Source organism: Mya arenaria, chromosome 10 (assembly GCF_026914265.1).
Source record: "Mya arenaria isolate MELC-2E11 chromosome 10, ASM2691426v1".
Taxonomy (NCBI): domain Eukaryota; kingdom Metazoa; phylum Mollusca; class Bivalvia; order Myida; family Myidae; genus Mya; species Mya arenaria.
Genome location: NC_069131.1, coordinates 58,087,215 through 58,159,303, shown reverse-complemented (window position 1 = coordinate 58,159,303; position 72,089 = coordinate 58,087,215). Strand labels below are relative to the sequence as shown.

Sequence of the window (72,089 nt, the reverse complement as noted above, 5' to 3'; positions counted from 1 at the left end):
TGTTTCGTTAACGTGGTACAGCAAAGGACATTGTGATCGAGAAACAGCTTTATAACTTGGATGAAAAGGTTTCAGTTGACCTACATTAAAGACAATGAAAACTACAGGGACAAGTCAAGAACATCTTTGTAACTTATTTTATAGCTCTAAAGCCCTAGATCAACAGCAATAAATTACACACATATATAATCAAATAACATTATAGCTGAAACAACATACATATGTTGCCCCTCGGATGTATGCCGGTACATCTGTAGAGGTTGATCATAAAAAAATAATAGTATTAATTAAAGTTCAAATTGATTGCCAGTGATGTGTATTATTGCATAAATAATTCAGATTCTCACGAGAAAAGTCATTACGTTTAACTGCTATATTAAAATTACTACGCAATCTACCTGCAGCATAGTTAAATGACTTTGTAAAGAAGTCTGAAATTGTAAACCGAGGTTGTTTTTGATGGAAAATGACCGAGGTGTTCCGAATAACTAACTACAGTACGTATACTTGGCGTACGTTTTCTCTGAAAGAATTATGTGACCTTATTTAAATAGAGAAATATAATACTCGTTCTGTTAATAACGACTCTGATTTCAAGGTGTGGGTGTAAAGTGAAGCCTTCTTTTTGTACTGTGTGCGTGATACTGCTATTTGCTTGACATTATTCCTATCAATGTAGTTATGTCCTTTTCAACGGTGTCTTGAACTCCAATCGGCGGGACATGACAGCCATTTCTTTAATATCATTTATTTCATTGTTATATGATTTTGTTACATTTCGAATGTGAGCCTCACACATGCTAAATAAAGTTAAGTTTCGTTTCACTTTGAATGGAAAATGATCTTATTTTTATACTAATGATGTAAAATTAGCTTTATTATGAAAGTAAAATATCGGGCTGCATGAATGTACTAAAAATTGAACTGTATTTTAAAGGTTTAACAGTGAAAATAATACGTTCATGAATGATATAACGTCATAGCAGGTAAAATGAGCTGTTTCTTTCTGCCCTAAATAGTTTTAAACGCAATGGCATATCATCACCACTGTATGGGCACCGTTTTGGTAAAGGATCTTAATTGTAACTTCGTAACTAAATGTTTTTAATACTTTTGCCAAAAATGATTTGTTTTAACAACTGACTGCTGATTTACGATAATAAATGTATCGCAAAACTTGAGAAATATTGCCTTTTCCTCGGACTAAATACAATTTTGAACACTTAATTGACATTGCTCGCATAAATGGAGCGTTTAAATGATACTTCATGTATTTTGTCTTACCCAGAAATGTATCTGCTTTTCAATAATAAAATGCCCAAACAACTTGAACGTTAATTTCTCATTACTAGATATCATGAATACGTTTTTTTGTACTGTTGGTTTCGTTCGTAAAAGATGCTATATTAAGTCATAATTAATGTTACACTATCATGAGAGCATAAAATAGTTTTTAGATTCATGCATTTATAAATTGTTAATGCCTAACGTTAGAATGCTTCTTTATTTTTTTATTACGTTACAGAAATCAGAACTCGCAAGACAGATAACTAAAAGCTTTTCCGTGATAAATTCACAGGTAAAATGTTTGAAGATTTTATAATCATCAGGCAAATCTTGTTTATCTTGATTTAAAATCATGCTTCCTGTGTGGGCTAATACTATTCGAGGCTCTATGTAATGGTTCAAGCTTGTAAGTATATGCTTAGAAAAAAATAATGTGTTTGATGCGTAGAATATTGATCCCATGGGCCATTTTTCAGCGGTTGATGGATCAATTTTTAATGTTGAAAGCTGAACCGATCGTTAACTAATTCCCCTTTGTTGCGTAAAAAGTTGTCCTTCGTTGAAAAATTATCTTTGGTTGGGTTCAATATAACACTAAGTAAATCCTCAGATCGTACTGCATTGAATTCATAAATGGTAATTGTTGGTTAATTATACAATGCAATCCGATTGGCTGTATCCATCTTAGATCAAGTTAAGATCAATACTAAATATATTAACCTAACTGAAGTCATGTCATATTTCAATGTTGAAAACAGACCCCAATAGTCGCAAGCAAGGTACTTATAGCCATGCGGTACAATTTTTAAACAATTCACATTGTTTGGATTGTAATTATTTTGTTACTAGTAAATTATATACCAGAAGAAGAAAATACTACGATTTTGCTTTGTCTAGGGCAAAACCTCTGCTCCTCTGTTACATCTAAGACCTTCATTTAAACTACACAAATTATGGACAGTTTAGATCGTTAACATTTTAAAGTGGTTCAAAACTTAACAAAAAATAGCCTGTGTCAGATGTTCAGTCAAAATGTAACAAAAGTATATTACAATAAACAGAGTATTTTATGTCATGACTGTCACTTTTGTAAAGCATTGTCCTGGATGCAAGATGTGTGTCAATATTTAATCGAATGTTACTTTACAAACATAGGCACTTATGAAAGAATTTTGGGGCAATCTTATCAAGGAGCGTACGACCAACTAGTATACTATCAGAAGTTTTATTTAGGCGATTGTAAGAAATTGAATAACGATGTGAACTTACATATTCAAATAAACTTGATATAACAAAATAAGACTATATTACATTAAAATTTTATGTTATGTATCTTGATGCAACAAAACTTGTGTTGACTGGGTGACCAGATTACGGCGTTCCATGATATTTTGTCCGTTATAGGATTGTCTAACTTTATTTTACTTAAGTGTTTGTTCCATTTACATGTTTTAGCATTGTTTTATCATTGGATACATTCTCACATTGCATACACACCTTATTTTGTGGAATGTATCTCATTTCGGTTGTTCAAAAGCTACTCGTATGAAATATATAAACTAAGTCCTATGTCTATGTTTCATTGCAGTCAGTGCTTTGATTTTAATGACTTTTAGCGTATTTAAAAGTGAATAAAAGTGTGCTCAATATTAAAGAAATATAATTAAATCAAATAAACATTTGCGACCACCATTATGTTGGCAAATTTAGTAATTTCTGTATATTCAAAGATCAAAGACGGAATCATTAATATTAAAATATATTCGACCAGACTAGTATTGTTTACATTGCGCAGTATACATACCAACATACATTTGTTTTGCATATTATTTGTAGAAGCATATTGACAGTGTTCTGTTATTATAATAAATGTTTTCAAATATGAAATATTTTCGACTTTGGTCCTATTTACAATTATCGCTTGCAGAAGAAAGTGTTCATTGTAGGTCTGAGTTCGTTTTATGGCTCATGAAAAGTGCACTTTTATTAATATTAATTTCAGATAAAAATTGAATATTTAAGTTACATTTAATTTCTTCATGATAACTATTTAAACAGTGTAAATGGACTGAATGGTCTTTAGTGTCCAAGCTATATAACGGACATCTGTGGTTGTACCAGGTAAATGAAACAGACCGTAAATCAATTCAAAATCATCGCTTAGTTTTCGTGGCATCGAGTTATAGATACCATTTGCTGTTCAAAGCGGTTTCACAGATAGGACTGAACGCATGTTTCGTAAGGCAGATATTGGCCTCGGTCGTCCAAAAAGCTGATTAAATGAGTCTAAAAATAAGTAAATTTTGATTGATACTTTTGATATACGGAGAGTAATTTGCGGCAATTGCTTTCAATGATTTTAGTTTGTTTATGGTGGCAATCAAAATATCAGTAGCATGGTAAAGATATATTTATTAAATAATCATGCTTCATTTGCATAAACCATTCAAAGGCTTTACGATCAGTTAGATCAGTTAGTGGAATAGCTAGTGAAACATCAATTTTTTGTGTTGTTGTGCTTTCATAAACAAAATAATCTTTTTAAACTCTGCATTATTAATAAGCTCAATTCATAATCTTTACAATTATATACAACACTTGACACTTCTTTGGCAAAATTCGAAGTCAGAAATGTAGATGAACGATTATGTCCCTGTAAAAACATACACAAACACCATTTTGCTTTCCGATGATAGCTATAAACGTAATTTGATAAATGTTATGCAATAACCGCGACATGTGCACGGCTAAAACCTGGCCACAATTTCTCGAAACTTCTTAAGTCCCTTGTAACAGGATTAAGCTGAGCTCACTATATTTGTTTTTTAATTATTGCAAAATATTTACTTCTTTAAGATATGTTATACTTTAGATAGTAATTAACTTCATGATTATCACAATAAACCATTTTTCATTTATTAAAATCTAATTTAAGTATTATTTTGGCTTATTGAAATAAGAAACTTAAGCCTGTTATGCTTAAGAAGTTTTCGAGAAATCGGGGCCTTGTCCTAAATGTCGAGAACATTTCAAAACAACCTAAGGTTTTTCTTGTCTTTCAAACTTGACGTGGCTAAGACAGAGTAGACTGATATGGTTCAGAAGAGATTACTTGAAATGTGTGTAGTAACGTTCACATATACATTATATATTGTACAAGTGTCGTTGGAAAGGGTCAAGGCTGTCAAGTGTAATCATACGATGATCATACAACAACCATTAGATATAATTATAGCCGTATGACTAACCCACAATGGTCGAAGAAATGACGTATAATAGTTGAACATTTGTATGCCTGTTGTGGGTTTAACGTAGTGCAATCGAACGATTGTCGTATGCCTATCTAATGCTCGTACGACAATGCCCGATCAGGTTAAGTTTGCACGTTTTGAAAACAAACTTCGTAGTACATCGTTGACCTGTACAATTGCGACAGTTTCAACAGTTCAAAACGGAAGTGACTCCTTTCAATTCCCAAGGACAACGTAAGACTTTTTAGATTTATGCCACTGACTTTTACGCCAGTATCTACGATTTGTCAAGATTCACCAAGATTTTAGGCAGTCGGAATGCAAATTATAACCTTTTTTGATTTACAGAAATGATAACTTGTTTTATGCTAGTTGCTTAAAATAAAAACTAAAGAAAATCTTGTTAATTTTTATTCAGTCGACCATTTTTTTCAACCATTATATTTGCTCTCCAAAAAGAATCATAAACATATATAGCTTTTGAATGCGATCAAAAAAGTAATGAAAACTGCACTTTTAATGAACAATATAACGCACGCACGTACTTACTTATTATACAGAATCAAGGTTTAAAACTATTTTACATTTGAATAAACATAAAGGATAGGAAACCACAATGAAAAGTAATATTTGCCACTCCGAAGTCTTTTTATATGGACACCGCACAAGTTTACCAATACCAGGCCGAAATATTTCATTTTTAATTATTTCGTTCTCGTATTATGAATAAAGTCATTTCCTAAATTGTCAACTTAAAGCGGGTGGTAAATAAGAACTAAGATTAAATCGTACTTCTATCATAAAAATGACAGTCTGTTTAAAGTGTAATCAAAGTTATACTGATCACTTCTCACAAAAATCAAAGCACTGACAGCTATGAAACACAGACGTAGGCATATAAACTGATTAAAGAAATATGATTTCATCGTTTTATTTCTTAATTTGATGCTTTTCTATCGTAGTTAAACGCGTTTAAGAAATATGAGCATTGCATGTACTTAAAATTAACACACTTATTCAAAATCAATGCGTACACGTTATTTATTTAAACAACAAAAACTTTGAGTGATAAACCTTTAACTGCTTACTAAATAATGCACTGATGGAAAATATTAATACATGATAACAAGAATGTATTCGTGTATTAAATAGCTGAAAAAGCAGAAAGATTTACTTTGATCTAATTTCGTCTCAGAAGGTAAAAATACCGTGTTTCTGCACCTTTCTTTCAAATTCTGCTCTGTATCGTTCATAAGAGTCATTGTTTTCGACAATTATGCATCATTTTTGGTATATTAAAACAATTGTATTATTTTTTTGGGGGGAAGAGTACATCTTTAAAAAAAGCAAACTAGCTAAAGCATTTTAAAGTGAAAGAATGTTGAGATTATCCTTGAAGGCCGTCGTCAACGTGTTCTGACGCCCGGTCAACAAAGGAGTTGTATGTAACATTTACATCGGTTTTTGCCATGCTCATATTGATGTTGATGTACTTGAATACCTCCCATATTGCTAATTAAGCGTAACCAATGAAGAAGTGAACTATGCCCAATGCTGACCATAATGCAATGTCTTACATTAATAATGAAGCTAAGTAGTGCTTTAAAAATCTTCATAGCCTAAAGCCATGTGCACATTTAATATACATATACCATACCCCAAAGTCATGTGCAACACCGCAGTTCATATGCATATCACATACCCATGTGTCATTTCCTATAGTTATGTGCATACCTAATGTACATATTCCATACCCCTAGTAATGTGCAACACCCCCATTCATATGCATATCCCATACCCAAGCGTTATATCCTATAGGTATGTCCCATATTCATGTGCAATTCTCCAAATTTTTACATCAACCAGTTGGAGTCTATATTTTGTACAGGAATCAGTCACGTTTATAACTCAAACTAAAGACAAGGGACACAATGGTTATGATTGCAACTCTTCGGAATCTGCATTGAATTTTGTTAGTCTTGCTAAGTACTGGTTTATCGTGAAAAGCCACGGCAGAAAAGGTCGGCGTGGTCCTATAATTTGCTTTATTCAAACCCGCGAAGCGTAATTGTAGTGCAGTCAAAACCATAACGGGCACATTTTACGGCCGATTGTTTCCACGATTTGTTACAATATCGCAATAGTTTGATATTCGTGCTGTATCAACGGAATGATACGATTCATAGCAGCATAAACCTCATTGAAAGAGTTTGAAATAATATTGTGAAGTCATATGCATCGATGCGAACAACTCTAGCAACAAAAAGGTTATATCCGTTTGAAATAAAGCAAAATCACAATGCACTCACACGTTCTTTTATCTGAACTTTCATGCAATGAACATAGATGAACTTACCTGACAGGAAGTCACTGTCCGGGAATGACTTAGAAAGAAAGCCGTCAAAGGCAAAACCTATATTGAATGCATGGTGCAATCCATTTACAGCCTTCTACGCATTCGTTAAGCCTCCTGCTGCTAGCTTAATGCATTTGTATGTTCCACACGTTATTTCCATGTGCATACCGCTATATTCATGTGGCATATCCCATAGTTATGTGCAAACTAAACATACATATACCATAACCCATAGTCATGTCCAACACCGCATCTTCATATGCATACCCCTATATTCATGTGGCATATGCCATAGTCATGTATAAACTAAATATACATATACCATAACCCATAGTCATGTCCAACACCGCATCTTCATATGCATACCCCTATATTCATGTGGCATATCCCATAGTCATGTACAAACTAAATATGCATATACCATAACTCATAGTCATGTGCAGCACCGCTATTTGTATGCATATCCCATACCCGTGTGTCATATCCTAAAGTCATGTTTATATCCATTATGTATATACCATAACCCCTAGTTATCTGCAACATCCCCATTTATTTGCATATCGCATAATAGTGTTCCAATCCCCCATCGATATGTGCATACCCTATATTTATGTGCAATTTTCCATATCCTTGTGCATATTTCAGAAGAGAACAAGGTCAAGGCTGTCGACTTAAATCATCCAATGACACTACTGACTATGTATAATATAATTATAGTCGACTTACTGGCAACAACTGTCGCATTACGAACGTCCAATAGTAGACATTCGTAGGATTTTTGTGAGTTTAAACACGACAGTGTTGAACACATACATGTGCAGACTGCATAGTCATGTTCAGACTCCTTTTTTATGTGCATACCTGAAATGCATGTACATACACGTTAGTCATATGCATAACCCATATATATGTGCAGACTCAATTTTCATGCACAAGCATACAGGCTAGAAAATTCATTTGAATAAAAGGCATGCCGTTTCCCCGCATTTATCTTAAAACAAGAACACATTATTTCCAATATTTCAGTCTGATACAGACGACAATGCCTAACCACACTCACTTATGTAAGCAAATGTGTCATTTCCGTTTATGAAAAAAGACAAACACAATCACTACAGAACAAAACCTCCTACCTCCATTATTTTTATAACAGGCGTGAACAAATAAAGATTTTTTTTGCCATTTTGTAAGGTTCCTCTTAGTTAATATGTATGTGAATACCTGAATAAAGTGTTTTCCTGATAATTATTTTACATTGTACATACTTATTTTCGAAGACGCAATATTAAATAAAGTATAAATGCAAGGGTGTGCAGATTTGTGTGACTGTGTATTTTGTCCAAGAGAGAGTTTGTTATATACTCATTTTTATGCCAAAATATGTATGACGGTAAAATATCTTGTGAATTGGCATTTGTTCTTTGTGTTTAATAAATAAACGAGTAGCGCTATAAATGCCATATGCCACTCGTACCTTATTTTAATAAATCAAGAACTTAACTATTTCATAATGATTTTTTAAATATATTTATTTGTAATGAGACGATATTGAAATAAATATTCTACTGATATTTTGATAGTCACTAAAAACAAACTAAAACCACTGAAGGCAAATTACTCTCGGTATATCGAAACAATCAAACAAAATTGACTTACTTTTAGACTAATTGAATGTGCTTTTTGGAAGACCGAGGCCAAATACTGCCTTACGAAATAGGAGTTCAATCTTGTCTGTGAAACCTCTTTGATCTATTAATCGAATCCACCAAACTAAACAATGCTTTCAAATTGATTTATGGTCTGTATTTTACCTGGTACAACCACAGATGTTCGTCAAATAGCTTCGACACTAACGAATGTCTCTTTAGACCTTTGTTACTGCGTTGAAAGTAATAATAAAGGAATTAGATAAATATGCTCGAGTTATATTAAACTATTATTCTCTCTCTCTCTCTCTCTCTCTCTCTCACTCTCTCTCTCTCTGTTTCTCTCTGTCTCTCTCTATCTATACATATGGAAATGTTTTGAAAAAAAACGTTGGCAATCGTGGTTGAAATCGGTACAATAAGAACCAGTGTTGATTCACAAAAATATTGTTGACTTGGTATCCTTGGAATTTAAAAAAGAGTTATAGTTTAAAACTAAAAAAGGTTCGTTTATCTAATTATTGGAGACATTTGTCATACTTTTGATTATCTATCTTAATTATAACATACAACAAATCAAGCTTTAATATGAATTGAAATTAATAAAACTGCACTTTTCATTAGCCCTTAAACGATCTCAGACCCACGGTGAACATTTTCTTCTGCAAGCGATAATTGTAAATAAGACCAATGTCGAAAATATTTGATGTTTGAATAAAGTTATCATAAATACAGAACACTGTCAATATGCTTCTACAATAACAAATATTAGTACGGTATGTAGGCTGCACTATGTAAACAATATCGGTCGAAACTGTTTCAATATTAATAATTCTGTCTTTAATCTTTAAATATATTGTTTTAATCTTATAGTGCAAACATAGTGGCGGTCTCAAGTGAATATTTGAATGAATAATATTGATTTATGAACACACATTGTAAAATACTTTGTACGTCATTAAAATCTATATTTTATCCAGATTACGATCCATAGCAGCTCGATATTGTTATGTCATGGGTTTCAATATATCTAAACGAACCACTCTAGCAACAAGGAAGTTATATCCGTTTGAAACAAAACAAGACCAGAATGCACTAATTTGTTATTTTATCTGACCGTTCCTACAATGAACGTAGATGAACTCAACTGACAGGAAGTCACTGTCCGGAGATGACTTGCAAAGAAAGCCGTCAAAGGCAAAACCTAAATGGAATGCATGGTGTAATCCATTTTCACACATCGGCTAAGCCCCCTGCCGTTAGCTTGGTGAATGTGTATATTACACACGTTATTCCCCCCACAAATGCACTAATTACAGTAGAGAAGTGGTCAGATGAATAGTTACATTTGGCTAAAAATACATACATATGGTATTTTGAAAGACGCACATAATGCCATTACTTTCGAAAAAGAAATGTACGATGCTGACATTTTATGTTGCAATACTTCATATTGATGTGGATAAACAAGAATAACATACTCCCAAATTGTTCATTTAGCTTAACCAACCAAGGAGAGCGTCCTATGTCACTTAATGCAATGTTTTACATCAATAGCTAATCTGTGCTCTGAAACATCTTCATGTGCATAACTCATATTCATGTGTCATAGCCTATAGTCGTGTGCAAGCTTAATATACATATACCATAACCAATAGTCACGTTCAAAACACCAATTCATATGCATATCCCATAATGATGTTCCTACCCCCCATTTGCATGTGTATATACCATATTCATGTGCTCTTCCCCATATTCTTGTGCAATTTTCATATAGGCAAAACGTTAAGGCTGTCGAGTCAAATTAGCCAGTGATACTACTGTAAACGTGAGACAGAATTATAGTCGTAGGTCTAACGGCCACAACTGTCACAGATGGGACGTTCAATAGTGGAACATTTGTAGGACAATTGTGAGTTTAACATAGGACAATAATATTGTATGATATGCATGCATTTCTAGTGCTCATACGAGTATACTTGATCAAGTTTTGACTAAATTTATAAGTTTTTGAAAAATAAACTTGAAGCAAATGTGTAAACTCCATAGTCATATGCAGACTCTTTATGCATGTGCATAGCTTATATTCAAATCCCACATACATCAAGCTTACCCGGAGGCCACACGTGTAAGCTTCTCTCAGGTTTTAACCTATGTTTCTAGAGGTATTAACAAAAAAGTAATTGAATTTATAAGCTGAACGATAGCTTATTTACAAAGTGAAAATAGAAAATTGCGTGACTTAAAGCTGCACTCTCACAGACTGGACGTTTTGACAACTTTTCAATTTAAAAAAAATGCGAGAAGCTTACACGTGTGGCCTTCGGGTATAAAAAGAATTACCCTCCGTACATAAAAACGATAAAAGAAAACCGAACGACACTTTTTTAGATTGTTTGAAATCGCTTTTTTGCAGAACAAGATCAATAACTGCCTTTCGAACTATGCGTTTAATCCTACCTCTTTTAGCAGCGAATATTATCTTGTATTTGGATTAACCAACTGTGGTATGTCGACAAAAAAGAATACTAAGTGTAAATAAATATGGACTGTTTAGATCCTTGACATTTTAAAGTGAATCAAAACTGTGTCAGGTGTTCATACAAAACTTAACAAAAGTATATAGCAATAAAATAAAGAATATTTATACAATGACTATTACTTTGGAAATGGCATTATTATGAAAATAAAGCAGAAAAACGATGTGGTTATATATTAGAATTTCAAAGAGAATATATTCATTTTTTATCAGTTTCTCATATCAAATCAATGATTGGAGTACATTACATCATTGCCCAGAACAAAAATATACGGAATACAACAATGTAACCAAAAGCAATATCACGCACACTGTCTAAAGCAAAACCGTATAATAACAACAAAGCTTGAAATCAGAGTCGTTTTAATATCAGTACGTTACTTATATAGTTCTGATGCGTGCCAAGTTCCATCCGAATGTGAGCAATAATCAGCACATATAAATGATCTTTAGGGCAATATTATTTCTTATTAAGGAACATACAAACATTATTTCATCACCAGACGATTGTCCGAAATCGAATTACAATTTAAGCTCACATATTCATGTACATTTGATGAAACATTACAATACTATATTACTTTAAATATTTATATTATAACAATCAAGCCTTTGTTGACCGAGAGATCAGAGGATTGAGTTTCATGATTTTTTGTCTGAAATTGGATTGTCTTAGGTTTATTTTTTCACTATTTTCGTTCCATTTACATGTTTAAGTTTTGTTGTATCATTGTATACTGTAAACATTCTCATAGTGATTATACACCTCATTTTTATGGAATCCATTACATTTCGGTTGTTCAAATGATACGAAATTTATAAAGTAAGGTGTCCCGACCTCGGTTCACGGCCCTACGTCTCTGTTACGTTGCTGTCAGTGCTTTGATTTTAATGACTTTCAGCGTTTTTTAAAGTGGGCTAAAGAAAATATAGTTTAATGAAGTCATCATTTGCGACCTTCATTATGTTGATGAATTCAGAAGTTACTTTATATTCAAATATCAATGAAGGAATAATTAATATTGAAATATTTCGGAACTCTATTGTTTACATTGTGCAGCTTACCTTCCATAATACATTTTGTTTGACATATTATTTGTCATTGTAGTAACATACTGACAGTTTTCTGTAATTATAATAAATGCATTTAAATATCAACTGTTTTCGACTTTGGTACTTTTTACAATCATCGCTTGCAATAATAAGTGTTCATTGTGAGTTTGTTTTCCTTCAACTTCAAAGTGCAGTTGTATTAATATTAATTTCAGTTCAAAGATAGGTATGTTTTATTTTATAATTGAAATACAGTAATAAACGTATGGCAATGTCTTTATTAAAATCAAAATTAATATTTACAACCTTTTTTAATATTTGAACTATAATTCATTTTTAAATTCCAAGTATCTCAAGTCAACAACATTTTAATCCCGATTGCCCACGTTCTCAATATATATAAGTAGTAAGTAGTATTTTAATATAATCCGATATTTATTCATTTTGTTCATGAAAACCAATTTCAGTATCAAATATTTGAAGGGCCTTTGGAGTCAAAGTTATTTGACGGACACTTGTGGTTGAACCAGGTAAGAAAACAGACCGTTAATCAATTTAAAAGCATTGTATAGTTTTGTGGATTCGATTAATGGTTAACATTTGCTGATCAAAGAGGTTTCACATATAGGATTGAACGCATGTTTCGTAAGGCAGTAATTGGCGGCGGTCTTCCAAAAAACTTATTCAATTAGTCTTAAAATAAGTCAATTATGTTTGATCGTTTTGATTAACGGAGAGTAATTTGCGGCAATTTCTTGCAATGATTTTAGGTTGTCTATGGTGACAATCAAAACATCAGTACCATGGTAAAGATATATTTCTAAAATAATCATGTCTCATTTGTATAAACTGTTCGAAGGCCTTATGATCCGTTGTGGAATAGCCAGTGAAACATCATTTTGTATGCTTTTACTAAACCAAAGAATCTTTTAAAACTGTGCATCATGAATAAGCAATTAGGTGCAACACTTGACACTTCTTTGGCAAAAAAAATCGAAGTCAGAAATGTAGTTGAACGATTTTGTCCCTGTAAAAACTTACACACAAACCATATTGCTTTCCGATGATAAGTAGAAACGTTTTTTGATAAATGCTGTCCAGTAACAGCGGCATATGTACGAATAAAGCCTGGCCTCAACTGTGAAGACTTTCGCTACCATTTCAAGAAACAACCTATGATTTGTCTTGTCTTTCAAAAGAAGTGATTATGTCACGTGATATATAATGTTAATTAAACTTATCATGTAACAAGAAACAATATGTTTACGTTACTTAATAAATATGTTTGAATCTTTCAAACTGGACGTGGTTACGACAGGGGAGACTGACGTAGATTCAGGAGATATTGATTTGAAATATGTGTAGTAACGTTCACATATACATTATCAGATGTACAAGGATCGTGACTGTCAAGTCTAATCATACGATGATCATACACCAACCATTAAATATAATTAAAGCCGTATGACAAACAAACAACGGTCGCAGAAATGACGTACGATGGTTGAACATTCGTAGGACTGTTGTGGGTTAAAGTATTGCGATCGAATGAGTGTCGTATGACTATCTAATGCTCGTACGACAATGCCAGATCAGGTTACGTTTGCACCGTTTTTCAAAACAAACCTAGTAATACATCGTTGACTTGTACAATTGTGACAGTTCGAACAGTTCAAAACGGAAGTGACTCTTCCCGATTCCCAAGGACAACGAAATACTTTTTAGATTAATGCCACTGATTTTTACGCATGTATCTACACTTTGTCAAGATTCACCAATAATTTTGGCAGTCGGGATGCAGTTATAACCCACTTTGATTTGCATAATTGTAAACCTGTTATATGCTAGTTACTTAAAATACAAACTAAAGAAAATCTTGTTAATTTCAATTTAGACGATCTTTTTCAAACATTGCATTTGCCATTCATATAAAAACATAAACATATATTTGTCTGCGATCAAAAACCGTAGTGAAAACTGCACTTATAATGAACCATAAAATATACGCAAGCTTAATTACTTATTATACAGAATCAAGGTTTAAAACTATTTTACATTTGAATAAACATAAAGGATAGGAAACCACAATGAAAAGTAATATTTGCCACTCCGAAGTCTATTTGATATGGACACCGCACAAGTTTACCAAAACCAGGCCGAAATATTTCATTTTCAATTAATTCGTCATCGTATAATGAATAAAGTCATTTCCTAAATTGTCAACTTAAAGCGGGTGGTAACTAAGAACTAAGATTAAATCGTACTTCTGTTATAAAAATGACAGTCTGTTTAAAGTGTAATCAAAGTTATACTGCTCACTTCTCACAAAAATCAAATCACTGACAGCTATGAAACACAGACGTAGGCATATAAACTGATCAAAGAAATATGATTTCATCGTTTTATTTCTTAATTTGATGCTTTTCTATCGTAGTTAAACGCGTTTAAGAAATATGAGCATTGCATGTACTTTAAACTGACACACTTATTCAAAATCAATACGTACATATTATTTATTTAAACAACAAAAACTTTGAGTGATAAACCTTTAACTGCTTACTAAATAATGCACTGATGGAAAATATTAATACATGATAACAAGAATGTATTCGTGTATTAAATAGCTAAAAATGCGCTGAAAAAGCAGAAAGATTTACTTTGATCTAATTTCGTCTCAGAAGGTAATTATACCGTGTTTCTACACCTTTCTGCACAAATTCTGCTCTGTATCCTTCATAAGAGTCATTGTTTTCGACATTTATTCATCCTTTTTGGTATATTAAAACAATTGTATTAATTTTTTTGAGAGTAAGAGTACATTTAAAAAAAAAGCAAACTAGCTGAAGCATTTTAAAGTAAAAGAATGTTGAGATTATCCTTGAAGGCCGTCGTCAACGTGTTCTGACGCCCGGTCATTTACATCGGTTTTTGCCATGCTCATATTGATGTTGATGTACTTAAATACCTCCCATGTTGCTAATTAAGCGTAACCAATGAAGAAGTGAACTATGCCCAAGGCTGACCATAATGCAATGTCTTACATTAATAATGAAGCTAAGTAGTGCATTAAAACATCTTCATAGCCTAAAGCCATGTGCACATTTAATACGAGCTCTAAACCGAGCGAAGCTCGGCAAAGCCCTATTACGGTCACACATAGCACTACTTTCGTTCAAAAGTTGCACATACTATCAGCCTGAAAAAAGACGTAAAGGTGATGGAACCAGTATTTTTTCTGTTCATAAACTATATTGAGCGCGTGCATGCCGGACACCAACGTCATCAGCGCGTGACGATACGGAAGAATGAAATTTAAACTATGAGATGCGGCGAAATAGCGCCCTACTAGTTATTAAAATAATTCAAAATATGCTTATTTAAGCAATTACAATGAATACCTTTGGTAAACTCAAAAACACAAATAAAACATATTTCTATAGATTGTCTGAGATATATACTTTGTTTTCACTTGTATTTTAAAGATATTCATACGCATTGTTTACCATTCTATACGAAGGTCACACTTGACAGTTGGAGTTGTCATTTTAGGCTTTACAATATCAATCCTATTTAGATGTTTGACAGTTGTTGATCGGATAGAAATTGCGAAGAATTAATTCCTGTTGGATTACCGATTTAATTACGACCATGGATTATACCGGTACACATAGCAGAGCTTGTCACGTCAGCCAGGTACAGTATGATTATTTTGTAAAAATGTAAAACCACTTTTCAGTAAATCATACAATGAAGATTTCAATTTCATAAACTTATGACATGCGGTTGACCAGTTCAGAAATCGCTATGGCTGCGCGAGATTGTCACTGAAAAGATGGATGGGGTGTACCGTCTGTGAACCTCAACAATGGATGAGTGAGATGTTTTGACCGAGATCAAAGGATGGGAACACCTTTCAATTACCAACACGCTGGTTTAAAGATTGAAACTAAAAATATATACAGGACTTGTGTGACAGGTGAACTCCTGTGCCATGCAACACTACTTTTGTGTAAATTAAGAAGTTGGGCGGGGAGGGTGCAGGTCCCCTCCTGCCAAGTGAAACCATGGCGGAGCGCAAGATTATGACTAAAAAGATTAATGGACGGTTGCGGTCCGACACCATGTGAATGATAAAGAATGTATGTAACATTAAAATATTTAATATGTAAAAATATACGACCAAAAGTGAATCATTTGTTTATTATATGTATCATACAGTACACGGTGACAAACACATTCATTATCATTCTCAGACCAAGAGATCACCCAAGGGACCGAATCGCCCCTATCAGATAGCTCGACTGGCCACAACTGCAGTCCAAATACCAGGTAACTGAAATGCAACACCACTTTTTTGTGAGACAGATGTTATTAAATTAAGAAGTTGGAAGGGTAGGGTGCGGGAGGGGTTTCCCCTCCTGCCAAATAAAACAACAACATGGCAGAGCGCAAGATTATGACTGAAAAGATAAATGGACGTTTGCGGTCCAACACCATGGCTTTGTGAGCTATTGTGACTGTAAAGATGAATGGTTTTGCTTTGATCCACAGATTGTGTGAAAGATTGCAAATAAATAGTGCCGAATGACCCCTCGTGCCAAGCAAAACTATGGGAGATTAGAGATTGTGACTGAATATGTTGAGGGGAAGGCTGACACCAAAAGAGTGCAAGATTGTGATTGAAAGACAGATCGACAAATGCGGGTTGATGGTTTTGCTGTGGGCCACAGACCGTGTGAAATATTGTAACTAAATAGTCAGTCCAGGGTGTGGAGAAGGCAAACCATCCTGCCAAACAACCTCCATGACTCAGTGAGAGTTGCCATACCCTTACAATGAAACAATATGGCTTTGTGAGAGAATCATCAATGTTACTAAAATACACTTACTTTACAGGTGCACCTGTATGTTATCAAGCTGTGCAATTCTTTATTCATACGTTCTGTTCTATATATATTTTAAAACTTTAAAATGGAAGTGCACCTCTTACATAAATACAACAGCACCTCTATATTTAGGATGGAGGTGCACATCTTTAATATACAACTGCACCTCTATATTTAGACCGTCATGTCTTTTCTTAGACCTGCACCTTAAAAAATTAGGTGCAACTCCATTTTTTTCAATTTACATCGCCGTTTAGTAATTTTTCACCCAAATGGTAAGTCAAACTGCACTTGCTTACTCACACTCAATTTCATGGTCAAATTTATTATAAAATTGCCATTGTGTCAACATTTCTGCATGTTAATAAGTAAAAAAGTTTGTGTTGTTGACAGTGAATTTTGTAAACACTCTCTGCGATTCACTCAAATCTGCATGCGATAATGCACCAGTCAGTTGTACCCCCACCCTTCCCCGATCTGGGGAATAGTGGGGACTTTGACATTTGGTCCAGCCAACCCTGGCTAAAATCCCCGCCCTGTGGGGACGAACAGATGGTAAGATCCCTGCCAAATGCCCCTGGACCCCAGGGACCCTAGGTAAGGCCCATTACCCGTTATATTTAAAGCGAAGACAAAACCACCGGCACTGAGGGCCACCTGAAAGGTAAACACACGGCCCATTTCCCCGTCTATCCCCTGTATACACCCGGACCTGGGGGGAGGGGCGTGGTTACAATTGACTGGTGCATAAGACCACAGCTTCTCGATAAATCTTAAGCGTAACGGACTTAAAAAGCTTGAACCTGTTATAATATATTTCCATAAATTGGGGCAAAGCAACATGACATACAAAATAAAAAGTCATGTACATACAGTGTACTAATGCTCAATAGCAATATGTTTGGTCATAAAGAAGTTGTGTTACTATAGTTTAGATTTCAGTGTAAATCACTTGTAAATGGGATATGTAAGATTAGCAAAATTACAGACTTTTTTTTGTATTTCAGAATGCATCCATGCCACCTGGTGTTTGACATTACTGCTGTGGACAGATTTTCAGCAATGCAGGTATTGCCATGTTATGTACTACTGGAGGCAATAAGTTTGGAAATAAACCAGACTTTTGTCAAGGTTTCCCTGAAATAAATTGCCAGTATGTTTCTTGCTCTTTGATATTAACATTCGCTTGTTATGACATCATGATCAGTGTTTATTTCAATAGCTCATTGATGAATTGTTTCTTTCCGAATTGAATTTCTTTCATGCCGTTTTTGTTGCGGCCTTGAGATAATATCATTTTCTAATAAAACTGCTGACCTTGATTGGTCTTTGGACTGTATTGTGCATCTATTCGCACATTTTGTTTGCTCTTTTAAGCAAACATTGCATTAATTGCAAACAAGTATCACAACTTACTACACATGATGCAGAATTATGTTTCATTTAGTGTGCGTATGATATTTAGCTTATGAACATGACAAACATCTACTTAAACAATCACAGCAACACAATGAGATCCCTATCTAAAGAAATATTGCTACTTTTCATTCATTCATACATATATTAATTTACTTGAAGTTAATACATTGAAAAAAATTGCATCTCAACTCTGATAGCAAAAGCAATAAAAAGCGAGCAGGGGGATTGAGATAATACCTTTTCCCTTTATGCACTAACGAATGTCTCTTTAGACCTTTGTTACTGCGTAGAAAGAAATAATTATTTTTAAAGGAATTAGATAAATATGATCGAGTTATATTAAAATATCATTCTCTCTCTCTCTCTCTCTCTCTCTCTCTCTCTCTCTCTCTCTATCTATGCATATGGAAATATGTTGAAAAAAAACGTGGACAATCGTGGTTGAAATCGGTACAATAAGAACCAGTATTGATTCACAAAACGTTGTTGACTTGCTATCCTTGGAATTTAAAAAAGAGTTATAGTTTAAAACTAAAAAAAGGTTCGTTTATCTTATTTTTGGAGACATTTTTCTTAATTTTGATTATTTATCTTAATTATAACATACAACATATCAAGCTTTAATATGAATTGAAATTAATAAAACTGCACTTTTCATTAGCCCTTAAACGACCTCAGACCCACGGTGAACATTTTCTTCTGCAAGCGATAATTGTAAATAAGACCAATGTCGAAAATATTTGATGTTTGAATAAATTTATTATAAATACAGAAAACTGTCAATATGCTTCTACAATAACAAATATTAGTACGGTATGTAGGCTGCACTATGTAAACAATATCGGTCGAAACTGTTTCAAAAAATTAATAATTCAGTCTTTAATCTTTAAATATATTGTTTTTTCTTAATGTGCAAACATAGTGGCGGTCTCAAATGAGTATTTGAATGAATAATATTGTTTTATGAAAAGCACATTGTAAAATACGTTGTACGTCATTAAAATCAATATTTTATCCAGGATTTTCCTTCAATGCTTTACGAGGTTTTTCAGTTTAACACTATACTATTAATAAATATTTGTCCTGATAGGCCATTGCCTTCTGAATAGTCTGTAAATCAGTCTTGAATATATATTTTTGGCGTGAATACAAAACACCGCCTTCACCCGGCACAGCGAGGCGACCTGGAAAGTAAAAACACAGGCAATTTTCCCGGCTATCCCCGGTAAACCTCTGGACCTGGAGGGCTGTTATTGGCCTACATGATTTATTTTTCTAGCTTTTTGTTGTCGGAATGCTTTCTTGTACGCAAATCATCATTTTAATCTGAGAAACTGATACAAAAAAGGAATATATTCTATTTCTAGGCACATTGTTTTCCTGTTTTGTTATCAAAGAAATGTCATTTCAAAAGTGACATTCATTTCATAAATATATTTTATTTCATTGTTATATACTTTTGTAACATTTTGAATGTATATCTGACACAGGTAAATTATGGTTTGGTTTTGTTTTACCCTAAAATGTCAACGTTCTAAGTTTTCCAAAATGTATGTCAAATTAGAGTTCTTTTTGTCGAGAAAAATAGATAAACCATAAATAAAAAACTATAAATAAAAAATAAAATATGTGTTGTTATTCCTCGTCCTCTCAGAATCTAGTCCTACCGACATTAAAGGCACGCACTCACGTTATTATATCGAATGAAATGTGAAATGAATATCTCCATGAATGGTATTTCGCCATAGCTGGTTAATTTTATTATTTCCTTTTGTCCTGAAACAATTGTACCACAAAAGCATAACGTCGCTAGGCCGAGATACCCCGTTTATATAAAGATTTTTGTCGTAAATACAAACTTCATATTTCTTTAAGAAAGAAACATTTGTCCACAAGTATTTTTTGCCTTTCCTTAATACAAAAACCAGCATTTTATCTTTACAAAATATGAAAATAACGAGTATATGACACTTTATATTCACGATTATGATCTTTATATAAACTTGCATCGGGGGCCCGTTTAATTAAAAATGACAATTTGACACTAAGATATTTTTGTATTACGAATATCTTTTTTGACGCATGAGGACTTAACTTTTCAACTTTTCTCTCGGCCATTTTTAATAAACGCTTTCAAATAGTTTTCATTCTGCATTTAATAAAGCACTAGATATCGCATTTCACAAACCGGAATATATTAATGGCTCCTTGAATAGATGACGAAAGCGAGACCTTGTAAGGGTTTACCGCTTTCTGTTCAATTACATCTGAAAAACCATTATTCATTTCCCGAATGCCTTATTTGTTTACATATTTTTTCATTGTTTATTTCTTGCTTGTGCATAATATTTGTATAATCCCGTATGTACACTTCGGTTTAAATGGCTTAAACTTGTAGTAATTATTTTGGGTGCTGAATCAACGAAAAAGACATTGATAACGTTTTAAAAAATGGTTTGACATCATAAATAGATAGGAGCTTGGTCTTGCAACAAGGTAGTTAATTCCATTTACGTAATAGGCTCTGAAACATCGGCAGAATGCGCTCACCCCATTTTATGTAACCATTTGCCAATGAGCATATGTTGAGTGAACGGGCCAGGAATTGCATGGAAAGAATACCGTAGCCCTGATCCGAAAAGGGGAAAGCCATGGTGTCATCCTGTGTTTAGCCTAAACGCATATAATTATGTTTCTACCTGCTGTATGTATATTCCAATTGTGTATTATTTACTTATAAATGACGTGAAATGAAAATTCGCTAATTACCATTCGGAAATGGTCATATCAATAGTCCCACTGAACTATAAATACGTATTGGGAATACCACGCCTTTTGTTTATTTTTCCAGAGATGCATGTGTATGCAAATGGATTGATAGTTGCAGTTCTTAAAGCCAATTCTGACGTCACACCTGTGGCTGAAGTTTACATGTTATTTGCATTGCCTCAACAACACTAGCAAAGCCATCCGGTCTTTTGTGTAATCCAGATCAGCCAATAATCATGTGATATATAGACATATTGATGGAACAGAATGCCATGTCCTGTATTATTCATGCCTTTTGTTAATACTGAAGCTAAATAATACCATACCCCATTCCAATTTTGGTGATATAGAATGCCATGTCCTGTATTACTCATGCCTTTCGTTAATACTGAGGCTAAATAGTACCATACCCCATTCCAATTTTGGTGATATAGAATGCCATGTCCTGTATTACTCTTGTCATACATTACCAATGAATCTAAAGATTGCGACACATCAAATACATGTGTCATAGCTTATATTTAGTTGGATAAAACAAATGCATGATAAACACTACTTATAATCACGCATACCGAAGAACGGGCATACAATTCCTCGAGCAAAATAACGCTATGCCAAATATTCAGTCTAATGCAAACAAAACCTAACCGAAATTGCATATTGAAGCAAACATGTACAGTCATCTGGATACAATGAATACCATATCCAATGATTTTCTAGCACCAGCAACAGAGAACAATTCTCCATAATTGGAAAGCGTAATACATCACATATCACACAGAATGCCTTGTCATACATTATTTATCAATCTAATTTCCAAGTGCCATATAAGTTCATTTGAATTAGAAAGCAAATAGCTGAAGAAAAGGCGGACCATATCACTCATTTCGAAATGACCTTATTGCCGTATATAGTCTTATGCAAATAATGCCTAACCACAATAATACTTATAAGCAAACATGCCATCGGCAGTGACAAAACCCGCACCGAACACCGAATTGTCCTCCCCCCCCACTCACTAATTTTGTATTGCCGGACAAAATAGCCCCATATGATGCATATAAAATATGATAAAAAGCATGAGAGATTAGTGTCCTTCTACGATGATAATGGTGCGAGCGATTTTGATCGACTTTGAAGAAATGGTGAAGTATTTACTTCCGTTTTTGAAGAAATGTTCAGTTTGTCCATCTTTGAAGAAATTGCTGGATGGTTTTGTTAGACTTTGAAGAAATATGTTGGTGATTTGTCTTGTCTTTTTAAATATTGTTGGGGTGATTTTGTCCGTACTTGATGAAATCGATTGGTGATTTTGTCTGTCTATTAAAAAAGGTTTAGACTTGATGGATTTCATACGTCTTTGAAGAAAATGGTAACTAAGATGATTTCGTCCGTCTTTGAAGAAATTGGCCAAGCTTCTTTTAAGAACCTTGTGGGAGATTTGATTCGCTTTGAATACATTAGTGTATGATTTTGTTCATTTATGAAGATATGGGTTTGTGATTTTGTCCGTCTTTGTAGGAATTGATTAGGTATTTTGGAGAAATTTGTTTCGTATTTTGTCTGTCTTTGAAGAAAATCGTTGAGATGATTTTGTCCGTTTTTGAAGAAATTGTTTGGGTTTTTTCAACAGTCTTTGCTGAAAATGATGAGGGATATTGTCTGTGTTCGAGGAAATCGGTTTGGGATTTTTTCCGTATTTGGTTGTGTATTGTTTTCGTCTTTGCATAAATAGGTGTAGGGGATTTCGTCAAGTGGATATTTCGTCCTATACCCGTTTTCAAAGCCCTTCGTACATCATATATGGAAGTACTTTATATTGTAAGCGTTACATTTGCTCTTCTATGTTTAATACAGAACACATAAGCTATAAAAGTAATGTTGAAGTTGTAGACTTTCATTCAATGTACTAGTTTGTTATAAAATGTTTGGAAATAAAGTCCAAAATTTAAAATGAATCGATCTCGACGGAGCATGCAAATATAACATTATGTAAACATTTAAATAAATTCTGATATCTTGATTGTTACCACGAATGTCTCATAAGTACAACTCTATTTCAGAAAGCAATTTGCCGCATTTTTACTCTCCGTGTTTAAACAAAACCGACATTTTCAGCCCATCTAAAATTGTTTATGGAAGAAACGAAACCAATTACTGCCTTACGAAACAAGCACTTAGTCCTATCTGGTTACACTTTGTATGTCAAGTTCTATCTAGTAATGGTAGCAAAAAATGAAAAAAAAGACTTCAAAAATAATGTAAATATGTATTTTCAACTTGTTTTTGACAAATTACATTTTCGAGGAGAAACGGTATTAATTGTTTGAGAAAAGGCTCTTGGTGAGTACAATAAGTATAAAGGATCTTTCAATGAGGACCCATTTGGCTCTATATGACGCGAAATGACGCCAATGTCAACTTATATGATACTCGTCTAAAGGGGGGACCTTACGTAATGGTTGTTTTACAAGATAATGTGTTGCACTTAAAGAGCTTGAACCTAAATATCCGATAACACTTACAGATAGTCAGCTGAGATATATCTTTAAACAAAGCCCTTGTAAGAACCAATTTTAACAATACATCGATTTAATTTATTCCTTATAATTAAACTTTGTGTTCAAATTCAATTCACACAAATATGTAACAAAATAACTTACATATTGCAATTTACTTGCATAAGGCTTTTCATTAAAACCACCCCTATGAACATTCATTTCCTGTTCGCATTCCTTGCGTCACGTTTTAGCGCTTTTCCCTATACAGTCGTGATTGATGATACTAAACTGTTTTTTTATTTTCATTTTATATAAGCATGATATAGGTGTTATATTCATGCATTTACAAATGGTTTAAGTCTCTTTGAGGATGTCAAAACGTGAATGAATGATATTTATTTAATGAGCGATTAACCTCGAATAAATCTTAACCCGCAAGGAACCTGTCAAGACTAAAAGATGTTCCGTGATGTTTGCAGGGGTTACTTGATTTGATAATGATAAAGAAAATCTGGTGTAAAATGATTTAAACTATGTGCCCGTGTGTGCTTATAATGGCTTCTCAACGGTTCTTTAATGATGATATATTTGTTTATGATATAGGGTTTTAAGCTTGGTTGTCACTGTCATGATTTAAGCCAACTTATCTTCAAGTTGTTTATCGTAAGGAATCAAAATAACATTATTCAAATTATGTTGTTGTAAGGATGATGAAGACACACTTTCAGTGGGAATACGAATACAGACGATTATTTATTAACGGGAATACGTATAACAGCAACATATGTGGCTGCTACAAACGATTACAAATGATTTACAAAGTCGAAATGGTTCTTGACATATCATCCGTATCGGCATGTGCGTAAAACCTACTGGATCATTAATGGCCCTGGTGTATCGTGAAGAGCCACACGACATTTTTGCATTGTTAACATACGTCTTTTCGTAATGTCTGTTTTTCAAAACGGCGTAAAGCAATTGTGATGCAGTCGTCACTCAATCTAGCATATTCTTATTGGCATCAGAAATACACTATTGATCTTTCATTGGCAATTGTATATCTTCATGTTATTGATCATGACAATTTGTTATTGATTTATTTGAAAATGTTGCTCTTGCTTTCTAAATAATAACATACAAGTGATTAGCTTTTGTCTGAAATGAATAGATAAATAAAAATGAAAACTGCACTTTTAATAAACCATCAAACGAGCGCAAACCCATTGTGCAGACTTTTTTGTTTAAACGGACAAATGCTTATTGCATATTTGAATAATTTTATTGAAAATGGAATCACAATGAAAACTTAAGTATGCCACTACAAAGTATATTTGGTATGAAAACCGCACAAGTTTACCAATACCAGGCCGAACTATTTCATTTACAAAAGTTCCGTCTTTGATCTGTGACTATCAAGTTATTTCTGAATTTGTCAACATAATGTAGGACTCCAATTTTATCATATTTCTTTTTTAAAATGCACTCAAAGCATTGACAAACATGACACATCGACATAGGGTAGTCGTGATGGTGCTACGATTTACAATGTGTTTTCTTTTCAAAACAGCGAAGAACAATCTTAGTGCAGTCGTTACTCAATCACTAATCACCCTGCATATTTTTATTGGTCTTTCGTATGTTATCGTATATCATCTTGTTGATAGCGACAGCAATTGTATGATGATTGAGTACGACTGGACGGGACTCTTCCAAGCGTTTAAATGTTTTCCATTGCAATTTAGATTTGTAAACTAGTTTGGGCATTCCCGAGGAATCTCTTTAAAACCCTTTTACATACAAACTACATATTCTTGTCGTAAAGTTTAAGCGGGGCTTCGACAGAGAGGACTGACGTAGGTTTGGAGATTTAAATATGCATATTAGCGTTCACATATGGATTATATGTTGTACGACGGTCATGGAAAAATAGGCCAAGGCTGCAAAAGCCAAACCATGCTGTGATTGTGACAGTACATATATAGAGTAATAGTCAAAATATATATCCACAATTGCCGTACGATTGTAAGGTAACCGTACAGCAATAGTAGGATTATCGTATGCCTATCTGCTGCTCGCACATCTATACCCGATTGAGGTGCGACTATACTTAGATTTTGATAACTTTGTAAAAAATGTTAACAATTCTTTTCCCCACTTCGACAGTTTTGATCATTTAAAGGCTGGAGTACCTGTTCTCGATTCACCAGGAACACGCATTACGTTTCAACATTCACGCTACTGCTGTCGTCACGACTGCATTCACAAGTTGTAAAGAAGCTGAAAAACGCGGGCAGTCGGGGTTGAAATTTTGACAATTAGAACCAGTTCTGATTCTTCTTCTTCAAAATAAACTTCATTCCTGACAAATTTCAAATATATTTTTTAGAATATTAATAGCTTGAAAATATTTTTTTCTGAAATGAATACTACTGTATTATCAAAACTACACTCATGAGTTATTAAATGAGCTTTGACCCACAGTGAACACTTTTGTCTGTACATTGGATGCAGCTCGAATATATTTGATATAAATTTAACATACTTACAAAACTGTCAAAAGGCCACTACAAAGAAATATAATATACGCCACAACAAAGTCTATTTCTGTATTTAAATTGCACAATGCTACCATAATCGGGCCAAAAGATTTGAGTATTAATAATTTAGCCTTTGTTATTCGTATATAATGTAACTTTTAAATTCCTCAACATAACGGAGGTCGCAAATAAGTATTGGACTTCATAATATTTGTTAAATAAGTATACCGTAAAAATGCTCTGAAAGCCATAAAATTCAAAGCATTAATAGCAATAAAACATAGACGTACTTTGAACCGAGTTCGAGGCACCTTAATTGCAATGTTTCGTTCGAATTGCTTTTCAACCGAAATTAATCACATTCAATACAATGATGAGTTTGGACAATATAAGAAGGCCTGCACCGTTACAGCAATGCTAATATTAAAGGAACTGAAAGAAAGAGAACATAAGTTAACCACGGTCATATTGATATATACTATCATGAAGCGCCTTCATCTTGTGTCCCGGTCACGTGTAAATGACCTTGTATGAAATGAACTGACCAGGAAATGCATGCATAGAATGCCGTAGCCCCTGTCCAAATGAATAGAAACCCTGTATTTAAGGCATGCTATTTCCGTGTTAAGCCTTTTTCTACATGCTCCTTGCATTTTGTAAGTGTGTACTTACCAACAGATGAATAGTTATGACAATGTTCCAATTACAAATGAGGAATGTTCAAATAAAAAGTTACACAGTGCTATAAATATGTATTAGGAATGTAACGCCTTGTGTCTAAAATGCAAAATGAAAGGGAATACCATGCCGCATTTCATGTGAAAGCAATGGAATGCAAATAATTCCATGGCCAACTATGCTCAAAGTTAGCAGATTATTTTTATTGCTACATCAACCGCTCACAAACAAAGTCATGTGGTATATTGTGTTAACCAGGTCAACTCAATAATTATGTGAAATTAAAGGGTGTTTATTGGATAGTCACTATAGTCATTGTATCATTAATGTAAATATAGCAAGTGTCCATAACAAACTCCATATTGCTAGTTAAGCTAAACTCTTCTCTACCAGTTAAGAGTATCAAGCTGAAGGATGCCATACACCTAACCCATTTTGATGAAACAGAACGCAACGTCCGAAATTACTTATTCCAAACAAGAATACTAAAGCTAAAGAGTACAATACCCCAAACCGTTATTGGTGGAACAGAATGCCATATCCTAATTCATTCATTTTTTACAAATAAACTGAAGCTAAAGAATACTATTACCCATACCCTTATTGATGGTGTAGAATGCCATGTCCTGCATTAATAAAGCCTTTCTTTTATACTCAAGCTAAATAACACCAGAATCAAAACTCATTTTGACGGAACGGAATGATAATGTCCTAAATTACTCATGTCATTCATTAATAGTTAAGCTGAATAGAAACCAATACCCTAATTGATGTGATAGAATGCTAATGTCCTAAATTACCGATGTCATTCATTAAAAGTAAAGCTGAATAGTACCATAACCAATACCCTAATTGATGAGATAGTATGCTGATGTATTAAATTACTCATGTCATTCATTAATAGTTAAGCAGAAGAGTACAATAACCTCCACCCAATGGCATACATTAATACTGAAGTTGAGTTGTACGATAACCCATTTCTATCATGATGGAACAGAATGGCAGGTTTTCATAACGCATGTCAAACATTAATATTGAGGCTTAAGAGTACGATGTGCAATACGTATGTGCCGCAGCCCTTGTTCAGTTGGATGAAACGAATACAAGGTAGAAAATGATCATGACCATGCATACTTAGGAAAAAAGCATACAATACACGCTTTGTCCAAAAGTCAGTCCGATGCAAAGCAAACCTGACCGCTATCACGTATTGAAGCAAATATACACCTACATGTGAAAACAATAAAAACAATACACGAATTGCTGCTCTAGCTGAAAATATCCATGTCAGCAAAAGTGCACAATCCTCTATCAAGGGAAAAAGTTCTACATCGCATAATCAACAAAATACTTCTTTTCCTATGTCCTATATCTATCAGGAATCTAATTAGTGCGATAATCCACATTCAAGTGTCACACACGAATTACAAAGCAAACAAGGCAAGAAATCCTCATACATGTAATTAAGAGCACTAAAGTCGTACCATAGCCCACATTTATAACCAAAGAATGTCATGCCGTTTTGTCAGTGAAAAGCAAACAATTCCTTACCACTATGACACAGACAAGAAAACATGTCTACGCGACGGACAAAATACCTTTCCACACTCACCTATGTTTGGATTGTCGGACTAATACACCCCACATGATATTAAACAATTCTTATCATTTTCGAAGGTTGATATAAATTGCGCCAAGTGTATACTGTTTAATTGCATAACAATAAACATAATTTCTTCAAATAGAGTAAAAGACTCGGTGAATTTTGTTCGTCCTTGAATAAATCTGCGGGGCAATTTTTACCGTCCTTGAAGAAATTGCTAAGGAAATGTGTCCATTTTAAAATAAATTGGTTCGAGATTTTGTCCGCTTTTGATAAAAATGGTGGGGGATTTTGTCATTTTATGAATAAAGTGGTGGCGGATTTGGTCCCTCCCTGAAGAAATTGATGGGGAATTTTGTCCCTCTTTGAAGATATTGGTGGAAATTTTTTGTCCCTCTTTGAATAAAGTTGGTGAGGAATTTCCATCCGTCTTTGAAAAAAACAAATGGTTGAGGCATTGTGTGCCTTTGAATGAATAAGTGGTGAATTTGCCAGGTTGGGATATTGTCCTACAAATAGTGTACATATAAAGTATCTATAGTAAACGTATTATTGTCCTCTTTGTCTTTAATAAAGACGACTAAAGATAGAACATTAATGTTAGTTTGTTGATGGAATTGATTTAATGGATTAGTTTGTTAATAATGTTTGGGAACATAGTCCAAAATTTGGAACAGATTGATAAAGACGTAGCATGCACATATCCAATTTTGCTTAAGTTACACTAAAATAACAACTGATATTTTGATAGTTACCATGTATTTTACATTTGTACAAACACATTTGCCGCAAATTTACCTAAGTATTTCATAACGATCAAACAAAACGGATTTATTTTAGGTTATCTGAAATCGCATATCGATAAAACCAGGCCAATTACTCCCTTACGAAATATGCTTTCGATCTTATCTGTGGTAACTCTTTGAGAAGCAAATATTATCTAGTAATCCTATCCGCAAAACTAAACAAAGTTTCCTAATTTAATTTACGGCCTGTTTTACTTGGATCAAGAAAATAATTGTTTTTTCGATAAACAGTATTTAAAAAATTGAGAAGAATAACGGTTCTGGTTGCGTCCAAAAGAAATAATTGATATAACAATGAGATGCCATTAAATATCATAATCATTTCAAACGGCTTTGCCGTAAAGGGTCCCAGAATATTTCGTATGTATTGGCAACCAATGTAAGATTAATTTTATCACAAAGCACACTGCTGCCAAATATGAAGCTCTATTATGAATAACACGTCGAAATAACGTCATTGCCAAGTTTAAATTTACTATATTGTCGGAAAATACGTAATGGTTGTATTAAAATACAATTCATTACACTTGAAGTGACGGATCCTAGATATCCTATAATACTTGGGTAAAGACAGTTATATGAGATATATCCTGAAACAAAGAATATGTAAGTTTAAATTTTAAATGTGATTACATCTAAGAAAAAAGTCAAAACTGTGTGCATCGAGTTATATTTCAGTACAATGTTTAATAGCAGTGCCGATTATAAAAAATGACTGATTTCGACTTCCACTCCCATTAACAACAAATGTTTCTTTTTCATTCCCTAACTACAAGCCAGCATAGATGAACAATTTCACCGAAGACACTGAACCAATGAGTTAGAACGGGAACATGTCGCCACCTTAGTGCAATAACTCAACATCTGCTTCTATTTCTATATGCAGTTATTGAGTTATTGCACTAAGGTGAACATGTATCAGTCGAATATATTCAATATTCGGCAACAATAAAAACGCGTAAATGTTTCAACATGGCAGGCATGAAACATGCATTATTTATAAACGCTATTCGCGCATATCATGATACTCATTAGGCGTTGAGAGCATTAATAATGGTGGTTTGTTTGTTTCATACATAAAGAAACATAGTTAAACCTCTTGGTAGTCAGTTAAAAAAAGCGCCGATGAAAAAAGAATCACATTTTTTCTCTCCAGACACACTTATTAAAAAATGCACTATGGTGATTATATAATCTCGCCTCTTTTTTATCTGATTTCAAATTAAAACACGAAGTACTTCATTTTTGAAAGAAAAAGATGCGAAAATGCAACATACAACTGAGTTTGTTTTCTCGGATAATTAATAATTTGAAATTCGGGCTCGCGATGAACCCGTTCTGTCCAAACTTTCGGTCTGAGTGGTATTTTTTGTCTTCTGATTTTTTTTTTCAATTATACAATTGAAACTAAAGAGTAAATCCATTAATCCTTGTGACATATTCAATGATCAGCGATGACCAACAAAATAAATCCATTGTAGATAATAGCTGTACTGTAAGCATTTAAGTTACATTTTAACAATTTAAGCATACATGTAATTGACCATACACAATGCATTTGGTAGCTCCGTCGATTTCGTTCCGTATTTAAAGCTGCACTCTCACAGACGTTTTGACAATTTTTTATTTTTTGTCTTGGAACGAGCCAATTTTTGCGAAAATCCATGGAAACCAATTATATAAGACTACTGACAAAAATTCAGATGGCAGATTGTTATATAAATGTTCAAAAAATGATATTTTATTCATTTTTCTTAAACCGTTAGTAACCATAAAACATTAATTTTGGTACGGAAATATGAAAATCTACGATATGATTTTTTGTCAGCAATCTTATATCATTGGTTTGCAGATATTTATGCAAAAATTTGCTCTTTCCAAGACAAAAAAAAGTTGTTCAAATGGTCAATATGTGAGAGTGCAGCTTTAAGGGATGGAACACATCGGATTCCGTAGTATACTGCAAAATCAACTGGAATGTTAATTCACTTTCCGTAAACCATGAATCTCGTTTCAGTGAAGTATTCCTCATATTAAGTCATAATTAATGGTGCCCAACCCTGGTATTTAATTTGATATAAGCATGAGATGGTTTTAGATTCATGCATAAAGAAATGGTTTCAGGTTACCTCGAGGATGTCAAAATGTATGAATAATATTTATTTAAATCGCATTTACTGTGAGAAATCAGAACTCTCAAGGAACCTTTCAAGATTAAAAACCTCTAAGTGATATATTCACAGGTAAAATGTTTGATGATCTTATAATAATCAAGCAAATCAGGTTTATCTTGATTCAAACTATGCGACTGTGTTTGCTTGTAGTGATTCAAAGGCTCTAAAATGATAATATATTTCTATATGAAATAGGGCTTTCATAAGCCTGGCTTTCACTAGCATGAGTTCAGCCAACTTTTGTTGAGTCGTTTATCATAAGAAATGAATCTGAAATGCCTCCAATTATATTTTTGTACGAATGATGTTTGAATAAATTTATAGAATAGGAAACCACAATGAAACATAAAATATATCACTACATAGTCTATTTTTATGGTATGAAAACCGCACAAGTAAACCAATATCAGGCCGAACTATTTCATTGATAATATTTCAAAGTACTAACAAACATGAATCCTAGACGGTGTTTTGGGTGCTAGGATTTACTTTATGTTTTCTGTTCAGTAGTTTCACATTTTGGTGTAGTCGTGACTCAATCTTGCATATCGAAAGGGTATTCTTGGTCTTCCGTTTGTAATCATACGTCCTCGTGTTGTTGATGGTGACTGAAATTGTATGATGAATAAGAACGACTGGAAGGGACTATTTTAAGTTTGTTAACGTTGTCCTTTGCAATCAGGGGCTGACAAATACATTGAGCATTCACGAATACTCGATTTTACGCACCTCTCACATACAATCTACGATATTCTTGTCGTTCGTTTGTAGCGAGGCTTCGACAGAAGGGACTGGCAAAGGTTAAGATGAGGGGGATTCGAAATATGCATGATAGCGTTCACATATGAGCTATATGTTGTGCGACCGTCGTGAGAAAATAGCCACAAAAGCCACACAGTGCGATGTTTCTGATAGTCTTTTTATATGCTTATAGTCGTTGTAAAAACCCATAAATGACATAGAAATGACTTACGATGGTATGTTAAAGGAACAATAATCATAGCATCATCATTTGCCTATCTGTTGCTCGTACACATATGCTCAATTGAGTTACGACTGTACTAAGACTGCGCTTTGTTTTGAAAAAAAGTAGAAAATATAAGCCCCACTTGAACAGTTATGACCATTTCAATATATATGCAAAAAGCTACAGAAACATGCTCAGTAGCAAAAACTGGATTATTTCTTACACACCGATGCCGTCACGGCTGCATCCACAAGTTGTCAAAAAGTTGGGGAGTCGGGGTTAAAAGTTTAACCAACATTAGAACCAGATCTGATTCCTCTTCTAAATATTTTAAGAATAAAAGCTTTAACATATTTAGCTTTTATCAGAAACGAATATTATTATCAAAACTGCACTTTTCATGAGCAATCAAATGAGCTCACGCCAACTGTGAGTATTTTTTCTGTACATAGTTTGAAGGTCGAATATATTTGTCAATGGGCCACTACAAAGAAATATAATACATGCCACTACAAAATCTATTTTGGTATTTGAATTGCACAATATTACCATAAGTGGGCCAAAGGATTTGAATATAAATAATTCATCCTTTGATCTTTGAATATAATTTTATTTTTAAATGTAAATTTGTCAACATAACGGAGGTTGGAAATGATTATTGGATTTCATCATATCTCTTTAATGAAAAGTTTACTTTAAAATGCTTTGAAAGTGATTAAAATCAAAACACTGTCAGCAATGAAACAAACACGTAGCAATACTGACCGAGTTCGTGGCTTATTAAATTCAATCGTTCGTATGTATAGCTTTTTAAACGAAATGAAACACATTTCATAAAAATAGGAGTCTATGTACTATGAGAAGATATGCACCGTTTTAACAATGCTAAAGAATAGAAAGAACGGAAAGAAAGATGATATTTTGGCATTACAATTCTATTTCAGATAGTACATAACAGAGCGTCCCCGTCTCGGCTCCCGGTGAACACACGTTTAGTTGAAAACGCACAAATATTAAATGACGGGTGGGTCCTAAAAGATTTACATCACTGTGATCAACTATCGTCTCATAAGGTAGAAATACCGTGTTTTTCGCACCTTTCCTTCAAATTAAACACAGTTTCCATCATAAGAACCATGGTTTTCGATATTTATTCATCCTCTTCTGTAAATTTAACAATTGTATTTATTGTGGTAATGCTTATTTGGGAGTAAGAATGCATCTATAAAGCTTTGTGGATGTAATATAAGGTTCTCCTTTATACAATGTGCGTGGTAATGATATAGGTTAACATTGTTTGCTTCAGAGTCCTTTTGTTCTGGACACTGATCTAATGTCCTTCAACCATTGATTTGATGTGAGAAACTACCATAAAAGGAATATTTTCTCTCATAGAACACATATTTCAAGCCATCGTTTGTATGTCATTTTATCATAGAAATGTCATTTCAAAAGAAACAGCAATTTCATAAATATCTTTTTTTTCATTGTGATGTATTATTGTTACGTTTTGAATGAATACCTGACACAGGTTAATAATAGGTAAGTTTTCTTTCACTTTTAAATGCCAACGATCTGAATTTTTCAAAAGTTATGTAAAAATAGTATTTTGTTGACAAAAACAGTTAATTAATGATTGTAATTCAATACTTGTGTTGTTATTCCTCTTCCTCCCCTCCCTTATCTCGTCCTACTAACAACAAGAGATGTTTGTCAAACATTATGCCCCCTCCCCCTGAGCGCCATGTTTTCAGGATTATTTGAATAATTGAATGAAATATGCATGGACTGAAATGACAGCCGATTTGTCACTGACTTTGGATGCCTTTGATGCAGTTATAAGATTATGACCATTCAAAGTGTGAGGATAGTAGGTACAGTTTTAATCATGTTCAGATGAATACTGAAATTTGCCGATAAAAATGAATCCTCTTGGCAACAGGGAATAAGTAAATATGACAAAATTTTAATGATGAATATGAGTTATGACCAGGACTTCTGACTCTATGACCTCAAATTCATGGGAGTCACCAACTGGTCACCCAAAACCTAAATGTCAAGTTTGTAGGCAATTGGTGCAGACATTGTCAAGTTATCTCACAGACAAGCTTTTTGCGTTCAAGGTTACTGGGAGCTTGACCTTGGAGTTACTGACCCCTAAAATCAAAAGGGGTAAATTACAGGTCAGGTACAACCTCCAACTCAAGTTTGAGGACCATGGTTGCAGGTATTGTCAATTTATCACTCGAACAACATTTTCGCATTCAAAGTCACGGTGACCATGACCTTTGACCCGATGACTACTAAAATCAATAGGGGTCATCTACTGATCAGGCCCTGCCTCTATTTCAAGTTTGATGACCATAGGTCCAGGCATTGTTGAAATATAACTGGAAGACGCTTTGTTAACTCTTTCCCTTTAAAGGTCGCTGTGACCATGACATTTAGCCCAATTACCCCCCAAATAAAAAGGGGTCATCTACCGGTCAGGTCCAACCTTCATGTTTGATGACTATAGGTCCAGGTATTGTAAAATAATTTGATTTCAAGATCACTGTGACCTTGACCTTTTACCCGATGACCCCTAAAATCAATAGGGGTCATCCTCTGGTCAGGCCCAACCACCAAGTCAAGTTTGAGGGCATTGGGTACAGGCATTGTCCACTTATTACTCGGACAAAATTTTATCATTCAAGGTCACTATGACCTTGACTTTTGAACCGATGACCCATAAATCAATAGCAGTTATCTACTGGTCAGGCCCAACTTCCAAGTCAAGTTTGAGTGCTATGGATACAGGCATTGTCGAGTTAACACTCGGACAAAATTTCATCATTAAAGGTCACTGTGACCTTGACCTTGTACCTGATGGCCCCTAAAATCATTAAGGTTCATCTACCAGTCAAGCCCATCCTCCATGTCAAGTTTGATGACTAGAGCTCTAGGCATTGTTAAGAAATCACTCGGAAAAAATCTTAAAATAAGTTTACCATTTAATATCACTGTGACCTTGTCCTTTAACTCGATGACTCCTATAATCAATATGGATCATCTACTTGTCAGGCCCAATCTTCATGTCAAGTTTGATGACCATACGTCAAGGAATTGAGTTTTCACTGGGACAAGAATTAACTTATTTTGCTAAAGAAATATTTTCCATTCCATTTTTTTTCAACTTTAATACTGACTTTATTTCAGATTTTATAAAAAATCAAAATCACGAATATATGACACCCCTTACGCTGTTTAACAGTGCCTATAGACATCCCATAAGATACGGACAGAGATATACAGGTAAGTATCTAATTCTATTGAACCGCCGTTTACACACCAACATGGGGTTACGCCTTGAATTACACAATTTGTATTGAAATGGGGCCCTGGGATTGTTAAAATGAAGGACAGAAGTCGTTACTTTATTTGTTTTATAGTCTGTATTAACATGGCAAAATATCAATTTCGTATTTCTTCAGCTTGGGGTTCATTTTCAATGTCCGAAGTGCAATTCACACAAGCATGTTACAAAATAACAAAATACATTAAATGGTTTCAATATATATATGTACGACTCTAATCGATTAGGATATTTATTCAAATGGCCCATAGAAATACAAAATCCCCTTCCGCAGACCATGCATTCAATTTCAGCCCTACTTCCTATTTAGTCATGATTGATGATACGAAACTGTGGTGTTTCATTTCATATAAGCATGACATAGGTTTTATATTCATGCATTAACAAATGGTTTCCAGTTACTGAGAGCATGTCAAATAGTATGAATAATATCTATTTCATAAGCGATTAATCTGAGAGAAATCAGAACTCGTAAGGAAACCATTCACGATTAAAAACTTTCCCGTGATGTATTCACAGGTAAAATGTTTGGTAATTATAATTATAATAATATGGCTAATATTGTTTATTTTGATTCAACTATGCGCATGTGTTTGTTTACTCTGAATCAAAGGCTATAGAATGATTAAATATTTTTACATGAAATAGGGCTTTCAAGCCTGGCTCTCATTGTCAAGATTTCAGCCAACTTATCTTTGGATCATTAATTATAAGGAATCAAAACAGATATCTTAATATTATTTTTATTGACGGTAATACAGTTAACATCGCCATGTACAGTAAAGACTGGCTTCTACAAACGGGAGAACATGATTTAATACGAGGAATTTAGTGCTTAAACGAAATGCATGGTCTTTGAAAAAGGAATAAATATTTCCGTATATTTGATAGTATATTACTAAAACTGAAGTATTCAAATCGCTATAATACAGAAATATATCAACGCAAACAACGGAGCTACCAATTGCATTGTGTATGACCAAATATGCCGACATTTAAGAAGGTATCAAAATACCTACAGCTATTATCTACAGTGTTATTATTTATGGTCATCGCTGATCATTGAATATTTCTCAATGATTAAGGGATCATCTCTGTAGTTTCAATTGTTTTCATAATTGAAAAGAAGGTCAGAAGACAACAATACCACTCCAGTCAGTGGTTTGTACGTAATCCTATTAGGACCATCGCGACCCAACACCTCAACTTATTATTGCCGAAGAAAACAAAACCGACATTTGTTTATTGCATTTCAGCATCTTTTTCTTTCAAAATGGAATAACATGGAATAAAACAAATAGCATAAAGACATACATACATTATATGTATATAATGAAACACACCCCAATGTGTTCGATAACTAGAAAACAAAATATAACTTATATTAATTCTGCTCCTGTTTTTAAATTAAGTGCATTAGAAACCCCCCGCCCCCCCAGATAAACATGACATATGCTACGTTGAAAATAAGTATAATTTATTGATTTGAAATTTTAAATCAATTAGTTTCTTGTTCCAGGTAAATTATTCCGTAACTTAAGATAGGAAACTTTAGTTTTGTGGATACGGTTAGTACTTGATAATAATTGCTTCTCAACGCGTTACCAAAGATACGATTGAACGCATATTTCGTAAGGAACTAATTGGCTAAGTTTTAACGATAGGCGATTTCAGATAGTCTAAAAAGAAGTTCGTTTTGTTTGATCGCTTTGAATTACCGATATAATATGCGGGAAATAGGTTTCAGAGGTATTTGTTTGTACAACTATTATATACATGGTAACTATCATAATATTAATAGTTATTTATAGTGTTAGCATAATATGATAATTGCATGCTCCATCTCCATCAATCTGTTTCGTATTTTGGAACACGTTTCAAAACATTTAATAACAAAACATTTAATAACAACTAGTCAACCGAATCAATTTCTTTGAAATAGTTTTGCAAAAAGCTACAGAAACAAGCTCAGTAGCAAAAAAATAATAAACATAAAGTGGCTAAGTGGCACTGGGCAAACGCCAAAGACATAGAACACAAACGCACAAACAAGAAACATAAAAGAACAGCACAAAACTCCACAAACAGTACAGTGCATACATACTATATATATATAAAACATAGGTATGTTTATCAAGAATTTTACCGCCTTGGAACAGTCAGTAAAATGTAAATTTACTGGGGATTTAAACCAGCTTATGTGCACAAACCTCACTCTTATCCCAACAATCCTTAATAAAGATAAAACGCAAAAGGTAAATCTTATCAAAGGATGCATTAACTTTAGGAAACCTATCAAACTAGTTTAACTGTTTGACCTTACGTCGTCTTTATCGATTACATTAGGACAATATTACGTTTACAATTGATAATGAACATGTAGAACCGAATCCCAACCAGACAAAATCACCTCTAATTTCTGCAAAGACGGACAAAAGCCCCTCAACATTTTATGTAAAGGCGGACAAAATCCCCAAACCATTTTCTTCAAAGAGCGACAAAATTTCCACCATTTACATTAAAGGCGTGCAAAATCTTCCACCATTTTCTCTAAAGACATACACTATTTTTCTAATGATAGTTTCTTCAAAAACGGTCGAAATGGCCCCACCTATTTTGTCAAAGACGAACACTATTCTTTATTACTAACTTTGAATAGATATTGTTTTATGTTAAACTATTATATTGTTATCACTTTGCACAATTAGTATGGTCAAGAACCTTTAAAAATGAGAAGAATGTTGAATATCATAGTGGTTTATTAGTCCGACAATGCAAAAATAGATTAGTGTGGAAATGCAAATTTGTCCGCTGGGGATATATTTCATTCCCGTTGGCGCTAGTCATTATTTGCATTCTATTGACTTAAAGGAATAACAATATTTGGTTATAAATGCGGGCTATGATACGCCTTTTCTTCAGTATTTATAATTACATGTTACAAAGCTTTCTTGTCTTGTATACTGTTCAATTTGAGTGTGGCAATGTGTTGTGAATTATCGCACCAATAAGATCCATTTTAAATGTAGGACAAAGCATTATGCTGTGTATGCGATAAAGAACTATTTCCCTTTGTTGGGAAGTGGACTCTTTTGCTAACATGTAAATATTTAAGCTAGCAGAGCAACTCGACTATTGTATTCATTGTATTCACATGACGGTGTATGTTGCTTCAATGCGTAAACGCGGTAAAAGCGGTATTTGTTGCATCGCACTGTATATTGGACATGGCGAATTGTTTATCTGTTTTCTTTAGTTTGCGTAATAAGGATGATTTTCTTCCCTGTAATCCGACTGAATAAGGGCTAAGGCACATGCGTTTGGTGTATCTTTCTCTTAAGCCATGACATGAGTAGTTAAGGATGTGGCATTCTGATCTATCAATAAGGGTATTGGTTATGATACTCTTTCCCTGCAATACGAACGTATGAAATGAGTAAATGAGGACAAGGCATTATGTTCTACCAAAATGAGTATGGGTAATGGTACTACTAGCTAGTATTTAGCTTCAGTAATAATGAAAGGCATGAGTAATTTGGGACATACGAGTATAGTAGTATTGCCTGCAAAAATGCCGTAACCCATGCCCATATGAATGAAATTCCAGTATTAAGGGCATGGTGTTATCCCGTGTTATGCCTATTTCTCCCTGCTGTTTGTGTATTGCAATCGTGTATTTACATATAAATCTTCTATATATTGTATTAATTAAATAATCACTCAAGTGATTGTAATATTAATGTCAAGATAGCGACTGTTCGTATAAAACCCCATATTGATAGTAAAGCTAAACACTTCCCTTCCTGTAATGATTGTCATTATCCATAAAGCTATAGGGTACAATATACCATGCACATATTGCTAGGACAGAATATCACGTCCTAAATTACTCATATCAAACATTCAAACCGAAGCGAAAGAATACCATATCCAATTCCCTTATTGGTGGAACAGAATATCTTGTCCTGAATTACTCATTTCATACATAAATGAAGTTACAAAGAACCAAATTCCATACCCATTTTGATGGAATAGAGTGCCATGTCATTCATGAAGAGCGCGATTTACCAAATTTATGTGCCACAGCCCTTATTCAATTGGATCAAACATTTACAAGGGAGAAAGTCCTTATAATACACCTACCAAAGAACGCTATGTCCAATATTCAGTTCGATGCAAAGACTACTTAACCGCTATTACGAATTGGAGCAAACATACACCGTCATATGAATACAATGAATACAATACCCGTATCGCTCTTCTAGCTTAAAGAGTTTCATGTAAGCAAAAGACGACAATAGTCCATTAAGTGAAAAAGTGTTGTTCCGCATTCTCAACACAATGATTCGTCCTACATCAATTTCGAATCCAATTAGTGCGATAATCCGCATTCAAGTGCCATACTCGAATTGAAAAGCATACACAAGAAGTCCTCATACATGTAATTACGAATACTGAAGAAAAGGAAAACTATATCCCGCGACCAACTTATGGTAAACCGTATAGTCAGTGAAATGCAAATAATGCTTAATGATTATTACAATGTCAGACAAACGTACGATATGGAAACACACAGGACAAAATCGTACCACACTCATCTATATTTGCATTGTCGGATTATACTCCTTTTGATATTCAATTTTTCTTGTCATTTTTGGAGGCTCTTTACAATAATAATTGTGCAATATTTGTACAATATTGTATTACATTATACATCATTTCTTCGTAGAAAGTAAAAAAGAATCGGGGAATTTTGTCCGTCTTTGAAGAAATCAATTGGCTGATTTTGGAATTGGTTTTCCAATAAATTGGTGGAGGATTTTGCTCGCCTTTAAATTTAATTTTTGGGGGATTTTGAAGAAACTGGGGATGATTTTGTCTCTCTTTGAAAAAAAATGGTGTAGGCAATTGTCAGCTGTTGAAGAAATTTGTGAGGAATTTTGTTCGTGTTTGAAGAAATTTGTTGAGGATATTGTCCGCCTTATGCGAAATTGTAAGGGGATTTTGTCCGTCTTTAAAGAAATTGGTTGGGGAGTTTGAACGTCGTTGATGAATTTGATGTTCGGGATTTTGTCTTTCTTTGAAGAAAATAGTGAGGCTTTAGTCCGAGTCCTTCTTTGAAGAAATAGGTTATAGATTGTGTCCAGCTTTGCAGTAATGAGTTGATGTTTTAGTCTGTCTTTGGAGAAATCGTGGAGGGGATTTTGTCTTTCTTTAAATAAATTGGGTTGGGGATTATGTCTGTCTTTGAATAAATTGATGTTGGAATTTGTCCAGTGGTAATTTTGTCCTATACTCGTTCTTTAATCTCATTCTCTATATATACTATATGATAGTACTATCTATCGTAAACGTAATATTTCTCTTTGTTAAATAACGAAGACTTTAGATAGTAAGGTAATGTTTATATATCAAAGGATTTGATTCAGTGTTTTTTTAATGCAAAGGTAGTCCAATATTTGGAACATATTGATCATAACGGAGCATTCAATGGTCAAAATCTATTTACACTAAAATAACTGTTGCTATTTTGATAGTTACCATGGACAGCACATTTGTACAAACAAACATCACTAAACCCAAATTGCTGCAAATTACTCACCGTGTTCCAAAATGATAAAACAAAACTGACTTCTTTTTAGACTATCTGAAATCGCTTATCGATAAAACGCGGCCAATTACTGCCTTACGAAACATCCGTCGAATTCTATATGTGGTAAAATGTGGCTAACAGATATAATCTAGTAATCGTATCCATAAAAATAAACAATGCTTCTCAATTTATGTTACGATCTTTTTTTACCAGGAACATCAAAGGTAATTTTTGAGTGAAAAAACGGTATTTATAGTTTTGAAAACGTACAAAACATATATAGGATCTTAAAATAAGGTGCCATTTAATACCTTTAATGTTTCAAACGACATTTCCTTAACGGATTCATACAATATTATATCAAATTGCAACGAATGTAAGATGATTTTCACTCCAAGACACATTCGTTGCAAAAAATGAAACGCCTTTTATAAAAATGTCTGACGTTAAATATGTAGGGCAAAATAGATCTGATGTCAAGTTATAGTGAAATATCATAAAGTACGTAATTATTGTATATACATATAATGAATTTCACTTAAAGAGATTAAATGTCCGATAGCATTTGGTTAAAGACAATGAGCAGGGATGTATTATTAAACAGAGAACATGTAAGTACAAATTTTAAATGTGAATAAATCTAGGATAAAATTTGAACAGCGCATTGAATTATACAGTATATTTCAGAACGATATTTAATATCAATGACAATTAAAGATATTGACATATTTTACCTTCCACTCCAATTATCAACATATGCATTCAGGTTCAATCAGATATACTTTTTGACATGACATGTAATAATAATGAATGCGCCGGTGTTATAAAATGGGACTTTCAGTGCTATTGCGTTAAATAGTGCGAATTAAAATTGGACTACATTTAAGTACGTTCATAAGATTGCAGAGTAAATATAAGTTTGAAAGCAAGCCGAGCAATGTCAAACAGTGAGGAACCGAGATCAATAGATAATACGGCCTACATTCATAAACATTGCAAATTTAAATCAGGTATTTTCAGATCTACTCTATGAAATGACATGTAAAAATAATTGATGCACCAGGGTTACAAAATAGGACGTTTGGAACAGTGCGAATTAAAATGCCACTTTATCTAAATACGTTCATAAGATTGCAACGTTAATGTGAATTTGAAAGTAATCTCAAATAAGTGAGAAACCGAGCCGAGGGTTAGGACGAGATCAATTCGAAGAAAATTCGCATGAGCGTATATTTGCATATTCAACAAAAATACAAACGCATTAAAGCATGAGGCATGCAAAACATTGTAAAGAGCCTTATTCAATTATTGCATTTCGCGTTGCAGCGCATATCATGATATTGATTATGCGCTTCGAGCATAAGTCAAGAACTTGCATTGTACACGTTATTTTGTTAAACTCCAAAATATATTCGCTTAGCAACGATATTTTTCCAATTCTGGGCCTGGTTTCATTAAGATATCTAAGTTGTAACCTCACGCTGATTGAATGCTCGGGAACACCCGTAAAGTAACATTCAGAAGTTATACGATAAATGTTGTTACGAAATTTCTATTGAATCGCAGTTGAATCCAAAGATGATGTTACGCATGGAAATTTAGGACGTTAAGCCCTTAGATCTGTTTTGACACGGGGCATGGAACAATATTCCCCTTTTCACAATACATGCATCTCGCTTCAGCGCTATATTCCTATTTAGACTAAATTGATGATACCAAACTGTTGTGTTTAATTTTATATTAACATGAAATAGGTTTTATATTCATGCATTAACTAATGTTTGTAAGTTACTATGAGGATGTCATAGCATATGAATTATTATTTAGTTAAATGATATTACCCGAGATAAATCAGAACTCCCAAGGATCCTTTCAAGACTAAAAGCTTTTCTGTGATGTAATCACAGGTAAAATGTTTGATAATTTTATAACGATCTGGTATATCTTGTTTAACTCGATTCAAAACATGCACCTGTGTGGTCTTGTAATGAACAAAAAGGTCTCGAACGAATATTACACCATTGTTTTAACTGGTAATCGTAGATCATTGGGTTGTTGAACGCAACTGTAATCTTCAGACGATTCAGAACGACTGGACGGGACTTCTAAAAGCGTTCATACAATTATATTTGCAAATAAAAATGTGAATTACTTTTGGCATTCAATTGTGTAGCATCAATGTTCAAGGTGCAATCCTGTATTAAGCCCATCTGCATAGATCTGACCTTCGGCTGTAATCATTGTTTGTTTGTATGTTCCGTTACTTTCTATTTGTTTGCCCATATATACAATGTAATACAAATCCCATTAATGCAACAGGGGAATAGTAATATATATATAGTAGCAGTTTTGGCTAGAGCGATATTGTTGGCAATTTAAGATATTGTGTTAATGTTGGCAGTTTAACGTTTGTAATTTTAGCTGCAGTTGTACTGCTCGCAATTTTAGCTATTATAGGGATACTGTTAAGTGTTAATTTCTTTGCCATCAACAAATGCAGCTGCAAACTCAGCAATTTTATTTACGGCAGCTTAATGCTTATTCCTCCGTTGCACTATGGTAATGAAGGAGGGTCGAAATAATTATAGACCGATTTAAACTTTATTTTTCTGGTAGTCAAATCTGTGCACATCTAGATCTAATTTATTTACTTTGTTATGGGCGAAATAATCAAGCAGTACGTTTTGATGTTGATTTTATAGTTTCCTTTTCATGTAGTCCATTTTATAAGTCGTTCCATATTCAGTGGCGGATGGTAAAAACATAGTTTTAAACGTCAATTGTTTTTGTTTGTGGTTTAAACTCAATTTTGCACGGTTAATGTGCGTTTCTTTCCCTATATGTATACGTTTTAAGGGAATTGCACAATCCAAATGTGAAGATATATTAAATGTAATCAAATAAACCCTCGAAAAGGCATGTACGAATCACTTTGTTGTGAACAGTGTTGAACAACAATGTGTTGTCTCACGAATATTCTGATACATGTACAATACTGTCATTATTTTGATTGCTATGTATTAAAAATAACATTCCAATGAAATTAAAGAAAGAAAGCTATGTATGTACTTGTTTGTACTAATTTCAAATGTGATTAAATCTAGAACACTAATTCGAACTTGGTGAAATACGTGCCATTTTTCCGTACGATATTTAATAGCATAACAATGCCAATTATACATATTGACAGATTTCCACGTTCCATTTGCTAAACTCCTAAGCTTGGAAAGTTAAATTCTAGAACCATTGCCATTGCCATTGTTTCTTAAATTCGATTTTTAGAATCAGAAAATATCTTTATTAAGGATAACAAGTTACAAAGAATAATCGTTATTATATTTGTTTTACAAAAATAAACGTAAATAATTGCACAATTTCAGATAATAATAATAATAATAATCAACATTCAGCAAATTTAATCATCAATACTAACCACAATGGAAAGTAACAATGAATCTAAGATTTTCAGTTATGCCACTTGATTCTGATTTCAAACTTGCTCCCGTTTGTAATCATGACAAGAGATGTGCTATGGCAACCGCCGTCGTATCTGAAGGCCAATCCCCAAACTGACAACGGGGATGTTTAATATTGAAGACAAGATATTTATTATTGTCTACGAGAACGCGATGACGTAGACGATGTTAAAGCTGCACCTTAACAGATTTACCGATTTAACTTTTTTTGTCTCAAAATAAGCTTATTTTGTCATCAATACGCTCAGTTCAGTCAGCCGACAATAGAACCGATCTCAATTGTTTGGGAAACTGCTGAGTTAAGAAACTAAGTTAACAGAACAAAGTAAACCAACAAGCGTTATTAGAACAGACAGAAACATCACAAAACCCTATGTATTCAAGGTCAAGGAATATACATCCCCAAATGAATGTATCCAGCTGTAGGTATGGAAATCAACGGCTCCAAGAAAGCAAACATTGACCTTAATAAAGTTAAACAGTTCACATGCGGTGACCATGAGATTTTGGATAAGAATATGCTGAGGTATGACTGGTCTGTCTGTGGTGTTTGTACGTGGTGATTATTCCGTTCAATAGTTAATACCATTGCATTGTGCCTTTAAACAGAGTATTTGTTCAACATTTTGGCTGCTGTGCTTGTCCCTGTTAATTTCATCATACTATTAAAAATCTTCTTCAAGTTAATTGCAAATCATTTTAGTTGTTTTAGTTGCTAAACATGTATGTGTACATTGCACTGAGTTTGAGAAATTGCATTAATGTATGTACATTTATAAACATGTGCCTATTGTATTCTATGTAATAGATAGATGTCATGAAGTGAATTCTTAATGATATAGAATGAGCGTAGTGAGCGTAGCATATGAGTCCTTCTTAATCATTAGGAATTTACTTCATGTGATCTAACTGACTTAGAATACAACCTCATTGGCTGATTCATTGTCAACGCAAAATCAGACGCAGGGTGTGTGTATCAGATGATTGGCAGTAGGCAAATCTTTAAACACGCGAGGAAGGTGAAATTCTTAATGATTAATTCTACTACTTAATGACTGCATATCTGCAATTTTATTGGCTGAACATGTAGGCTGTATTCTTATTATAATTTTAGAATCAAGTAACTTTAACTGCATTTGTATTTAAACTTCTTTGTACGCCAAAGTTGGACATTTCAGCAATATATGATAAGAAAACATAATACAATGTAATTGATTTGCCAGTCCTTAATCATTTATAATATAATTAACAGACTTATGTTTACACAAAGCTTAAGTTGCAAAAATTTGCCACTTGGATGCAGTGACCACCTTTCTTAAACAGCCACTCTGACCTTGTTTCCAAGGTGTCCGCTTAATACAGGTTGACTGTAGAGAGAGCAGTATTTACAATTAAATAACAATTGCAATCATCCGTTTATATATGCACATGGAAGGGACATAACAACGCCAGTAATATACATAGTCTCAGTTTGTATTATAACTTCCAACACGACTGCAAACACGAGTAAACCAAAAATAACCCTTTCTTTCGGAAAAGTACGAATCGTACTATATGTGCTACCTATTGAAAATGTGTTTACCATGTCCTCACAGAACCACAAAACGGGAAGGACAAATTCTACAAAAAGGAAGAACTATTTGCAATGCAGTAGGGCAATATTTAAAGTTGTCCAATTTTGTAATGAAGAAAATATAGTCCTACTTTCTGTTCAAATAAAACATTATTTTGATTGTAAACGGTATTTTCAGGATCGTCATAGGAGAGATATAACCTGAAATTAACCAAGACGGTTGTAAATTTATAATTAGTTTACACTGACATTAAATACCTATATCAATACGACAGTGTGGCTTCTAATTATGGTTATTTTAACGATTTCTTTGTTTGCTAGGCGATTTAGAACACATTTCGAGTAGCTGTTTGAACCCACTTCCATATGACAAAGAAAACAATATATTTCAGAACAGTTTATAAATCGCAGACGTTTGTACCGAAAAAATGAAGAAAAACAGCAACCAAAAACGTCATTCAGGTTTAATTCTTTGAAGGTAATTTGTTTTCTTTGCTCATTAATACCTTATATCTTGAAAATAATGGATTGACTGTTTGAAGATTCCTTAAACGAACATTCATTCGTTTCTTAAATTTGCATTACATTAATTGAGAAAAGCACCCATTGCTTTATATTCAAATGTCTTCAAGACGAGCTGTTATTTTGTCAACTATATAAAATTGCAGGTTACCTACGAATTTACTGAAATAATTCCTAAATCATGGTCCATGTCTACTAACTGCCCGACCGGTTTTCGGAATTCTATAGCCAGCATTTCTTTGTTGAAAAATCCGGCTAAATAAGCTATGCAATATACACAAAACAGCACAGAATCGACGTATTAGCTTTAAAAAACAACAAAACACAGTTCACATGTCTTAAATGAAGCACACGTTCGCGTGTTATCAATAAAACCGCTCGCTTAAGCAATGTGTGTATACCACGTATTAAATTACGCCATATATGCTACAACGGAAGGCAACATTTTGCTTAAAATAAAGACTTAAATCAAAGATAACTCTTCTTTTACTAAACCATTTTTAATGAAGTAAAGGGCAGTCTATACTGCTTAAAGAGCCCCGCCTTAGTTTTATAAACAAAGTTTGATAAGGTGATTAGTATCATCAAACACTTCGACAAACCTGCTTCCAAAATAATGTTTTACAATGCTCCGTCAGACGGTTGTTTTGTAAAAAGGTTTGTCGAAGTGTTTCAAGAAACTAATCTAAACTCGAAATCAAAGAGATTGCGCCATGTTTCATTTAAAATGGTGAAGAAAAAGTGAAGTTATCTTTGTTTAAAGTCTTCATTTAAAGCAAATGATGCCCTCCTATGTAGCATTTATGAGGCAATTTATCACCTGATGTACACACACTGTGAAGGCTAATAAGGTGATCCCGCAGAGATGGAATATGGTACGTCGAATAAACCGTGTATAGCGGTATCTTGGTGGTTATTTACCTTCCCTTTATAATTCTGTCACAGTCACATGCAGGGTTTGCTTATTTATCACACTGTTCTTATTTCCCGTACCTTCATTACACAGGATAGCTTTATTCCGAGAACAGCAACATCTAGTTCTCCACCGTAACTGCGTAACTGCAATAAGAAAAATTCATAAAAATGCAATGTGAAATTACATGTAAAAAGCGACGCTTTGTTTATACAGTTGACGTTTAGAAACATACATATACAAGTTTAAATGTCGATAATGTCAAATATTTGATTATTTGCGTCCCAAAAGCCGCGGTAAGCGACTTATCCCTATACAGCGGCTTATGGCATGTTGTTTACCTTTTTGCCATAACAAAAAAAAATGACAAAAAATACACAATAACTGTAGATGCAGTTTTTGCTTACTTAATTCAAGTCCCGCATCTTCAGGACACATTGTAATGGCCACTTTCTTGCCGAGATTAGCAACATATTTGCTTCCGGCGGAGCCTCAGGCCTGAAGATCTACGATTTGGACAATTCAAAGCGTACGAAACAACAAAAAATCGACACATTTGTATATTAAAATATCATGTATATAGATGAATTAACCCGTTTGTTTATACATTCTGAAGCACACATTCGCTTATTGGCAATAAAAAGACCATATGAATTGTACACGGAAAGTCGTTTTGGCGGTTTGCAGCGGAGTCTACCTTATTGTAGTAATTGCTTACATTGTAAACATTGTTCATGCCCGGCATTTTTTGCGCAGGGAAATAGATACGTTAATACCAATCGGTCCTAACAGAGAAGGGTTGTCTACCTTATCGATATCATTTTTCGAATTTGCTTGCAGTATTATTTACCTTTATCCCGCGGGAAGTACCAACCGAAACACCGGGCCTGCGAAACTGCAATAACAATCGTAATGTACAAACTATAATAAAGCTGTTAAATGCGGCGCTTTTTTATAAACAGGAATAAACTAGTGGTACTAGTTTATGAAACGTGCATTTTATAAATAATAAGCATTATATGCATTCAAGTTATTCCATGCAAAAGCAGGTATGTGTCCATATATTTTGTTTGATTACTTAAAAATTATAAGATTTATTGGACAAGGAGTGAAGACATGATTTGATTCCCTCGTATAATATCATTTTTGTACCCAATACAAATATCAACATCTCTTACTGATATTGCATTATATGCTGGTTTTTCTTGAGTGTGTATGGTGATTTATACTCGCACTCTGGCAAGGCCCTGTTCGGAGAGTGCTCCGATACGATTGATAGTAGTTTTGATTTTTGTGGAGCATAATGCACAGGCAGAATGTAACCCTGGTTAGAGCTACCCTGGTTCTTTGAATAGCACTGTCACACGGGATTTATCGTCCCTCCCGGAAGACGATAAGTATTTTATAGTGTTGCGTCGGGTAGTGAACCTGTGACCTCTGGATTGACAGTTAAGGATGCTGGGGTAGTGCTACTAATCTGATTTGTAACCCCAGTGTATTTGGATCTAATTTGCTTAAGCATACAACCTATATTTTTAGCCAATGAAATTGCAGATAGGCATGAATTAAGTACTAGACTTAATCATTCTCGGGGAGGGCCATTTTCTAAATGTTGTCATAATTTTTGGCCCAACCCAGTTGTTTAATAATATTGTTTGTCGAAATTATTCGTATCATGTGTGTATATACTACTCAAAATTTGATAAGGATCACTTGATTAGTTATTTGTAAAAACTTAACCAAATAAGCATGCTTATTTAATTTCAAAGCATTAGTTTTATCCCTTCGTAGGCCTCTGGAATGTTCGATGATTTTGATTGTATTGCTACCAGCGTGTGCACGGGCGGCACGGAAAACTGCATACTCACGAAATAAGGCGTTTTGGCATACATGTAACAACTTAAACATGTGGTCATTTCCTGTTTTTCGCTTCGTGTATTCGATTTTTACTCGGACCATCTACCACACTGTGTTCAAAATGCCAAACAGAAGACGATTAACTCCTGATGAAATGCATGTTGGCATTGGAATGCTGGAGGCAGGGTTGTCTCAAAGGACTTTGGCAGAACACCTGAATGTGTCACAAAGTGTAGTTTGCAGGATGTGGAATCGTTATTAAACGAATGGAAATGCTCCACATCGACATGGTGGTGGTCGTACAAAGGCTACATCTGATGTTCAGGATCGTTACATTGCGGTTTTAGTCAAACGTAACCGCTTTAGTAACGCCACTTTGCTACGGTATGACTTCCAGAACGCCACGAACGTAAGAGTTTCAACGCAAACTATCAGAAATCGTTTGCATAGTGCTGGCTTGATGGCACGACGACCGGCAATTCGCATCCCATTGACCCGATAGGAGAGTTTGGACTGGGCACGTAAACACGTTGGATGGACGTTAAACGAATGGACCACAGTGCTTTCTTACAGACGAGTCAAAGTTTTGTATTGACTTAACAGATTGACGTTCCAGAGTGTGGAGGGGGCGTAATGAACGTTTTGCTCCAGTTTGTGTCGCCGGAAATGACCGTTATGGCAAGGGCTCAGTCATGGTATGGGCCGGAATCAGCATGCACGGGAAACAGTCTTACACGTAATTGAAAACGGTACGTTGACGGCTGTTCGTTATTGTAACGAGATCCTGGACGTTTATATTCGACCGTATGCTGGTGCAATCGGTCCTGATTTTATTTTCATGAATGATAATGCGCGCCAACACAGAGCAAACATCACAAACCAATTTCTGGAAAATGCTACCATCGACATGAACCCGATCGAGCATGCCTGTGACATCCTTCAGAAAGCTGTTTCTGCTCGTCCGGTCCAGCCAACAACGCTTCCTCAGCTCAGAACAGCGCTTCAGGAGGAATGGGCCAGACTCCCTCAGAAACAGCTCCGGAGGCTTATCAGCAACATGCGGAGGCGATGTCAAGCTGTTATTGACGCTCGTGGACATCACACACGCTACTAACATTGGTTTAAGAAAAGTTCAAAGATATTCTGTTGACTTTCCAAATTTGTTGAGAACCTGATATATGCCTGCTTTTGACCCCTATCATGTTTAGGAGTCCGTAACGATTGAACGGAATTGGTTTGGTACTGATATCTTATGACATTTGAAACCTGAAACAATGCCATTTGATAACATTTAGTGTTGATATATCGTTTTCTTGAAATACGTATGTACTTTATATTAAAAAATACATGATCCCTATCAAAGTTTGAGTAGTATATTATTTACAATAAAATACGCTTAATCTGGACTTCATCATTAAGAATTACAACTTTCGCGGGTGTTGAAAGTCAGCCTACTGCCCCATGTCCAATAGCGTTGACAATATACCAGCCAATGAGGTTGTATTCTAAGTCAGTTTGATGACCTGAAGGTTATTATGTTAATGATTAAGAAAAGACCTCTAACTATAACTAATTGCAAAGGTTAAAATATGTTGATTGCACTGTAATGGCCATCTTATCCTTTGTTCACGAGTTTTCGGAAAAAAAGCTCCGTCACAACCTTTAATGTTTGAAGTAGTGTTAAATAATAAAATGTTTTTGAGCAATATGTTGAGATAATTATGACGTTTAAAGATAACTCTCGCATATTTACGTATTTGTCATGATTATAATTGTCTCACTTGCTTACAACGTTTCATACTTAAACAGGAAGTAATTGATAGAAATAAAAAAGTTACCAGTGTTTTCCAGTCTGTCTATTGGGATCCGTTTGAACTGTTTTACAGGGACAAGACCGTTTTCTTTTCGGGAACGGAGCTGTTTGTAATAACACTCTCATTCGGAACACCTCGGTCAATTTCAATCAAAAACATCATTGGATGTATGCCAGTACATTTGTAGTTGTTCGTAAAGTTTTGAATAATAGTAAAAAATTATTGTAGAGATTTAGTGGGAATTTTTTATTTTATTTTTAAGTATAAATTGATTGCCACCGAAGAGAATAATTGCATAAAACATTGAAATTCCCAAGAGTGAAGTCACTAAGTTTTACTGCTAAATTACAAATTGCTACGCGATCTACTTGCAGCGTATTAATTAAAAAAAAATCTAACATTGTAATTCGTTCATATACGTTCGAGGTAATTTAATGTAAAAGACAGAGGTGGTCCGAAGCATACCATGAGAATTTTGAATGTAAGGGTGAGATGTCATTTTTATGAAACTTATTGAATGTGAAATTAAGACATCTTTACTAAATTTAAATAACCCATGTGTATGTGCGCGTGTGTTTAAAAGACCCAAGTACCGTTGGTGTGTAATCATTGTTGCCATTGATGTTTGGCTTCCGTTACCATACATGAGTGGCTTCTGGTGTCGTGGTCCGGCGGCCGCCGGTACCCCATCTATCGTTGATAAGTGGTCCCAAATGCTGTGGCTTCCAATAACGTTCAGGTGCGGCCTTACGGTGCCATTAATTTGCGTCCGCCGATGCCGTGGATATGTGGTCTCTAGCAACGTGTAGGAGTATACCACGTTGCCGCTGATGAGTTGCCCCTAGTGTCATTAATATGTGCTCACGGTGCCGATGATGTGTTAAACTGGTAACGTTGATGTGTTGTCCCCGGTGCCGATTATGTGCGGCCCCTAGTACCGATGATGTTTGGCCCCCAAGTGCCGTTGATGTGCGCCCCTGGTGCCGGTGATGTGTTGCCCCAGGTGAAAATGATGTGTGGCCCCTAGTACCAAAAATGTGTAGAACATAGTGCCGTTGATTTGCGCTCCTGGTACGATGATGTGTGGCCACTTGTGTCGATGATGTGTAGCCCCCAGTGATGTTGATGTGTTGCCTCCGGTGATGATGATGTGTAGCCCCCAGTGATGATGATGTGTTGCCTCCGGTGATGATGATGTGTAGCCCCCAGTGATGATGATGTGTAGCCCCCAGTGATGATGATGTGTTGCCTCCGGTGATGATGATGATGTGTAGCCCCCAGTGATGATGATGTGTAGCCCCCAGTGATGATGATGTGTAGCCCCCAGTGATGATGATGTGTTGCTCCCAGTGATGATGATGTGTTGCTCCCAGTGATGATGATGTGTAGCCCCCAGTGATGATGATGTGTAGCTCCCAGTGATGATGATGTGCAGCTCCCAGTGATGATGATGTGTTGCTCCCAGTGATGATGATGTGTTGCTCCCAGTGATGATGATGTGTAGCCCCCAGTGATGATGATGTGTTGCTCCCAGTGCCGTTGATGTGTAGCTCCCAGTGATGATGATGTGTTGCTCCCAGTGCCGTTGATGTGTAGCTCCCAGTGATGATGATGTGTAGCTCCCAGTGATGATGATGTGTTGCTCCCAGTGCCGTTGATGTGTTGCCTCCGGTGCCATTAATGCGTGCCTACTAGTGCCGTTGATGGGTGACCTTCAGTGCTATTGATGTGCACTCCCTGACGCAACTGTTGCTTCCGGTGTTGTTCATGTGTTGCTCCTGGTGCTGATGATATGTGGCCCCTTATGCCGTAGAATGTAGCCCCCCCCTCATGCCATGGATGTGCACCCCTGGTGCCGGTGATGTGTTGCCCCCGGTGCTGATGATATGTGGCCCCTTATGCCTTAGAATGTAGCCCCCTCCCCCGCATGCCATGGATGTGCACCCCTGGTGCCGGTGATGTGTTGCCCCCGGTGCTGATGATATGTTGCCCCTTTTGCCGTTGAATGTAGCTCCCCCCACCGACCATGGTGCCATGGATGTGTGGCTCCGTATGCCGTTGATGTGTTGAACCCGTGCCGTTGATGTGCGTCCTCGAATGCGGTTGATAAGTGGCTTACGGTGCAATTAATGTGCGGACCCCAGTTTCGTTTATGTGTGGCTCCCGGTGCCGATGATGTATTACTCCCGTTGCCGTTGATGTGTTATTTCCAGTGCCGTTGGTGAGTGGACCTTGATGTTGTTGCCTTGCAGTGTCTGGTGCCATAAATGTGGGGCTTCCAGTGTCGTGGAAGTGTTGTCTCCGTTGCCGTTTATGTGTGGACTCCGGTGGCCTTGATTAGTTGCCTGCCCTGCCGTTGATGTGCGGCCTCCGGTTTCGTTGATATGTTAATGTTGTCGTTAATGTGCGGAGCCCCGTGTCGATGATGGGTTGCATCTCCCGGCCCATTTAATGTGCGGACATTGGTGCTGTACATGTGTGACCCTATTGTCGCTGATGCGCGGCTTCCATTGTCGTTGATGACTAAGCTTGTGCGGCCTCTGGTTCCGCTATGTGTGATTCCGATGTCGTTGACTGTCAGGTAACGATGCCATTAATGTGCGGCCCTTGGTGCCCTGGATATGTTGCCCACGTTGCCGTTGATGTTTGGTCGTACGATGCAATTAATTAGAGGTTCCGGTGCCGTTGATATGCAGCCCCAGTATGAGACACAAAACCTTGCAAAACTGAACAAAACGACATTTAATTCCTTCTCATTATTTATTTCACATGTATTGCTTCAAGGGTATGAATAATAGTCTATTAAAAATTAGTTTTAATTACTGTTTAGCAGAATTTTAGCGTTGATATTGTAATACATTTCCGCTGGATGGATATTTGAATGGCATTTATTAGTTTGAGGTCTGAGATTCCAGGAATGTGTACAAATATGTGGTACAACTTTTCTTTGAGTCGATTATAAAGTTTGCGAAATAATGCCAACCGGATAACGGCCTTGACGGCGGCACTGCAGCGCAGATAAGTAGCACTTCGAATTGGCCGTATAAAGAAGCAGTGTCTACCTTCCACATTTTCAAATATTAGTTTTTTACTTGTTATCATGTTCTGTATCTTCAATTCGTGTTCATTGGATACTTTTATGCTAGTAGCAGCACCATCTTTGCTTCCGCTGGAGCGACGAGCATGCGTATATGCAATAAGAACAATGCTAAAACCAAAAACAGTACAGGGAACAGAACAAAAGCAACACATTTACATGTTTCTATTTAAATGTTGTAACACAAAACACAAAAACCTATACAATATACATTGCTTCCTTTCACTACTATATTAATTCAAAAATTCCAATAAGATTAAGGTCCAGTTGAACTTAAACCCTAAAGTTGTTTACTGACATCACTTTGGTAACATCTGAGTTTACAACATCTGTTTATACTTCTTACTGATACTAGCCATATCATAAACGTGACATGTGATCGAAGTATTCAATATTTGTTCTTAGAGGCATGATAATGTTTACGACCATTGAAACAATCTTTATCAAACGATGGTCCTTTATTTTTACGTTTTTTTCCGAGGTATCATGCTTCACTGAAACAAAGAGATTATAACTATCAGCAGCAGTAATTATATCAGAAACTTTACCACTGATGTGATGTTTTTTAGCAAGTCACTTGAATAGGATTTATCTAAATACATACTATCAAGTTGTTGTTTAAAATCCACAAAAGCATTTTTTTCAAAACACTTCAAAAGTTTATTCCCAGCAGAATTGGAAGTTTAGTGAAATTATAACTCTCTTTGTTACATGTATCAGAAGCCACACAATTAACATCATAATTAATACCATCAACAATATCATTCGCGTATAACTTGTATCTTAAAGCGACTGTACCCCATATTGGCACCAAAAATAATAATTTAATAAAATGTTTTACTCTTTGATATCATAATTGTAAAAAAACATACCAAAATGTAAAAAAAATCGAGTCGGAGACCGGCTTCGAACCGACAATTTTCTTTTTTTTTCGCTGTTTTATCATACGGAGTACAGCCCCTTAAAAGCTCAGTGACCATTAATTTCTATATCAATTATCTTACTTTCTATCTTGTCTTGTCTTATCTTGTCCTTTACTTATGACAACGAAGCCATACACAATTCTCATGGCTTATTTCTAACAAGGAAATACAATCAAAATTGTCATCTTTTACGAAACTTCTAGATCTTCTTTTCACTTCTTTAATTTAAGGGTAAACCCATCAATATAAGGTTGATCAACTTGATCTAATTTTGTTCCAGCAAGACAGATTATATCATACTGGTGTACAAAATCTGAGAAATCTGGAAAGTACATAAGCAACTTACATTTATAAATGAAATATCAAGAAATAGCTTTTTATTGTTGACACAACAATTATGATCATTAACATCAAGATCTACAGTATGTCTAGAAGTATGTGAACATGTGATCTGTCACCTAAAGTAAGCTTTCAACGTCAATAAAATGTGTATTAACACTTTGGGAATGATCAACAATTATTTAATCTGAAAATGTGTCATTATAAAATGGTTGAGCATTTTCAATATTTGCATGCAATATTAGGACCAGGGTTATCCATGCAGTGTGGTTATGCGCGATCAGTCGAAGTCAGAAACGGATAACTATGACATATTATTTCTAACAAAGTCTCCAAGTACAAAACGGGGGTCCAATGTTCTTGATGAACATCAAACGAAAACATGACAGTCACTAAACATATTATCCGAGATAAATGTTAGGAATATGCCTACTTGTAATACCGGTCTAGAATTGCTGAAATAACGAGCGTCCAGTATTTACCGTACTAAGGACTGTCATAGACATGTCATAGCACCAAATTGCTTTGAAGGAAAGAACCAATTGTGGTATCAAAAAATATCTTTGCAAATCAGACAGTTATTTAATATGCCAGCGCAAAATACCATAGATAAGATGTGTTTAGCTTTATTTGTGGTTGATCATGCATGTGTAAACTGACAAAGTGGACTGATTATGATGATTCAAAAATCAATATCACTGTGTAACGATCAAGCGTGGTCTTTGGGTGTATCTGGATCGCATTTATATATCAATTTCGTCAAGTTTCTGTACATAATGCTTGCAACCTATAATAAAAATATTAATCAGATTTTCCAAAAAAACATTACTCTCTTTTTGGCTTTATTTGGATATACATTTATAAACGTAATCGTTTCGATCAGAAATGGCCTCCTTTCGAGGGATATTTAAACACATTGCGACCGTTCTGTTAAAGAATCTTATCCGTAAATTACGAAATCTTCAATCTTTATTGGCATCATAGACGATAACAATTAGATTCTTTCACTTATACCGCGGTCAACACACAGCTCGCAATATTCTAGGTATTTGCACATACCCAATATGAGCTTTCTGAAGTTTCTAGCTACCAGCTTCGTTTGCCAGACTATATTGAAATGTTTTATGTGACAGGTTACCTGAACCGAAACAGCAGAAGTCTTTGAATATGTCGAATACTGGAGCTCTTTTGCCTCGCAGATTGTAATGCTGTGTTCCATGATTCGCAGCAAGAAGGTCATGCATACTATATTATCCCTTAAAGGACGACAAAGCGTGTGCTGATATAACGTCAATGGCGGACGTACGGACCGATTGAGCTAACCAAACCTCGCGATCGATTGGACGACTTTATTACTTGAATAGGTAAGAACGGAAAGTGTATTACGCCTTATATCGTAGGGATGGCATATTTAATGTTACAGTAATCTTAATTTTACTGAAAAACTCCCTGAAATGTTAGCTTACAAATGCATAATTTCGCATCGGAAACGAGATACAAACTATTTTGTTTAATCTTTAAAATGGTTTATGTGTTTATGTTGAAGCAACGACGGAGTTCGGAACGCCTCTTATATTTTCCATCAAATACAACCATAGCAAATATATGAACGTTTTACAGTTTCAGAAATTTCAACACTTTACTACGCTGCAAGCAGGTCGCATAGTAATATCAATTCAGCAGTTTAATGAATGTTTTTACTTGTAGGTATCTTACTAAATCCATGCAATGACACACTTCACTGGCAAACACTTTAAACTAATTATACAACATACACGTTAAAAGCTACCATTAATTAACCGGTTAGATTATTACACCTGCGTAAATTTCAATGGCAAACATTTTCAAAGTCAAAGAAAAATAAAAGTACGATTGCAATGAATGCGAAAGAGATCATCGGAATGTATCAATGAATAAATGCAATAGCACAAACTTTGTAGCAATATAACAAGAGAGAACGGCTTAATCACTGTATATAATCCTTTAATTGCTAACTATATCGGCCGTAGGTGCCTTCAAGCCCAAATATTCCAAAATTCTTAAGTCAAATCTCAATCTCAGACTCAACTTATTTAACCACATAGCATCAAAAATTATTTAAAATCGTATGATTTTAATTTACACCGTTTAAAGGCGTATTTTCTAAGAGAATATTTTAATCAAAAACTTGTTCTACAGCATAGATTTTACTGAAGACAACTTAACAATTACTCAAGTATGTTTTTCTGTAGAGTATTTTTTTTAAAACATTGACGAATTTTTTTGTATCAATGCATTATATCAGGATATCTGTTTTAACAAATAGTAAGAACACACACGAGTTCGATTTATGATTTTATGTAGTAAAATGAGTTCTGACTGAGATTGAGATTTGAGTAAAAATAAAAGTATTTTGAGAAAGTGGGGCCGGCTCGCTATCAAGAATTTAAACAGAATAATTAAGGGGCAACAGCTGAGCCAATATTCACCAACTTTTATGTAAAAAGTTTGGGACTCATAACTTAAGTACAAAATGATATTATACAATTATTTACCTAACATGTGAAATATATTGTCATATGAATGACTGAGCCAATAACCGATTCAAAAATGATTTTACGGTCATTATGAACGGCTTATTTCGCAGTAAATGAGTATATAAATGATCAACTGTTTCACAACTACAAATAGACAAGTCAGTATGGCGTTATGAATATTTTCCCGCGTTAATATGACGTCATTTGATTAACTGTTGATTTTTATGGCGTTTTATTCTGTCTACAAAAATGCATTTCGTTGAATCGTGGACGGTTTAGTTATAGATCATGCTATAATATGGAGTGTTGCAGTATATAAGTAAGCAGAGATGTGATAACTAAATGTCACTGTAAACATACAATGTTAGTAATAGTTTGCATCCAAAGCAGTTTTTAAATGAAACCAATTCATATCTATAACGCACACATGCAGTCTTATACTTTAATATCATCACATGTTTAAACTTAACCAGCAACAGCTTTGTGTTACAGTTCGGCTATATTCAAATGCATACCCATTAAGGAAAATATTTTTTCAAATGCTTCTCTATATAAGCTTTAAATTAAAAAAATATGGATTAAACATAACAACAAAACACTCATATATCTTTATTTCACAACATACGCATTCAAATAAGATTTAAATGGGAAATAAATATTCACGAAACATATCCAGTATATGATCACAGAAAATATTGACGTCCATACTTTTTAGAAAGACAAAATATAACTAGGATAATTCAAATCACTCAAAATTGTGGACTTCAAAAACTGTCAAAAGTCTAACCAAAACTTGAACGAGGATAATGTTTGACCGTCAAACCAGATCTTGAATAGTCAAAATGAGTAACAGAAGTAAATTCAAATATAGTCGTGTAAATGCTATGGACGTTAACCCAAACATATAAGGGAGAGTATTCCATTTTTTAATTTATATCCAGACCAGCCAAACGGTTTAATTGTGCAAATCGTAATTAGTCAATATTCAAACAATGGTGAGCAAATTATTAAGCCGTTTAAACAAATCAGATAGACTCATGCATTACACTTATTCGAACATTTGTTATTAGTGTTTTTCTTTGTCATTTTTAATACAACCAAATATACTTAACTATAACAAAGTATGATAATAAATTAAAAAAAGTGATATTAAATTAAGGGTACCAATGTTAACTAACCATGTTTTTTAACGAACGCTATGTGAATATAGTGTTCTTACGCTCGTGTATTGCAGTAGTACGTCCATCAATACTGTTCCAAAACCCATAGTCGAAAACAATAATAACAAAACATAACAATGAAATTCATAATAAATGTTATAGATGCACTATTACTCCGAAATAAGATTTACCACCTGTTTTAATATTCCAAAAAGGATGACTAAATGTCGAAAACAATGGTTCTTATGAAGGATACTGGGTTTAATTTGAAAGAAATGAGGTTAATCAAGGTATTTCCACCATATGAGACGATAGTAGATCACAGTAAATATTTTAGCATTCACCAATCATTTAATATCTTTGCGCATTCTGCTAGTAAAAACACGGTTACAATCTTGTTATCAGTAATTAATATTTTACATAAATGCATTATTAAATAAGTAGTTTAAAGCTAATCAGTCAAAATTGATGTTTGTTATACATGTGTATGTATTGATTTTGAATAAGAGTGTCACTTTAATGAGTATTTGAAGAATGATGGAGTTGAAACACTCTAAAAATATTATGTTATAAAAAGACAACATAACTATTTAAAAATGGTAATACAGTTTAGCGTTTGATAATGTAGCATTCTCTTTGTTTCTGTAAAGAATCTATCATAAATACATTACTTTGTTTGAATAATACCTTAATACAAGCTTCTTGATTCTACTATTTTTTTTCTTTTTACTTTTCCGCGGTAATTCGTATATACATTCATATTCTTATAAAAGCAATGCTGTGAATACCGGCATTCATCATAGATATTGCTCATTGAGTGTAAACCACGTGATAAATTGCGTCATAAATGCAACGTCGAAAGGCAATATTTTGCTTCGAATGAAGACTTTTTAAAATACTTTTTCTATTTCTTCATCATGTCAAATGAAATATAGAGCTGTTACGAAGAGATTTGAAATGGATAATGATTGGTTTGAAGGTGATGGAGATTTGAAATGGGTAATGATTGGTTTGAAGGTGATAGAGGTTTGAAATGGGTAATGATTTATGTGAAGTTGATGAAAGTTTGAAATGGGAAATGATTGGTTTGACGGGAATGGAGGTTTGCAATGGGAAATAATTGGTTTGAAGGTGGTGGAGGATTGAAATGGGTAAAGATTGGTTTGAAAGTGATAGTGGATTTAAATGGGTAAAGATTGGTTTGAAGGTGATAATGGATTGAAATGGGTAAAGATTGGTTTGAAGGTGATAGTGGTTGGAAATGGGTAATGATTGGTTTGAAGGTGATTGAGGTTTAAAATGTGTAAAGATTGGTTTGAAGGTGATAGTTGATTGAAATGGGTAAAGATTGGTTTGAAGGTGATAGTTGATTGAAATGGGTAATGATTGGTTTGAAGGTGATTGAGGTTTAAAATGTGTAAAAATTGGTTTGAAGGTGATAGTTGATTGAAATGGGTAAAGATTGGTTTGAAGGTGATAGTTGATTGAAATGGGTAAAGATTGGTTTGAAGGTGATGGTTGATTGAAATGGGTAAAGATTGGTTTGTAGGTGATGGAGGTTTGAAATGGTTAATAATTGGTTTGAAGGTGATAGTGGATTTAAATGGGTAAAGATTGCTTTGAAGGTGATAGAGGATTGAAATGGTCAATGATTGGTTTGAAGGTGATAGTGGATTTAAATGGGTAAAGATTGGTTTGAAGGTGATCGAGGTTGGAAATGGGTAATGATTGGTTTGAAGGTGATAATGAATTAAAATGGATAAAGATTGGTTTGAAGGTGATGGAGGATTGAAATTGTTAACGATTGGTTTGAAGAAGATAGTGGATTTAAATGGGTAAAGATTGGTTTGAAGGTGATAGAGGTTGGAAATGGGTAATGATTGGTTTGAAGGTGATAGTGAATTGAAATGGATAAAGATTGGTTTGAAGGTGATAGAGGTTTGAAATGGGTAATGATTGGTTTGAAGGTGATCATGAATTAAAATGGATAAAGATTGGTTTGAAGGTGATGGAGGATTGAAATTGTTAACGATTGGTTTGAAGAAGATAGTGGATTTAAATGGGTAAAGATTGGTTTGAAGGTGATAGAGGTTGGAAATGGGTAATGATTGGTTTGAAGGTGATAGTGAATTGAAATGGATAAAGATTGGTTTGAAGGTGATAGAGGTTTGAAATGGGTAATAATTGGTTTGAAGGTGATGGAAAATTGAAATGGGTAATGATTGGTTTGAAGGTGATTGTGGATTGAAATGGTTAATGATTGGTTTGAAGTTGATGGAGGTTTGAAATGGTTAATGATTGGTTTGAAGGTGATAGTGGATTGAAATGGGTAAAGATTGGTTTGAAGGTGATAGAGGATTGAAATGGTTAATGATTGGTTTGAAGGTGATAGTGGATTTAAATGGGTAAAGATTGGTTTGAAGGTGGTAGAGGTTGGAAATGGGTAATGATTGGTTTGAAGGTGATAGTGGATTGAAATGAATAAAGATTGGTTTGAAGGTGATAGAGAATTGAAATGGGTAATGATTGGTTGGAAGGTGATAGTGGATTGAAATGGGTAAAAATTGGTTTGAAGGTGATGGAGGTTTGAAATGGGTAATGATTGGTTTGAAGGTGATAGTGAATTGAAATGAATAAAGATTGGTTTAAAGATGATAGAGGATTGAAATGGGTAATGATTGGTTTGAAGGTGATTGTGGACTGAAATGGGCAAAGACTGGTTTGAAGGTGATAGTGGATTGAAATGGTCAATGATTGGTTTGAAGGTGATAGTGGATTTAAATGGGTAAAGATTGGTTTGAAGGTGATCGAGGTTGGAAATGGGTAATGATTGATTTGAAGGTGATAATGAATTAAAATGGATAAAGATTGGTTTGAAGGTGATAGAGGATTGAAATGGGTAATGATTGGTTTGAAGAAGATAGTGGATTTAAATGGGTAAAGATTGGTTTGAAGGTGATAGAGGTTGGAAATGGGTAATGATTGGTTTGAAGGTGATAGTGAATTGAAATGGATAAAGATTGGTTTGAAGGTGATAGAGGTTTGAAATGGGTAATAATTGGTTTGAAGGTGATGGAGGATTGAAATGGGTAATGATTGGTTTGAAGGTGATTGTGGATTGAAATGGTTAATGATTGGTTTGAAGTTGATGGAGGTTTGAAATGGTTAATGATTGGTTTGAAGGTGATAGTGGATTGAAATGGGTAAAGATTGGTTTGAAGGTGATAGAGGATTGAAATGGTTAATGATTGGTTTGAAGGTGATAGTGGATTTAAATGGGTAAAGATTGGTTTGAAGGTGGTGAGGTTGGAAATGGGTAATGATTGGTTTGAAGGTGATAGTGGATTTAAATGGGTAAAGATTGGTTTGAAGGTGGTAGAGGTTGGAAATGGGTAATGATTGGTTTGAAGGTGATAGTGGATTGAAATGGATAAAGATTGGTTTGAAGGTGATAGAGAATTGAAATGGGTAATGATTGGTTTGAAGGTGATAGTGGATTGAAATGGGTAAAAATTGGTTTGAAGGTGATAGAGGATTGAAATGGTTAATGATTGGTTTGAAGGTGATAGTGGATTTAAATGGGTAAAGATTGGTTTGAAGGTGATAGAGGTTGGAAATGGGTAATGATTGGTTTGAAGGTGATAGTGGATTGAAATGGATAAAGATTGGTTTGAAGGTGATAGAGAATTGAAATGGGTAATGATTGGTTTGAAGGTGATAGTGGATTGAAATGGGTAAAAATTGGTTTGAAGGTGATGGAGGTTTGAAATGGGTAATGATTGGTTTGAAGGTGATAGTGAATTGAAATGAATAAAGATTGGTTTAAAGGTGATAGAGGATTGGAATGGGTAATGATTGGTTTGAAGGTGATTGTGGACTGAAATGGGCAAAGACTGGTTTGAAGGTGATAGTGGATTGAAATGGGTAAAGATTGGCTTGAAGGTGATTGAGGTTTGAAATTGGTAAAGATTGGTTTGAAGGTGATGGAGGTTTGAAATGGGTGAATATTGGTTTGAAGGTGATGGAGGTTTGAAATGGGTAAAGATTGGTTTGAAGGTGATGGAGGATTGAAATGGGCAAAGATTGGTTTGAAGGTGATAGTGGATTGAAATGGGGAAAGATTTGCTTGAAGGTGATTGAGGTTTGAAATGGGTTAAGATTGGTTTGAAGGTGATGGAGGATTGAAATGGGTAAAGATTGGTTTGAAGGTGATGGAGGTTTGAAATGGGTAAAGATTGGTTTGAAGGTGATAGTTGATTGAAACGGGTAAATATTGGTTTGGTGGTGAGAGTGGATTGAAATGGGTAAAAATTGGTTTGAAGGTGATTGAGGTTTCAAATGGGTAAAGATTGGCTTGAAGGTGATTGAGGTTTGAAATTGGTAAAGATTGGTTTGAAGGGAATGGAGGTTTGAAATGGGTAAAGATTGGTTTGATGGTGATAGAGGATTGAAATGGTTAATGATGGGTTTGAAGGTGATAGTGGATTTAAATGGGTAAAGATTTGTTTGAAGGTGATAGAGGTTGGAAATGGGTAATGATTGGTTTGAAGGTGATAGTGAATTGAAATGGATAAAGATTGGTTTGAAGGTGATGGAGGATTGAAATGGGTAATGATTGGTTTGAAGGTGATAGTGGATTGAAATGGGTAAAAATTGGTTTGAAGGTGATTGAGGTTTGAAATGGGTAAAGATTGGTTTGAAGGTGATGGAGGTTTGAAATGGGTAAATATTGGTTTGAAGGTGATGGAAGTTTAAAATTGGTAAAGATTGGTTTGAAGGTGATGGAGGATTGAAACGCGTAAATATTGGTTTGGTGGTGAGAGTGGATTGAAATGGGTAAAAATTGGTTTGAAGGTGATGGAGGTTTAAAATGGGTAAAAATTGGTTTGAAGGTGATAGTGGATTGAAATGGGTAAAGATTTGCTTGAAGGTGATTTAGGTTTGAAATGGGTTAAGATTGGTTTGAAGGTGATAGTTGATTGAAACGCGTAAATATTGGTTTGGTGGTGAGAGTGGATTGAAATGGGTAAAAATTGGTTTGAAGGTGATGGAGGTTTAAAATGGGTAAAAATTGGTTTGAAGGTGATGGAGGTTTGAAATGGGTAAATATTGGTTTGAAGGTGATGGAAGTTTAAAATTGGTAAAGATTGGTTTGAAGGTGATGGAGGATTGAAACGCGTAAATATTGGTTTGGTGGTGAAAGTGGATTGAAATGGGTAAAAATTGGTTTTAAGGTGATTGAGGTTTAAAATGGGTAAAAATTGGTTTGAAGGTGATAGAGGTTTAAAATGGGTAAAGATTGGCTTGAAGGTGATTGAGGTTTGAAATTGGTAAAGATTGGTTTGAAGGTGATAGTTGATTGAAACGCGTAAATATTGGTTTGGTGGTGAGAGTGGATTGAAATGGGTAAAAATTGGTTTGAAGGTGATGGATGTTTAAAATGGGTAAAAATTGGTTTGAAGGTGATAGTGGATTGAAATGGGTAAAGATTTGCTTGAAGGTGATTGAGGTTTGAAATGGGTTAAGATTGGTTTGAAGGTGATGGAGGATTGAAATGGGTAAAGATTGGTTTGAAGGGGATGGAGGTTTGAAATGGGTAAAGATTGGTTTGAAGGTGATAGAGGATTGAAATGGTGAATGATGGGTTTGAAGGTGATATTGGATTTAAATGGGTAAAGATTTGTTTGAAGGTGATAGAGGTTGGAAATGGGTAATGATTGGTTTGAAGGTGATAGTGAATTGAAATGGATAAAGATTGGTTTGAAGGTGATGGAGGATTGAAATGGGTAATGATTGGTTTGAAGGTGATAGTGGATTGAAATGGGTAAAAATTAGTTTGAAGGTGATTGAGGTTTGAAATGGGTAAAAATTGGTTTGAAGGTGATGGAGGTTTGAAATGGGTAAATATTGGTTTGAAGGTGATGGAAGTTTAAAATGGGTAAAGATTGGTTTGAAGGTGATGGAGGATTGAAACGCGTAAATATTGGTTTGGTGGTGAGAGTGGATTGAAATGGGTAAAAATTGGTTTGAAGGTGATTGAGGTTTAAAATGGGTAAAAATTGGTTTGAAGGTGGTAGAGGTTTAAAATGGGTAAAGATTGGCTTGAAGGTGATTGAGGTTTGAAATTGGTAAAGATTGGTTTGAAGGTGATAGTTGATTGAAACGCGTAAATATTGGTTTGGTGGTGAGAGTGGATTGAAATGGGTAAAAATTGGTTTGAAGGTGATGGAGGTTTAAAATGGGTAAAGATTGGTTTGAAGGTGATGGAGGTTTGAAATGGGTAAATATTGGTTTGAAGGTGATGGAAGTTTAAAATTGGTAAAGATTGGTTTGAAGGTGATGGAGGATTGAAACGCGTAAATATTGGTTTGGTGGTGAAAGTGGATTGAAATGGGTAAAAATTGGTTTTAAGGTGATTGAGGTTTAAAATGGGTAAAAATTGGTTTGAAGGTGATAGTGGATTGAAATGGGTAAAGATTGGTTTGAAGGTGATTGAGGTTTGAAATTGGTAAAGATTGGTTTGAAGGTGATAGTTGATTGAAACGCGTAAATATTGGTTTGGTGGTGAGAGTGGATTGAAATGGGTAAAAATTGGTTTGAAGGTGATGGAGGTTTAAAATGGGTAAAAATTGGTTTGAAGGTGATAGTGGATTGAAATGGGTAAAGATTTGCTTGAAGGTGATTGAGGTTTGAAATGGGTTAAGATTGGTTTGAAGGTGATGGAGGATTGAAATGGGTAAAGATTGGTTTGAAGGTGATGGAGGTTTGAAATGGGTAAAGATTGGTTTGATGGTGATAGAGGATTGAAATGGTGAATGATGGGTTTGAAGGTGATAGTGGATTTAAATGGGTAAAGATTTGTTTGAAGGTGATAGAGGTTGGAAATGGGTAATGATTGGTTTGAAGGTGATAGTGAATTGAAATGGATAAAGATTGGTTTGAAGGTGATGGAGGATTGAAATGGGTAATGATTGGTTTGAAGGTGATAGTGGATTGAAATGGGTAAAAATTAGTTTGAAGGTGATTGAGGTTTGAAATTGGTAAAGATTGGTTTGAAGGTGATGGAGGTTTGAAATGGGTAAATATTGGTTTGAAGGTGATGGAAGTTTAAAATTGGTAAAGATTGGTTTGAAGGTGATGGAGGATTGAAACGCGTAAATATTGGTTTGGTGGTGAGAGTGGATTGAAATGGGTAAAAATTGGTTTGAAGGTGATTGAGGTTTAAAATGGGTAAAAATTGGTTTGAAGGTGGTAGAGGTTTAAAATGGGTAAAGATTGGCTTGAAGGTGATTGAGGTTTGAAATTGGTAAAGATTGGTTTGAAGGTGATAGTTGATTGAAACGCGTAAATATTGGTTTGGTGGTGAGAGTGGATTGAAATGGGTAAAAATTGGTTTGAAGGTGATGGAGGTTTAAAATGGGTAAAAATTGGTTTGAAGGTGATGGAGGTTTGAAATGGGTAAATATTGGTTTGAAGGTGATGGAGGTTTGAAATGGGTAAAAATTGGTTTGAAGGTGATAGTTGATTGAAACGAGTAAATATTGGTTTGGTGGTGAGAGTGGATTGAAATGGATAAAAATTGGTTTGAAGGTGATTGGGGTTTAAAATGGGTAAAAATTGGTTTGAAGGTGATTGAGGTTTGAAATGGGTAAAGATTGGTTTGAAAGGGATGGAGGTTTGAAATGGGTAAAGATTGGTTTGAAGGTGATAGTTGATTGAAATGGTTAAAGATTGGTTTGAAGGTGAAAGTTGATTGAAATGGGTAAATATTGGTTTGAAGGTGATGGTGGATTATAATGGGTAAATATTGGTTTGAAGATGATGGAGGTTTGAAATGGGTAAAGATTGGTTTGAAGGTGATGGAGGTTTGAAATTGGTAAATATTGGTTTGAAGGTGATGGAGGTTTGAAATGGGTAAAAATTGGTTTGAAGGTGATGGAGGTTTAAAATGGGTAAAAATTGGTTTGAAGGTGATGGAGGTTTGAAATGGGTAAATATTGGTTTGAAGGTGATGGAGGTTTGAAATGGGTAAAAATTGGTTTGAAGGTGATAGTTGATTGAAACGCGTAAATATTGGTTTGGTGGTGAGAGTGGATTGAAATGAGTAAAAATTGGTTAGAAGGTGATTGAGGTTTAAAATGGGTAAAAATTGGTTTGAAGGTGATTGAGGTTTGAAATCGGTAAAGATTGGTTTGAAAGGGATGGAGGTTTGAAATGGGTAAAGATTGGTTTGAAGGTGATAGTTGATTGAAATGGGTAAATACTGGTTTGAAGGTGATGGTGGATTATAATGGGTAAATATTGGTTTGAAGATGATGGAGGTTTGAAATGGGTAAAGATTGGTTTGAAGGTGATGGAGGTTTGAAATGGGTAAAGATTGGTTTGAAGGTGATAGTGGATTGAAATGGGTAAAGACTGGTTTGAAGGTGATAGAGGTTTGAAATGGGTAAAGATTAGTTTGAAGGTGATGGAGTTTCGAAATGGGTACAGATTGGTTTGAAGATGATGGAGGTTTGAAATGGTTAATGATTGGTTTGAAGGTGATGGAGGACTGAAATGGGTAAAGATTAGTTTGAAGGTGATGGAGGTTTGAAATGGGTAATGATTTGTGTTAATGGGTTAATGGATTGAACTGGGAAATGATTTGTTTGAAGATGATAGTGGATTTAATTGGGTAAGTATTGGTGTGAAGGTGATGGTGGAAGGAAATAAGTAATGATATTTGAAGGGCATGGTAAAAGAAGATCGGCAATGACTCCATTTAGCAAAAACGTACCACAAGACAATTTCAAAACCCATACATATTAGGTTTTATGGCATTGCTAGACCACACGTTATGACATTGTATTCGAACAGTGTGTCCTACTTTTTAAATTTATTATCAAAAAATGCTTTCGGGACTGAGATAGAATATTTTAAATGCCATTTGACTTAAAATGAGATAGTGCCTTAAACATACATAAAAAGCAGAGCATTCGGACGCTTTTAGACAACGACTAATAAAATTACAAATATTTTTTTTTTATAACAAACAAGCTAGTCCATGTATTATCAGTGGTTTGAATTTTATCTGCAATTACCCATATATACTTATTATCTCTTGTTACTCAAAGTTAAATTTTAAAAAGTCATATACCTTACACAACCAGTGTACGATCTAGTGTCCACCGTCATACAGAAATTCCAACATGTAGCTAGAGTGTCATGTGGCTCAAAGGGTTGGAATTATAAGATTAGACTCTTCTTTCATATGCCATGGTAGAGAGACAAACGCAGATGATAAAAACTAATGGAGATATTGCGCAATGACAGGATGTACTTACAAGTGCCATATAATCATCAACGCATATTTTTATGGTACTGTAATTTCCATCAGTGTTGTCATTATGGGCATATTGAATGATCGTTTTCTGTAACGGGTGTTGTTCTACATTAATTTCAACATAAGGACATTCCTCTAGAACACTCTTAGATACAAAGAATGGTTTATAGGGCGTATAGTAGCCATCTTGATGGTGCAACCGTGTCATGCCACTTACGTTTACCGACTGTAAAGAGGTTATATCAGAAATGTTGGTATTTACAATAGACAATGTAAAATTACTTGAGGTGACCAGTTGCTTGAAGTATTTTGAATCATTCAAAACATCATATACAGAACATTTCTGACTTGTTATCAAGCTCAATACAAACATAATGGTTTTTGGGTGTGCATGATGCTCGAAAATTTCGAAACGTTCCAAGTTACACGGTTTTTCAATTATGTTTTCGTGCACAAGATCATCATAGTGGAAATGACTCCTAACAAATCGAGCTAGAAGCAATCCAAATTGATTCAAATCTAGAATTTTGACATTGGTAGTAGCGGAAAAGGCAAGCGTCATTCCGAAATAATGCATTGCGTTCAGAAAAGCACGACACACGCCATGGTCTGGTAGGTGGAATGTAGGACAGTACAGGTGAATGCACGATTTCTGTAAAATAAATTTTGAAAAACGATACAAGCTGTTGTTGACATATCCATAGTTTAGAAAATATACAAAAATAAAACAAACTGAAGGTTTACGCCTTCAGTTCTAATTTTAAGTTGTTTGCCTTTGTAAATAAAACGTTTATAAAATTATGAAGAGATGCACATAATGCTTTGGAGAAAAAAACCTGTATTGTTTGTCTAAAATATCTTGGGTCATTCCTCTGCTAAAATCGAGTTTGCATAGTCAAATTAGGAAATATTCTTAAGATTTCTTTACATTAGATAGATATTATATGACGTGAACAGACAGCGAGCTGTATTAAGGAATCGACAAAAGTTAGGAAATGGCTTCAGATTATTATGAATACCAGCACATTCAAGAGGAAACATTTTTGGCTTTGAACACTTAACATTTGTACTGTTACCTGTAAAGGATCAAATATTTCTCCTCTAAGACACTTCGGTTTAATTCTCCTTTGGACTCTGGTGTTCAAGATCATTGTGAGTTGTACATGTTCATTTCTTATCGCCTCAGTTCTGTCCATGCACATGTTTGGATCATATCTTGTGTTTTCAAAACAGAACATACAGTAAGGGTTGTTGTAGATTATCGTGTCAGGAAACACGTCCATGTAAATGTAAGGAGATTCTTTGGATGAGTCGCACTTTTCCATGTGTGTTTCAATTGTTGCTGTATTGAAATCATTACTCGCATGGCAAGTTTTCGTCGTTTTTTGTGTATCTAAACATTCATATTCTAAAACTTTTGCATACAGGCTGGTTGGAGGAGTCGAATACAGACCGCAATATTTTAAAACCTTCATCTGGAAATGGTCGTTGCTAGCTATCGTGTCCATCACAGAGGTATGTAAAGCGATGATGTTCAGTGTCCAATCAACAACATGTTTAACCCCATTGCACTGAGCACATTTTCTGTTTACGTAAATACGACCGTCGGTTTTTCTTGACACCGGTATATAATCATCCAGCTCCTGCATTTCTAAACAAGAAACATGTCCTTGGTAATCGTCGGGGCAACTGGTTATTATAACAAAACCTTCTGGCAAATTGTTCACAGACATATTTCTTGGTTGATTGTAAAGTTCATCTTGCGTGTAACATTTATGGATTTGTGCTTGGGTGTTATTCTTTGATTCGAAATCGTGACAACACTTTCCAAATAATTCACAATCTTTAGTGCAAAGACAATTTTCGCAGCAAGGTCGCGACTTTCCATCAGGTGTCCAATTCTGTTTGGAAAAGAGTTATAATGTTAACTTATCATTTAAGGTCATATAAAACAGAAACACAAACACGTATTCAGACTCTTAATCTATCAATATGCGCGTTATCATGGAACCACTTTGCATTTGTTATACAGGTTTTGCTAAGGATCAGCTATTGTTTGGCTTTAAAATGTATATGCATTATGGGGTTTAAAATATTATGTTATAGTTAAGGTAAAATGGTAGGTTAATTTTTGTTTTACAAATTGATCCATTTTCATTTGTATCTAAACATGTATCAAATGAGTTGACGTTTATAGAGTTCGGTCATGGAGTTTGCTTTATAAATAGTAAAATAGCATTAGAACCGTTAATGGCAATAATATGCCTTTTGAATGTCCTTAGTATTAATTTGCATATAATGGTGTTGATATGGTTTGTGAATTAATATATTATGCGAAGTGTCATTTATAAACAAAATCACAGTATAATATTATAAGTACATTTAAATATTCAAATTGCTCTGACTACATAATTGTTTGTATTCAAAACAACCGCTTTGGAAAACATGCAATTATCAAAGAACCTTCATTCAAAAGTAATATATGCGAAAATATTATACCTCACATAAATTTGTCCCTTCTTTATATATATAATCTCGATTGGTCCGTATATCACTGTATTTTAATGAAAATCCAATTTTATGACGTCAGCGGCCCATATTATATTTTTGGCCGGTCCGGACCTCGCCAAAAATGTAATATGGACCGCTGACGTCATAGGATTGCTATTATCACAACGGCGAAGATTTGTCGCAAGTAAACATTATCAGGTTTGTTAAATAAAACATATTTGAATCGCTTTAAAAATATTGTCTTGTAATAAAAGTGTTCGGTATAATATAAGAAATATAACACACCACCTCGGGCCATATGGCATTATAAGAATCGGTCAGTCAGCCCCCGAAGGTGAATGGACCTCGGCTAACACCTCGGTCCGTATACACCTTTGGTGGCTGACTGGCCGGCGACAAAGAACAAGGGAAATTCCACTGATGATGCGATTACCGCATTGGAACGGTCAGTAGGTAAGACACGCAAGAATTACAAATCCGGAAGGATTTTCTGGATATATGTTGCCAAATTCGAACTTCGTCGACGTGTTTCAATATATTGCAGCATTATTTTATAAACCATGTGATGATATTTGTGCTCGTCTGCAGTGATGACTTTAAACCCAAACCGTACTTTATGAATTTTATTTAAGAATTATATATCAAG

General features: G+C 34.6%; 1 protein-coding gene across 1 annotated transcript; it reads right to left on the bottom strand.

Annotated features, from left to right (window-relative positions):
* Nucleotides 1-52,506: 52,506 nt before the first annotated feature.
* LOC128204854 (histidine-rich glycoprotein-like) lies at nucleotides 52,507-53,253 on the bottom strand. Its single transcript, XM_052906262.1, has one exon. It carries the CDS (start codon nucleotides 53,251-53,253, stop codon nucleotides 52,507-52,509), a length of 747 nt encoding a protein of 248 aa, XP_052762222.1.
* Between the last annotated feature and the right edge of the window lie 18,836 nt (nucleotides 53,254-72,089).

Bases quoted from the DNA above. Each gene is read 5' to 3' on its own strand.
- LOC128204854 (XM_052906262.1), bottom strand. From the start codon at position 53,253: ATGGCACCGGAGGCAACACATCAACGGCACTGGGAGCAACACATCATC.